The sequence below is a fragment of the Crassostrea angulata genome, chromosome 9, assembly GCF_025612915.1.
Source record: "Crassostrea angulata isolate pt1a10 chromosome 9, ASM2561291v2, whole genome shotgun sequence".
Classification (NCBI taxonomy): domain Eukaryota; kingdom Metazoa; phylum Mollusca; class Bivalvia; order Ostreida; family Ostreidae; genus Magallana; species Magallana angulata.
The window spans coordinates 6,317,707-6,389,795 of record NC_069119.1 but is presented as its reverse complement, the minus strand read 5'-3'; the positions used below and the strand labels follow the sequence as shown (position 1 = coordinate 6,389,795).

The window sequence follows — 72,089 nt, the reverse complement described above, 5'->3', positions numbered from 1 at the left end:
GCTTATCTTTTAAAAAGATTGGTGAGCTAGCGCTGTAGCCATCATAAAACACAGAAGCAGATTTTTAAAACATTGGTTTATATTTCTGAATCGATTAATTAAATAAGAAGGCACAGTGGTGTACTGGAATTGTGCTGGAGTGGGGTCTCAATTAAGAACTGTGAATCTAGAGGCATGGCATAGCTCAATGACTGTGCCTTAACTACTGTAATTTCAATTTCGAGGTGAACATTTTCAAGAAACATTGGTACTGTTTTGTAGCAATCGTATCTTTTCGGGCCTTTCCGGCAAGCTCGGAAAACATATCCGAAGTTGTTTTCCGAGTTTGAAGAAATTTAAGATAAAGCTAGCTTTTTATAATTATATTGAAAATAACTTTGCATATAAGACCTACTGTTACTTTTTGACATTTCATTTCAAAACTTCATGTGAAAATGAAAAAACAAAATTCAAATGGTACAGTTTATCTGCAGTAGTACAGTTTTCCCAGAATCCCCTACTATGGAGTCGAGCATGCGTATTCTAGTGAAAAACACGAACGTAGTTGCTAGCGCTCGAGAGCGCTAGCAATAATGCAAATATACAACTACTGTTTATAAATGGAGAACAATAGACAAACATGCACTGACTATGTATGAAGTCAGTATAAAAGTGGGCGTCCTCATTATTGTATGGAGATTTAAGAAATTGTTATGACCCCGAAAACTAATTCCTTCTTGAAGTATTTTCCAAAAAAACCTGTTCCTGAGGTTTGATATCAACAGTCCAAAGTAAGATTATTCGGCTCGCATATTGCAAAGGATATATTCAATTGTACAACTTTATAAAAAATATCTTATTGTTGTGGTTAAAGTATAAAAGTTTACAAATCCGTTGTCAAAAAGTTATTTCAATTTATGTCAAAAATTGCAAATTGAATCATTAACCTCTTCTAGATCTGAGAAAAAGAAAACGCCAGACAATTATTTTTTTTTACAACAAGTCTAGTTTTCATGGAAATGAATAAGGAAAAAAGGAAAGAAAATTGGCATACTTTTGGCACATGAGTGTACATATTTTAAGAATCGCTCTCTATGTCTGATAGTTTTATTAGATTTTTCCTTCTTAGATGGAATAATCATGTATAAGTAATTAGCAATCAATGCTAATTAAATGATTATTTGTATCCTGGAATTCAATTCCTTCTTGTTATCAACAGTTTGTAAGTAAACATCGAGAAATACCGTACGCGTATTTCGCCGACACAAATTATTGATGTTTGTTACAAATTTATTTATGATCGAGACTAATTGTGAAGATAAAAAGGGTATTCACCAGGTATTACATGTTAAAGTAATATCAATACATCCTGTTTGCTTAATAGAGATAGACATAAACTAATGGTTGTCCTTTTGCAAAAGACGTCTTCGTCAAATCAGTAACTTGAAAACTGTAGCCAAAGGTCATTTAGATATTGTGTACACTACAAAGAATCCCCAAAACACACGGGCACCTGTTTAATTCCTCACCATATATCAGAAGAATGCATTATGTGGCAATTTACTTCAGATGCTCTAAGAAGAATTGGATTTTGAATCCTTCAGAGAATTGCATTGTTTCTTAATTAGAGATACATTTATTGTCTGGAAAGGAAATATTGGCGAAAGGGAAAGATGCTTAAAGTTCTTCTTAACTTTGTAAAATTGGTCCCAGAACGATGCTGTCTTTGTTAAGTACACATATGCCATCTCCGATATTTCTTGCTCTAGATGACAATGTTATTTTTTCTTATACTAGTAAACAAATGAAGTATGGTTATGGTTTACTTGTTAATAACGTTTTCATTGGTCATATGTATGTTTTGTGTTCAAATACACATTTTTGTACCCCATGCAACGAAGTTGCGAAATTGTATGTTTCTGACTGATCCGTCTGTCAGGCAGTCTGTTAGTCCAGTTTTTTGGTAGGCAAAACTACTCTTAAACCGCTGCATTAACATTCAAGACACAATATGCATATGTGAATATTACCAGGAAGTTCCATTCCATCATTTTTCTTTGAATTTCGGCCATTTTAAACTTAAAATTTTGTCCATAAATTGAATATACCATTTCTCGGCTTTTTGTTTTTCAATATACATGTATTACTAGTTTATAGACGCTTTCCAACATACATAGGTACTCATTAAATGCGATGTTGAATGTCATGTTTTATTTTCTTTTGCGCTTTTGATAATTGCTTATTTACTACATGTGTACTTTCTTTGATGTCAGTATTTCTTTAGGTCAAAGGAATAAAATAAATAAAAATAATTCCATACAAAATCAGTGTAAACTTTGATAAGGAAAGACTACGATCGATCAACAAAATGCTATGTGCGATTCATTACTGAAACACTACTTACAAAAGTAAGCTTAGTCTAGTTCTCAAGTGGTTTTCGTATTTTGTTTCAGATGAACCAAACGCTCTTGCGTTTCAGAACCTGCGGCGCATGTGCATGGGCAAATCAGACTGCCCCACGACCAAGTTCTGCGGACAACGTGGCGTTAGTCTGCACGTGGTCTACCACTGCATAGAAGGTAAAGTCTGTCTAAGTACCCTCATGTCCCTAACTGCTCTGTCATTTTCAAAATATCTGTCACCGCGGATATCCTTATGGGGACACGTTGTGGGAACAATTGCCAAGCGAAGTAACCTTAAGCCATGAAATAAGCACGGACTTTCCCACTGATATTATTTAAGAACCGGGTTTGTGTCACTGTTTTAAGTGATTGCGTGATTTATGGCACGACATGTTGAGGACGAGTCTGTATGGCATGATGAATGTACCCATCACTCGTACTTGATAGCGTCAGGTTATCAATAAATCCATCAATCAGACAATCAATCAATCAATCAATCAATCAATCAATCAATCAATCAATCAATCAATCAATCAATCAATCAATCAGACAATCAATCAATCAATCAATCAACCAAACAATCAATCAATTCATCAATCAATTCATCAATCAATCAATCAATCAATTCATCAATCAATCAATCAATCAATCAATTCATCAATCAATTCATCAATCAATCAATCAATCAATCAATCAATCAATTCATCAATCAATCAATCAATCAATCAATCAATCAATCAATCAACTGCCGAAGCATCATTAGAAACAAAATTATATTTTACGCATCTTTTATAGTTTCAGCTATTGGAGTCTGTCCCAAATTATTGCTTCCATCACTTTAAATACACATACATGTGACAGATATACAGTTGAAATCGATAAAAGGGAAACTGTCCAAATTATCTTATTGAAACATTATCATTGTTCACACAAAAGTTCACAGGAAAGAAAACACATTTCTTTTATAGATTTATAATGGGAAATGTTTACATCTTTTTACCTTTCGGAACCCACTCGGAAAACCTCACACAATCTTTCAACGTTATCATGCGGGCTATTTATTGGCTGATGCGATGCAAAATCACCGTAGAATTTCTTTTTTGGGTTATGTTCAGAAGCCTGAAGCGGTAGATTGCGTTTCATAACAAATAATCTGGACATTTTTCATACTACATGTAGTGGATGACCGTTGTAGTACAAACTTATCTATTGTTATCGAACAAAATATCAATCCAAAAGTGAAGGAAGGAAAACCTAAGGACAGAGTATAGAATACAGTAATGTAATACACGTATCTCTTCATACAGTGTAGCAATTCTACGTACCTATCCTGATGGAAATTAGTCTCAACAGCTTAATACCAACTTGTATAGACCTAGAAAAAAACCCCTTTGTATTTCTTTAAACTTGGGGCCCAGTTAAGAACATAATGAAAAACAATACTCGTTACAGATTCCAACATCACATGTGAGGAAGAAGAGCACACAACTAATGCTACCCAGGGGGTGATTAAAAACCTCGCCTACCCCTCGACCGACAGGTCAGAGTGCACAGTCAGGGTCAAAGTCCCAGATGATGCCTACATCAACGTCATCATTCACGACATGGAGCGGATGGCTTCCGGTGAAAAGTGTGATGGTGGTCTGCGCTTGCGCACAGCTCTGTTTTGTAATTTTGATGAAACTTTCCCGCGGAAAACTGTCTGCAGTTTTAGCGGAAACATGACGGTTTTTCAAGCGTGCGGTGATGTGGAAATCTACATGACTCCAAGCAAAGAGGGATTCCGGTTTTACATTTCATATATAGGTAAAGTGCAGACAGAATATTTTAGGTACAAATGTTAAAAGACATGGTTTGCATTTGAGAACTTTAGAATAGAATTTTTATTTGCGACTTGCAGTTGTTTATTTAAAAAATATATATATCATTAATATGGAGGACCTTTTTACTGTTATTGTAAAATGAATGGCGAAAACTACAATTAGGGAAAAAATATTTTTACACTTTTAGAAAATTAAAACGCAATTGATAGTAAAGGTATATATTTTCAGTTCACATTACTGTAGTTCTTTTTAAGGAACAAGTGTGCAAAAAAAATCTCATTAAAAAAACTTCTACAGTTCTGTGTATTTGATAGGTTATAAATCTAAAAATTGCAGTGGTTTTTCTTTCTATTTAACATCAAACGGCATGATTGATACTAGTACTGACACATAGTAAATATCTTATAAATCATATCATATCTCTTTTCATATGTCTTTCAGCATTACATTCGATTAAAATCAATAACTAAGCCGTACATTAAAAATTTTAAAAAAACCCCCACATACGTACGTAATTTTTGAATATTTGATTCGAATTTTCAAATCTACAATTTCTAGATTTTGTTCAGGAAGTTCATGTTATTATGCCTTTTTCTCCTTTCAATGTAGTATAGAAAATAAAGGTAACATGGATATATACATTGTACGTGTAAATTGGGTTTTTATTTATTTTTTTTCTCTTTTTAGTGACACCAAAAGGTGAAATGCCTCGTGACAACTACTTGGACCCGATTTCCAATCAGTGTCCTCCAGGCGCTTCAATAGACAAGGAGGTGGAGACTTTTCCTATAGAGTCCTATCCGGAATCCGCCAGGGACAAACACAATGGTAACCATTATCCAAAAATAACTCAGAAGTTGTAAATAAGTGAGCTCTCGGGACATAAAGGGATGAATGGGACAATACCAGAAATTTGTTACTTTTGTGCACACTCTTTATCTTCACTATTACAACTTAACAAAGATGACCTTTTTATCTTGATAATGTACATACTTGGTGCATGTAAGAGTAATCTCTCTTGTCAAAGGGTTGGCATTCCTTAAGTTAAAGACCCCCGAAAGATCCTGTGTCTGTGATACAGTGCAACTACGTAAACACTTGTCCAAAAATAGCCCGACGTTAAGTATTTTGTAGATGAGCGCACGGTAGTACTTACAAACCTGATTTTAATGATCGAGTTACTTTGCACGTAGTTTTCTTCTTCTTATAAATATGAAATAATTCTGAAATTTGTAAGCATTGAACAATGTTTGCTAAGATAGGGACTAAAGAGCGAGATGGAGTGAAAAAGATAGATACATGTATGCGCTTAACGGGGCTGTACGGTCCTGGCCATTTTTAGACCAATGGATGTTAATCTCCTTAAGAAGAGGTGCTCTGTATAAAAGTATTTTAGTTAGCTAGTTAGCCAATTACAACTACATACATGTATATTCAAACAAAGATGAAACTTTGGAGAGAGAGAGAGAGAGAGAGAGAGAGAGAGAGAGAGAGAGAGAGAGAGAGAGAGAGAGAGAGTTTCTCCATTAATTAGCACTCTGCATCCATAGTTTAGCATCAAATTTGGTATGAATAACAAAGCCCTCTGGCCTAAATGTCCCTGCCGTTACGTCATTCCGTGCTGTTAACATCCTCCCCCAGTTACTATCAATGATAAGGTGGGAATTTCATTACTTTAGAGTCGAGAGGCGATAATTTCATTACAATAGAGGCAAGTTGTTCATCTCTTAAGAACTACATGTTTTTCGCGATATACATATATAAATATGTTTGTGAAATCCACGTACACTCTATCGTTCATTCAGCATCTGGCGGCGTAGAATGAAGTACCTAGTGCACTTGTCAAGAACAATCAAATCCAACAGCTTTCTGTCTATTTTAGAGCCAAGAATGAACGAAACCAAGACCTTGGTGACTGTTCTGAATGGGGACGCGACCTCGTCCGTGGACGTCACAGAAAGAGCAGGTACAGTATCATTCTGTACAACAAACAACAATTCTCGTTGTTTGTATTAGGAACGTTTGATAAAAGGATTGTGATGAAAATTGTAGAGTAATTACGAATGTTTGAATGTCATGGTAATTTCAAGACTGTATATTAATTTCCATTAGGAAAAGAGTTCTCTATAAAGAAAGGGGTATTACATGAAGATTTAAAAGTTACAATATTGGGAATTTCGTTTTTCATACTAATTGTTAGACCATAATTAATCACCTAATTGTCTACGGACTTTTCCGTTTTTCCCGATTACGACAAAGAGCACACAGTAGATGTGACCGGTCAGCAGAGGATACTCACTCCTCCTAGGCACCTGATTCTGCCTCTATCTTTTTTGAAGTCTATGTTGCTCTGGTTTGAATTTGTATTTCGTTTATGGATTTTTGAGTTGGTTGACAGTTGGTTATTGTCATTTTTTCATTCTTACTTAAAACACATGTAATGGTTATACAGTAGTTCACGGAGAAAAACAATAGCCAAATTTTAAAGGTTAACGTGATAAATTTATTATTATTATTAAATTGTATTATTTGAATTATTGCCATATGAACATATCAAAGGGAATAGGGGTGGACTAAAGTTATAGATAGAAAGGAATTTGTTAAAAGTAGATTTCACGCGCTTGATTACTGATGAATATCGAAAACAACCCATTATTCTATTGAAAGAATGACGAAGAAGCAAACAAAATGTTTGTTTACATTCTGAGTTGTCGTCCATGGTATAGATGTTTGTATCGAAAATGTATAAAAATACTTTTGGAATGTTTAGAAAATCAGATCGAGCTTACGCATTCTTTAAAGATTCGAATCCTTGCATGTGAATAATTTGAAGGTGGTAAAAACATGCAATAATTCTACTCTTGATTTAGAAATTTAAATTTCAAAATATTGCAACCATTATGTTTAATATTTCCGACCTGGATCTCTGTGACTGACTGTAAGTCTGATAGGCGCTTTAATAACCATTGATATACGATATTAATCGAATCACGAGACATTCAAGTCTCTGTGTTGTGACGTTCTGTCATAAATAGAACAAGTAAGATAGACAGTATAACAACTGATAGTTCTGAAGGTCTCAGTATACAAGTAAAAAATAGCAGCATTTTTTGCTTTTGTCTCAGGATATATGTAGAAAATAACACTTGTTTTGTTCAAATGTATGAAGGCTCAGGCAAAAAGTAGAAAATAACAGTTGTTTTGGTAAAAAAAAAAAGTATGAATGTTATTGTTAAACTAGAAAACAGTTTTCTGGTCAAATTATTTATGCATGATTTTTCAATGATTTTTTGGTTTTATTTCAGTATTCTATGTGGCGCTCATCGTGGCGGCTCTCAGTCTGACAGGCCTTATTGTGGTCACCGCAGTATGTATTAGGTACGTATAAAACAAAAGCAGGCAATTCAAGAAGACATAAAAAATGAAGGATACGTCATATTGTAAATTATGAATATACTGGGTCGGGGTAATATCGTAAATTTTGTAACGACATCCACCAAGTAAATTTAAAATTTACAATTTTATAAATGACTGATATCCAACTTATGCGAGACATTATTAAAAATAATTATCATTTTTTCCAAATTAAAATCACAGTTCAAAATATACTGATATTGAAACTGTTTTAAAAAAAAGGTTTCTGAGAGTAGTGTATATCAAACAATACAAACTATCGGCTCCTCAATTGTCATTTTATGTTATATACAAAATTCGAGAAAATGTGATGAAGGACGATCACAATTATAACAAAAACGAAAACATTGATTTCTTTGTCATCTATTGAAAAATTCTATTCTAGTAAAACTGTTGTTTGTTTTTTAAAACTACTGTGGAATCATTAATTTTCGTGGGGGTCAATTTTCGTGGATTGCTAGAATTTTACAGGTTCGTGGGGACGTAATTTCGTGTATTCTCTTATATCTACAAAAGGAAACATGACTCTATTACTTCAATTTATTAATTCACGGAGGATGTAAATTCGTGGATAAGAGGTACCCACGAATTCCACGAAAATTGAGCCACCATGAAATCTAATGATTCCACAGTATACATGGCGACTTTCAAATCTCACCAGAGAGTCGATTGAAAATCGGACGCATTTCAGATTTTCAATCGACTTAAGACTTTGCTTTCGACTTAAGTGGTCACACGGTACGATTTTAGTCGAAAGCGAATCGGACGAGAAAATCTGATGGAAAATCGTATCGTCTGACCGCACCTTTACAGCCTTGATTGTGTTTTGCGTTGCTAAACTTACTCGAATAAATTACTTGATAATCACGTGACTCCGGAGTAAACAATTTGAAACTCTCAGAAATGCGATGAAAATTTGAAAGAAGGGGACGTTCAGCACGAAAATTTGACATTTAAACACCTGCCACGGAGTGGGATTGTGGCGACAATTAACACCGTGCAATAATTAGTCTGTGTATAAGTTAATGTTGCATTTCGCACCTTCAGCATAAGGGTTAGGGTACGGCCATGTTTCATAATAATATCAAAACTTAAAAAGTTGTTAATTGAAAGTTATAAAAACATAATTAAAGTCAAAATCTAGTATATGAAAGTTGAGCCTACATATTTCTGTAATTGAGCACGTGGTACAATAGTGGCTGAGATTGTAAAGAGTACAGAAACAAAGAATTAATTCCTTATATAGTTATTTTCAGTATTTGATATCTGATCAACTGTCAACATCATGTATGCCAACACTACAACACACTGTAAATATCATAAATCGTGAACGTGATGTTTGATTGTTTTTCGAAATTGCTTAACTTTACTTTTAGTAGACGGAACTTGTGTACTCTCGAATAGAATCCTTACGCAAGTACATGTCTGAATAATTATGCGAATGTATTAAAATTTGAATCTTAACAAAATGCATCAAAATATGAAAATAAAATTTTACAGGAAGCTTTCACTGCTGAACATATCAAGACTTGCTTCTATTGTTCATCATCATACTTTAACAATTGTAATTCTTTTTCGCACATGCAATTATAAAGGACAATTACTTTTGAAAATGTTTGGTATTGGACTTTCATGACTATACGCTATTGTAGGATTGATTTTGATGTTTGTCATAATACATCTTATTGTACACATTTTCGAAAAACATACACAGAATTGAGGCTACAGAACTACGCACAAACAAACGAATGAAGTAAACATAGCTACCATAATATTATTGTCAGCATACGCAATCTGGATTACAAAGAGGACTCACTTTATTAATGAACAACACCTGTATTGTCACAGCATTTAATATTTATCATAATAAGGTATAAGATAACCCCAACAGACCTGCTAATTGGATATTTCCTTTGTAGGAGACAGCGCCAATTAAAGTATGGCGGCAGCATTGACATCGCTTCGCTACTGAGTGGACGTTCTTCGTCGCTGGAAGTCTCAGCGCTTCGCCCACTTCCGCTTACGTCATCAACTACAGCCTCACGACGTCATAGTTATCCAGCCAATAGTCACGCTCGTCTGGAAGATGGATACAGCATCGTAGCAGACGAGATTCCTTACACAGCGCCCTCTGACGAGCTGAGGTCGCCCGCTTATGCGGAAGTGGAAGACAATTTAATAACAAATGACGTAGCTTCAACATCCGATAGAACGTCCGAAAGGTTTCCGTTCGGTTTTCCCGGTACCAATCTTTTATCCACTGAAAGAAAATCGGTGGAGAACCTTTATTCTGATATGAACGATAAAAACGTTTACCATGAAATAACAGACGACTTAATAAGAACTGAGAACGTGTATGTTCCTAGCCAGCTCCCATCCACGACATTATCAATATTCACAGGGAAAAAGAACTTGAATAAAAGTAAGAATAAAACACTACAGTCTATAGGCAAACAGGACTCTGAGGAGACGTACATACTGTGTCAGACACCAGATAGAGACAGTAGATCTCCGTCACCGGAGTCCAAAAAATCAGATACGGACGGAAGTCTGCTATCTGACGACAATGACGGCTACGGGATATATCAGTCGGTGGATGTGTGATGTCACAAAGAGAGAGAGAGAGAGAGAGAGAGAGAGAGAGAGAGAGAGAGAGAGAGCAAGAGAGAGCAAGAGAGAGAGAGAGAGAGAGAGAGAGAGAGAGAGAAGATATGAATTGTTACTTTACGTTTGTAAATAAATAGAAACTTCAAGCATAATAATTGTTTTTGTTTATCCCAGTCTAGAAGAACATTACATATTTATGGACGTAACCACGTTCCACTCGATAATTGTGCGGTAGAGTCAGGTATTTGGCATTCTTACTTCATGTAGCTCTGGCTAGTGGATTAACCCTTTAGCTCGAAAGAGTGCAGGCTGGCGTGCCAGAGGACCTGGGTTCAAACCCCAGCAGAGGCAATAAGTGTCTCTGTTATAAAATTAAATTTATGTTGAAGATAGTCCTATACATACTTTACCGCTAGAAGTGGTATGAAATTAATAAATAATATATGATCTCATCATCTGAAAACACTGATTATTATTAATAACATTCGTTTTTATAATAACCCTACATACAAAAGATGTATCGTATCGACGGTATCTACTTCCTAATGGTCTTTTGCTATAATCCAGTAAATGTGTCTACGGTTTAAAAAAATATAAAAACACTTCCCTATTACATATACATGCATTTTATTTCCATTACATGCATCTTTATAAAGACTAAGAACCAGCACACTCATAAAAGTTTGCTGATGTGAATTGAGAAATCATTCAATTTTAATTATTACATTTTGGTCTTTACCGCAGTGATTCGGGAACAACATTTTGGGTAGTGGCATGTTAGACAATCGCGTTTACTGAACTGTTGAAAACAAAATTTTATTCATAACTAGTTTTTTTTAGAAGTTGGAAAATGTATACATTAAATGCAATTGAATACTGCATGCACAGAAATCTAAGTATAAAAATCATTAAAAATTACCATAAAAACGCACACGTCACGAGGGCGTAAACACGAATAAAAGTAAAGTACACATATTCTAATAAAGACAAAGGAAACGCTGAATCTACAAAAATGTTTCACGGAGGTCGTAAATACTACTGAAAACAAGCATTCTGAGAGTATTGCATAAGCAATACATGTCCCCTACCGGGTTGTGGAAATTGTGAAAACAATGCACTGTTAAGCAGAATATCGAACCCGAACATTAAAAAATTGGAATATAAACAATTCATTTTCTCGAACCAGACGCTACAAAAGTGTAAACTTGATCTGTAGTTTGATATTTTGAACTTGTTCAGCAAATTTCATATTATTCCTCAAACGCATAAAGAAAAAAAGTGTGGAAAACTGAAGTGGGACAGACAGACGGACGGACGGACGGACTGACGGACGCAGAGGAAAGCTATAGTCCCCTCCGGTGAAAACCGGTAGGGGACTAATAAATGACAAGTTGTTTTTATATTATATTTTATTCAATCATTACAAAGAAATACAATATTCACCGAGCCCAAAGGTCGATGCGAATAGGCAGTTAAACCATCCTGTTGAATTGATAACCAATCGAAACAAGTTGTTGAATGGATCCATTTCCAATTCAATAAAGAATGCCTCCTTTTGCAACTGAGGGCTTTACTGGTAATCTTTCGACCTGTAATTGCAGAGTTTTTGGATGTAAAATGTATATTCCTGTACGTAACACAAAACAGAAGTAGGTGTAGATTTATGATAATTGAGTTGAATACAATAATCATCCCAGATTTCCTTAATTTGGCTTAGGTTTTTAGCTCACCTGAGCTGAAAGCTTAAGTGAGTTTTTATGATCATATTTTGTCTTTCGTCCGTCTGTCAGTCTATTGTAAACTTTTCACATTGACAACATCTTCTCAAGAGCTAGTGAGCCAATTTCAACCAAACTTACTAGGATAACTCATCCTTATGCAAAAGTGATTCAAAGTTGTGAAAATTAAGGGCCACATCCTTTTTCAAGGGGAGATACCGGTAATTAGAAATTAATGAAAGATTTTGAGAAATTTTCAAAAATCTTCTCAAGAACAATAAAACCAGCAGGCAAGCTGAAACTTGTGTGGAAGCATCCTCAGGTAGTGTAGATTCAAAGATGTGAAAATCATGACCCCCGGGGGTAGGGTAAGGCCACAATGGGGGGGGGGGTCAAAGTATTACATAGGAATATATAGAGTAAATCTTTAAAAATCTTCTTCACAGAAACTAATCAACCAGGAAAGCTGAAACTTGTGTGAAAGCATCCTCAGGTAGTGTAGATTCAAAGTTGTGAAAATTATGACCCATGGGGGTAGTTTGGGGTAATATGGAGGTCGAAGTTTTACATAGGAATATATATAGAGTAAATCTTTAAAAATCTTCTTCTCAGAAAGCTGAAACTTGTGTGGAAGTATCCTCAGGTAGTGTAGATTCAAAGTAGTGAAAATCATGATCCCTTGAGGTAGGGTGGGGCCACATTGCAGGGGGAGGGGCGTTGGTGTTAAAGTTTTACATAGGAATATATACTGTACAGTAAATCTTTAAAAATGTTCTTCTCAGAAACTAATCAGCCAGATGATTCTTTATACATGTAATTGTTCAGACTTTGGCTCCAGGACAATTCTTCGGCCTTACAAGAAGGTTTAGAGTTTGATGTAGCTTTATATCCTATATATAAACAATTGTTAATGATCTTTTTGAGAACTGCAATACTCAATATGTGATATGACTATAAAATCAACCTGTTAGAAAAAGGGACTAATGATTATAAACATAAGAATATCTAGGGGGAAAAATAAATTTTATTTATACAGGATCTACAAGTATTATTGTACATTGTCCAGATAGTTTGTATTATGACACTATTAAGCTGATTTTATCATACCTATTGTTCCTCAGGTGAGCGATGTGGCCCATGGGCCTCTTGTTTAAGTATATATATATATAAACCAGACCATAGCGCAAAATCTATGAGGTACGAACCTTGCCATAGGGGTCAGTATTAAACTTAAAACTTGGAACAAGTGTACTTAATATCTAATACAAACCACAAACCAGTAATCCGGTAATTTATATGTCGTACTAAGCAAATTATTGAGAGTGTGCTACAATTCATGTACCACTCTTAATACATTAAAACCTGCTACAGTCCTGTAAAATTACTGAATGCACCCTGTTCATTGTTGATACTCATACATTGAATCCTATCAAAATCTTGATATATGAAGAGAGATGTATGAAAATGTAAAAATAAAATTATATGTTGGTGCTCATAGCAAATGCATTTATTGGGGAAAAAAAATCAATTTTTATGACGACAACGATTCTCTGGAGTGTTGAAATGGTAAATAAACGAATTTAAAATTCTTTATGTAAAGTGACAAATGTAATTGTCATCTTTTGATTTGATTTCTTTTAATCATATTTGTAATTTAACATTCTCTTTCTGTGCTTGTTTTGATCATTTAAATTCTTCTTTTATTAAATGGACATAGAATATTTGATAATTAAAAACTACATGTTTATGTAATCCATATTAACAAAAATAGATACATCGCTTCATCTATAATTAAAATTGCAGCTTACTTGTCTAAGAAAATGATTTCTGATTTCTCTAGGACAACCACCCACCATTTCATTAGAAACTGGCTTTATATACACGGCTTATCCCACTAAGAGACAAGAATCACTTCTGCGTTTGATTTCACAGCATATCGTGAACTGAATTACGGTGCCCGAGAGAATTGGATCAGGAATGAAGACATTGAGTTCAACTAAGATGAAATTGGACGATGAAGGCCAAGGAATAGCACCCATGAGAACAGGATTCGATTAAGCTGCTAATCTTAAGTCTGCAACCGAACGTATTGTGACAAGTTGAGTGGTTTTCTTTCCCCTGAAGTTTTTCAAAATTATGTGTTCACAAAGTATATCACATTGCAACTCAAACATGTCTTTCCAAATCACTTGATATTTACATAAAGGGAATGATATGTTTTCTCAAAGTGTCGTTTAAATCTTAAAATTAATACATTTTTCTGAATCATTAAAATCATTATAAAAAGACATAAAATATAGAAATTATAATTTAGAATTAGTTATATAATTTTTTCAGGGCGATAAATATAACTGCCGTATGAAAACATTTACCTTTTGTAAGTGAAACAAGAGAAAAAGTTCTTGACAGTGTTATTGCTATTTTCTCACGGTATTTTCAACCTTATAAAGAATCCAGGTCATGTTTCGAAGCAGTTCATATCCCAGGAGATATTTGACGTCCTCTCTCATTTCCTCTTCAGACATTTGCTTTCTTTGAATGGCGATCCCGATTCGACAATAATAGCTCTAGATTCAGCAATGTCTGTTGTGATGAATTAAGGAATCAAATCAAAGGAAATGTGGCAAAGTAGTTTAAAAGGGTAACATAAGGGGATCATGATTTGATCACACTTGAGTTTTCACTTTTTTTCAAAAAGGGAGATTGAGAAAATACATAAGTATATGCACTGCATAAGTTATTCTCACATGCAGAACCCCCTTTGATCTTGATAGAAAATATCTGAACAAGGTATACAAAATGAATCATAATCTACAACGAATTTTCCATCTTAAACAATAAAAATTCTATTCATTTTATCTTTCACACTATATTTCACTCATATTTTTACTATGGTATTCCTATCACCACTGAGTCTGTCGAAAATGTGCCGGATATTTGTGCCAAGGTGCTATTTTTTGCACCCGCTTAAGATGCAGTTTTGAAAACATCCATACAAAAAAAGGATAGACCATTTGCCAAAGGAGTATTCAACCAATTTTGTATTTAATGTATCTCACTTGATAGGTGAGATATTTACCTTTTTAAAATAAAAATCCCATGAGAAAATGATTATTCAAACAGAAGAAATAATTTTCCTGCAAAAAAATTGTACAGGGATTGATAAATCTTACAGAAATTATATTTTCTACAGGAGGAAAGTATTTCCCACAGGACAACTTCAAACAGGTAATTTTCCTATAGGAAATTCCTAACTGATTATTAAGTCCTATGGAAAGGATTGTTCAAATCTTATCGGAAATTATATTTATGTAAGAATTTCTTTAATTCCAGTAGAAAATTCTGAACATCCGATAAGAAAATTACTTTCCTGTAGGAATTTATTTTTAAAGGTAAATATCTAACGTGACATGTGAGGTATATCAATAACAAAAGCGGTTAATTATAAACTCTTAAAGCAATGGCCTATCCTATAATATATATTTAAATTTATCAATACATGCAACTGCTATAATAATCCAGCGCAGTGTCCATGTAATGATCCATTTGCAACATTGCATAGTTATTTCATTGTCAACACACTGGTCCACAGTTAACATTATTGTAAATGAATGTAATGTACAAGGATGGTTCTGATTATATTGTTGTACGCAGGGTTAGTTTCTCCCCGTGTTATTTTTGCCTGTTAACATCATTATTTTCTTTGTTAATTTGTGAATATCGGGTCCTGCACCTGCGTTTGTTTATATTAATATATCTATTTAAATGTTTATTTGTATGAAATATTTTTGTATCGTCGTTTTAAAGCCATTACATATGTCTTTGTTAGGGATAGGAATAATAAATGCAACAGTGATAAAATATGTTATTTAGTGGTCCTATGCAACTAAAGAAATAATTCCTGAAAACTCCTTTTTTGAGATCGAATAGATACGATTTAACGATTATTTTTCTTAAGTTTAAATCGAACTGGTTATGTAAGTTTGAACGTTTTATTTAATATATAAAAATGACCGAATGTGAATACTACGCCATTATCTCCGACGACGAAATAAAGTTCAGTTTGTAACCCTTAATTTACGCTACTTATACCATTTATGGCCTTGAACTTTTCCTTGGCCAATCCAACAATATGATCCCTAAGCTCCTGTGCTCCGGTGGTTAGTTACAGCGATCAAAAATATTTGGCAGAAGGACAAATGATGAGAAATTCATAGGTGATGGGTAAAAGAACTGATAAAACCCTCATACCTGAAGAGGACCCAACAAAGCAATTAGTATTGACCATCCATACTACAAAGAGAGTTTAATATGGAGAGTAAGTAGAAATTCTTTTATATGATACATGTAGAATGTTAACCCCATCTTGGGTTGCTTTAAACACCCTTGAAGGTTAACCACTGGTTAAATTTCTGATCTGATATTAATACTGCCTTCTGTGTAAAAGTAAACTAATGGTCAGAAACGGCATATCGTTATTAACTTATCTTAACAACCTATCAAAATTATCACATTTATTAGGCTACGGTAAGCAGATTGTTGAATATCATCCATTAATTATAATTATAAACTTTTAATCAGAATAAGAACCTCTGTACACTTTACAAAATTTTTGGGGTTATATCGAGTAATTCGAGTGAATTGCCATGTACATGTGAAGTGGAAAAATTAAACTTTAATTTGGTTTAATTCAGTTGTGATCAAACTCATACCAAGAGAGAAATTCAACCCCCCTTCTACCATTTAAAGGTCGTTACCAGAATACCCCATAAAATTGTATACTTGAAATGTTCTAGGTTTTAATCATCTATTTTTTAAAATCAAAAGTCAAAGTTGTTCACAGATAAAATACATAGAGACCTAGTTTGACCTTATTTCAAGTACCCGTTGTAAACAATTGCAGGTATGTTTGAAATAAATTAGAAGTGACCAAAGGCATATTTACCTCAACGAGGTAGTCAAGCAGTTATTACAGCCTTTCTTCCTCTTCATTTATTTGATGTATTTTGTTTACCTTTCTATTTCTCTCTTCATTAATATTCATATTTTTGAGCGCGAGTCCTTGGATACTTCAAAATCATGGACCACTTAATGGCTTTATAGTTGTTTTAGATTTATGTATTCATGATATTGACATTAAACTGTACAATGCATAAAAAATGTCAGCCTTTTCAGTAGTTTCTTAGAAATAAAGTAATAAAGGAATAATATATTTTCAAATTCAGACAGTTTATCTTTTCAAATATCGAATCAATCTCAAAAGAATAGTTGCAATGTTCCTAAGAATAGATCAAAGTCTAGAATATGCTGAATTTAAACCAAGACTATGTATAAATAATCGGGAAGAAGGAAAGGAAAATAATAAAAAACTTAAAACATAAATAATTCATTTAAGTTAATTTCCTGATAACAGATCACAAGTGTTTTAAAGAAAGACTCAGACAGAATCATCAACGAATACAAAAGAACAGATGTATGTGAAGTCACATGACATATGACGTCACAGGAAGTATATTTGTCATTTAGAAGGAGGTTACAATACTATATAAGCAATTACTGCATTCCCAAATGACAATTTTTATCATGCGATCGGATCTCTCGATGTAGAACGATTTTTGTTATGTAGAGAAAATCCATTAGAAGGGTGATCATCAATAAACTTACCGCAACGTTGACCGAATTATTCTATGGGAAAATTGGAGTTTATTTTTTTTTTATCAAATATATTTAAAAAGTATTTCGAAAAGCTGACAAACGAAAACGGTGCGTTTACATATGACATTAACATCTAAAAAGGGAAAGAGAGACAGAGACATTTTGCACATGCATTTATAATAATTATTACTTGCAAAGGAAGTCGTCATGCGACTTGTATTTGGAAGCTCATGATCACAACCTCAGGAATCCGTGTTTCTATTTTTGAATTTCTCAAAACATGGCATTTAAGAAGGAATAACTCTATTGCAAATACAAATTTCGCTTTAGGTAAAGATTATATTCTCTGATATTATACTTGAATTCTCATTGATTATTCCCAATGTAATGGAAACATTAATGGAAATATTAATCTTCCTTCCAAAGTTTCCAAGTTTTTTTCCTATTATTAATTTCAACACATAGACCTTAAGGGAATAGGAAATAAAAAGCAACAAAAGAGAAACATTACATATTTATATAACAAATCATTTTTACTCTACAACGTTTGAAAAATTTCTTTCAAAGTCATTTATTTTTTAGAAATAAGAAAAAACTATGGAGTGGAAAAGGATTAGATGTTTAATGTTAAAAGAGACTATCATTAAAATAATAAATATGATTTATTGTATTTAACTTTTTGTAGACGAAATACAATTTTAAGTATTATCATTCTTCTTGATTATCCATTATAAAATTTATATTTACAGCTCACAAATCTTTTCTCTGACATAAAAATTTCAAGCTTTACTTTTAGGGTAATCAAACATAAAGGGCTAAATGGCATGCGTAAAGTCATATTATCAGTTCAATGCAGCTTAATACAGGCACGTAGCAACGAGGCCGAAAGGGGCGAAAATAAAACGCGGCAAATATATCCATGTTTACAGCAATATTTTCTTTGTTTAAATTCACTACAGTTTTACAAAAATTATCTAAGCATTTAATGTTAATTTGTGAATATTGTCGGTTCTATAACACACCGGGCAGTGCACCTAGTGTTTGTTTATATTTGTATCTATTTTAATGTTTATTTATATGAAATATTTTTGTATCGTCGTTTTAAAGCCATTATATATTCCTTTGTTAGGGATAGGAATGATAAATGCAACAATGATAAACTATGTTATTTAGTGGGCCTCTGCGACTAAAGAAATAATTCCTGAAAACTCCTTTATGAGATCGAATATAGGTACGATTTAACGATTAATTTTCTTAAGTTTAAATTGAACTGGTTATGTAAGTTTGAACGTTTTATTTAATATATAAAAAATGACAGAATGTGAAAACTAGGCCATTATCTCCGACGACCAAAAAAGGTTCAGTTTGTAACCCTTTATTTACACTACTTATACCATTTATGGCCTTGAACTTTTCCTTGGCTAATCCAACAATATGATCCCTAAGCTCCTGTGCTCCGGTGGTTAGTTACAGCGATCAAAAAGATTTGGCAGAAGGACAAATGATGAGGAATTCATAGGTGATGGGTAAAAGAACTGATAACACCCTCATACCTGAAGAGGACCCAGCAAAGCAATTAGTATTGACCATTCATACTACAAAGAGACTTTAATATGAAGAGTAAGTAGAAATTCTTTTATATGATACACGTAGAATGTTAACCGCATCCTGGGTTGCTTTAAACACCCTTGAAGGTTAACCACTGGTTAAATTTCTTATCTGATATTAATATTGCCTTCTGTGTAAAAGTAAACTAATGGTCAGAAACGGCATACAGTTATTAACCTATCTTAACAACCTATCAAAGTTATCACATTTATTAGGCTACGGTAAGCAAATTGTTGAATATTATCCATTAATTATAATTATAAACTTTTAATCAGAATAAGAACCTCTGTACACTTTACAAATTTTTTGGGGTTATATCGAGTAATTCGAGTGAATAGCCATGTACATGTGAAGTGGAAAAATTAAACTTTAATTTGGTTTAATTCAGTTGTGATCAAACTCATACCAAGAGAGAACTTAAACCCCCTTCTACCATTTAAAGGTCGTTACCAGAATACCCCATAAAATTGTATACTTGAAATGTTCCAGGTTTTAATCATCTATTTTTTAAAATCAAAAATCAAAGTTCACAGATAAAATACATAGAGACCTAGTTTGACCTTAATATTTCAAGTACCCGTTGTAAACAATTGCAGGTATGTTTGAAATAAATTATAAGTGACCCAAAGGCAAATTTACTTCAACGAGGTAGTCAAGCAGTTATTATAGCCTTTCTTCCTCTTCATTTATTTGATGTATTTTGTTTACCTTTCTATTTCTCTCTTCATTAATATTCATATTTTTGAGCGCGAGTCCTTGTATACTTCGAAATCATGTTCCGCTTAATGGCTTTATAGTTGCTTTAGATTTATGTATTCATGATATTGACGTTAAACTGTACAATGCATAAAAAATGTCAGCCTTTTCTGTAGTTTCTTAGAAATAAAATAATAGAGGAATAATATATTTTCAAATTCAGACAGTTTATCTTTCCAAATATCGAATCAATCTCAAAAGAATAGTTGGAATGTTCCTAAGAATAGATCAAAGTCTAGAATATGCTGAATTTAAACCAAGACTATGTATAATTAATCGGGAAGAAGTAAAGGAAAATAATAAAAAACTTAAAACATAAATAATTCATTTAAGTTAATTTCCTGATAACAGATCACAAGTGTTTTAAAGAAAGACTCAGACAGAATCATCAACGAATACAAAAGAACAGATGTATGTGAAGTCACATGGCATATGACGTCACAGGAAGTATATTTGTCATTTAGAAGGAGGTTACAATACTATATAAGCAATTACTGCATTCCCAAATGACAATTTTTATCATGCGATCGGATCTCTCGATGTAGAACGATTTTTGTTATGTAGAGAAAATCCATTAGAAGGGTGATCATCAATAAACTTACCGCAACGTTGACCGAATTATTCTATGGGAAAATTGGAGTTTATTTTTTTTTTATCAAATATATTTAAAAAGTATTTCGAATAGCTGACAAGCAAAAACGATGCGTTTACATAGGACATTAACATCTAAAAAGGGAAAGAGAGACAGAGACATTTTGCACATGCATTTATAATTACTTGCCAAGGAAGACGTCATGCGACTTGTTTTTGGAAGCTCATGATCAAAACCTCAGGAATCCGTGTTTCTATTTTTAAATTTCTCAAAACATGGCATTTAAGAAGGAATAACTCTATTGCAAATACAAATTTCGCTTTAGGTAAAGATTAACCGTAACGACTCTGATATTATACTTGAATTCTCATTGATTATTCCCAATGTAATGGAAACATTAATGGAAATATTAATCTTCCTTCCAGTTTCCAAGTTTTTTTTCCTATTATTAATTTCAACACATAGACCTTAAGGGGATAGGAAATAAAAAGCAACAAAAGAGAAATATTACATATTAATATAACAAATCATTTAGATTTTTATATTAATTTTATCGTTAGTTTTTCTATGAAAAATACAATATTAGAGAACCTTGTTATCTTTTTTTACCCAATAGACGGATTGCTTTTTGAGTTGTAAGAACTTAGAATACTCTATTTGTGTGTGTAATCTACAATTAAAATCTTCAAATCAAGGAATTTCCCTGGTCTATTAAATATATAAGCATACAAAGTATGTCATGCCAATTATTGATCAAATTGATCAACATCTGATAGTACAAAAATCTTCTTAAAATAAATAAAACTTAACGCTTTGTTACAGTCCTATTTCTGTATGCAGTGTTATTTTCGCTCCGTGTTATTTTCGCCCTTCTGCACTTGCAAATGTTTCCCCCACCCCGTCTTAAATTCGCCCAGACACGATTGTGTACTAAAGTGATACATTGGAACGTTGGTATTTGCCAAGTATTAAATTCGCCCGCTGACAACGAGGGCGAAAGGGGCAAAAATAAATCGGGGGCGAATATTTCCCTGTATAAAGTAAGCATTAAAGTTCGTGTAACATAAGTATAGAAGAAGCAGGTTGTGAAGAGAAAATGCTCAGATAGTTTGTTACAATATTTACACTCCTGATTTTCTTTGTTCTAAATTCATTTTACAACAAACCACAAATCCCCACAGTTACATCTTTTGCATGTAAACGTTCTACGCCCCCTCAGCAACGATGTACACTGCAGGAATTCTTCCCATAATTAAATGAGGGGGAAAAATAACCCAGGAAAAATCTCTCCCCTCATCTCGTAAATTTTCTGATGAATTATCAATGATCGTTGTGCTCTGAATGTAGAAGCCTTGTTATCAACGGTCCCTAGTTACGAGTGCAACTTATCTATTCTCTGAAACGCAATCATGTACGGGTTAATAATTCATTAAAGCCAGCGTTGATGGCGTCCCGTAAAAAGCCAATCATCGAACGAGTTAATAATTTATTAAAAAGCTCCGGAGACGCAACAAAAAGCCAATCGAATCATTTGGCTGTTTCATTGACTCCTGGACCACGCAGCACACAGCATCAACGACGGTTAAAGGTAAGACCTTTTGTAATAGGTTCAATATGAAAATCACAATGTCGGTTACAATTGCAAAACCATAGTTTTGAATTACTTGGACTATAACAACAGTGATCGAGATTTCTTTCTAATTTGATACTCTTAAAAGTAAAACAAAACTGATTATAAGGTTTTAGATAGTTCGACTAAGTAAGTTAAATTTAACAATTAATTAAAAAAAAAGTAATTCAATGTAAGTAGCTCTGAAATCATGTCATTGGAACGAAAAGAGTATGCATACATAAAATATGATTAATTAAACGTAAATTTATCGTAATTGTATATGTAAACATTTGTGTCCAAGAAAAAAGTATCACTAACGATCAAATATCTCATATGATATCTAAAAACGCCAAGACAAATCAAATCTGTAATTTGTTTTAAATAAAAGATTTATAAGCTTTATTTCAAATTTTTGGGATTAAGTTATACATGTATTTCTACGAAAACTGAAGACAACAATCAACATTTGTCTAGTAAAGATACGATATGTTACTCTGAGTTATCGTAATAAATATCAACATTATTTTTTACCAGTAGAAACTCTTAAAAAGAGCACAAAATTTACATGGATTGTGTATGAATTTTCTAAAATTAGAAAATCATTTAGAATGATATTTTTCTGTGGAATAAAATTCATATTTTACAACTAAGAAAAGGCTCAATCAAATTATCTTCAATTTTTTTTTTCTTTTCGAAATACGTAATGTGAGAGTCAAGTGGACATTAATATCTGAATGTAATGTTGATGCTTGTAAAGTTCATCACTGTCCTGAAAGAAAAAAATATATTAAAAAGCAGTTTATAGAAATTTGTCAAGTTTAATGAATGTTAAGCATCGGTTGTATAAGGTTGTCTTTTTCTTAACATTCATCGAGAAAATTATAGTGAATTTATCGGGAACATGATTGTATTTAAAATGATTTTATTGTGTTTAAAGATCTTATCCACACAAACGCTAGAAATCAAATTATGTCTGTTAGATGTTAGTGATTTATTATATTGACTTTATTATTTTATGCACTTTGAAACAGTATCTTTCATGACTTTACATGATGTGTATAAATTTCAACAATTAATTTGAATATTTCAATTTTTTCTCAATCTTGTAAAACGTAAGTTATCAAATACATTGACAAGAAAATTCATAAATGATCAGCTGAGGAAATGGAGAACTACTTCGCATGCATGCCTATATGTAAAGACACGGATGATTTCTTATGAGGTCAACTTTCATAAAACATGTACTAGTATTCTGTTGAAGATGTTTCAACGATGATGCTACTCCATAAAGTAAAAAAAGAGATCGTGGTTTTCTCACTCATAAATAGTTATGAATGGAACCCATGCATGGTTTTACATTACCGTTTCCCCGTGGACTTGCATTAGATAAAGTTGCATTAAAATGACACTCCATGATATATCTATAGCATTCAGAGGTACACGTCGGACATTTATTTGATTGTGGGCACAACATCAATTATTTACATTGTGGAATCATCCTGTAAAAAAAGGAAAAGAGATGCTCTTTCATTAATGGGATATGTTAGTCTAGCTTATGAGTAAACAAGTTTGCATATTGCATCATTTGAGAAGATGATATTTTATCTTTATTCATAGCTTACAAGCACACAGTTGAATGCTGTAGTCTCATCAGTATTCGAGGATATCAATTTTCGTCGATTCAATGACAGTTACAGTTTCAAGTTTAAGGTTACTAAAACTCGAAGCAAGTTATTCTATAAATACTGTAGTCTTTTCAAAGCATCACGCTCAAACAGACATTTCTTTACATTTTCAAATTAAGACGAGAATCATCAATGCGTCCAAAAATAGATTTACACCTGTCATGATCCCTGTTTTAAATTGTTTACTGAAAACTCTATACATTTTAATATTTCATCAAATATTAACCTCCAATCCCAATGCACGCGGATCGATTCCCCTTTTAAAATACAGGTGTCAAAGGGAATAACTAATGCATTTTATAGATTGCTATCGAAAGTGTCCTGTTGTTACACTTAAAAGCACAGAATTACTAAAAATGCAACGTACTTCAGATAATAGAACAGTTAATTGGTATGTACCCTTTAACTTTTATTTTTGTTCAATGCTTCTCACACGTCGGTAACTGCCCTTTCCATTTCACGCGTTAACCATTTTTATCATTGAACAATTTATGTCTTTATTTCCTCTGTTATTAAAATTTCATTAACAAATCATAAACAAATATAGCTCGAAAACGTGTTCTTTTAGCAAGTATATCTTTGTTGGAATTTTAATTCAACTGATTGAAAAAAATCATAAATTTTCGTTAACATTTTTTGTTTTGCAATAGACGTTTCCGTCAACTTGTTTTTTTTTTCATTAAAAAAATCCTAAAGAAAAAACAAAGACACAACAGTGACCTATCTATATCATAGGAATCTTTAAAATTATTTGTGAAAATCAGGCATAAAAAACATGTATTTACGTTTACTTGAAACGACGATGAGTCAAAAAATATCTTACGCGTGCAATATTCAATTTTCGCCTGTAGCTATAAAAACTCAGAAAAAGTAAAAGACGATGAAAAGAATTGCATGCAAACATTTAAAAGTTAAGTATTAGTAAACAGAACAGTTTCTATACAAGATACGCTAAATACGGATATAGCCGTAGTTCTAACTTGTAAATTATACTACAAGAACACGAACCCGTAGCTGCAGAACTGTAGCTCCACGGGAAATGCGAGACGACGGATAGTAGAACTAGATTTTCATCCATACAGTTGCACAAGGTTTTAGAATTATGCCCAATAAATATATAAGTTATTGAATGGATAGAATGGCAGCTCTATGGTCGGTCAGCAAACATTTCCGTGGAGCTACAGTCAATCAGATATGCTCTAGGTATCCATGTATTTAATTTTTTTTTTTTTTTTCTTTAGAAAAAAGCAGCTTTGTACGAAAAAATGAATGCATGTAAATGAAAAAAAAAAATAAATCGTTTCTGTCTGTATAATACTCTCGATATGCTTTTTATAAATACAGTGTTCGGAAGAAGTTAGCGAACAATTTTAAAATGAAAATTAAGACATTTTCTGAAAGACTTAACAAAAGATAACCCATATATCTATATTATCAGAGGTCTGTGTCACAATGTAATAGTCATGGCAACACAATATGGCCACGGACAGAACATTTGATTTATTTTGAGTGCGAGCATAAAAAGTGTCAAAAGGCGCACTTGGCTGAAAGGGGTTAGCAAAATTGAGAGAGAGAGAGAGAGAGAGAGAGAGAGAGAGAGAGAGAGAGAGAGTCATCATTTGGTCAATAGTGATTGACTTTGACATCAGGTGGCATTCTGTAGTTTTATTGCAAGCCACACATAAAAGACAACTGAAAACCCGCAAAAATTGACATAAAAATAACAGAAAGCTTTAATTGGAATCAATGAAACCGCAGTCGGTATCTGTGGGACAAAATTAATCTATCTATCTATCTATCTATCTATCTATCTATCTATCTATCTATCTATCTATCTATCTATCTATCTATCTATCTATCTACCAGGTGGAAGTAATTAAAAAACTTTAAATCGCCCTGCCTGTTATAGTTTACTTTATTTACATTTTCAAGCGAAAGACCTGTATTTGTACAATTTTTTTTTTTAAAGACCGTGTGAAAATGCAGAAATGCGCGTACATATACACAACTAGAAGCGTATACACTACAATAGTCAAAGATCAAAACCTTTTAAAGATGCAGAAAATTACACATTAAATATTAATTCAAGGTCTATGCAATAATTCTTTGCTTAATCAGTAATGGTAAATACATATTTCAATAAAGTGTCAAAAGAACTATCAGGGATGACTTCACTCGAGTAGGGGCCCACCTTAATGGTTATATTGGTAAAACGTTGATCATCATAAAACGGGTAAGGTTACTGAAAAGGAAATAGTCATAAAAATTAGTTTAAGTGAAAACCCCTACCATAATTATACACGTGTATTTGGATCTCAGAACTATCCGTTATTTGTTTTTGATGACAGCGTAAACGATTTGATGGGTCTGGGTATCCGTTCACCTCGGCGGGTAAATTGAGAAAATGATTCATTAAATGTAACAAGACCATTGCAGAGATATCGAAATTGAGTTTCATAGGTTTTATAGGAATTCATTGGTATGTGGCCATGAATAACATGTTCTAACGATTATCAAATAGGATGTACACTTTCCATACTCGTCTTAATGCGTGTTTCGTATAGTTACATATGTACGTCATTGAACAAAATGGCTGTTCAGAATTAAAATATAAACCTTGATTCTAAGAAGATGAAATATATTGCCCAAGTAAGCAATGAAGTGCGCAATGGTATTTTGTTTGGAAGTTTAATAATGATGACGTGCTGTGTATGTTTATTTTAATGTGTTTTATGTTTGTCAAGAAAGTTAAAAAAACCTGATTTGATAGACTCACCTTTGCCAGACTTAGAGATGAAAAAAAAAAAATTAGACACTTGGCTAGCGAAGATGTGCTAAACTATGTTTTGACTTCGAGTTCTGATACCTAGGACAGGGAAACAAATACCAAACACTGATGTATTATTAATAAATTCTCATATCAAATTACTTATGATGTGTTAAATAGTTTTTAAATATGTCATGAAATTGACTATTTCATTGAATTATGCTGCAATGCCAGCAGAACGGGTTAATTTTCCATGCTTGTCGATGGACGGTAGGTTGACAACAGAGATTTCCTAGAGTTGAATACGACATATTGAATTTATATTTCTAGTGTAGATTTGGGTAATCTTTGAAATTCTAACTCGCTGAAAGTATCTTATTTTATCTATCATTTTTTTAAATTTCATTTTTTACAGAATATGGAGATCAGTATGCCTATGTTGTTATGTTCAAGCCTCGTTTTGGTTCTTATATCATCTGTGTGTAGTGTACCTATAGACGTTGCCAGGGAAACCGAGGTATGTATCAAAAAAATAAAAAAAACCTTACTTGAACTGTTACGTGTACTTTTATTAGCTTTCCCCATTTTCTGCACTCCAATAAATAAATAAATAAATTAATAATGTAAAATAAATAAATAAATATACAGCGAACATCACAAGAAATATTAAAAACTTTTTCAAAAGAGCAAATTCTTAAGCTCATCATCGCTGGTTCGCTGCATTTCCGAAACACACATTGTCACAATGTATAAGAAGTTAGTCCTTCATTATTCATAGAGATAGGGTAATAAAGTATGAGGTTAAAATCGATTTTCAAGTCCATGTTTTGTCTTTTATGTCTTTTGCAGATTAACGTTTACTGTCAAGAGATCTAGTAAAAATTTAATGAAATCATTCATGTTGAAATTTGGAAACCATCAAACGACAAGTATGCATAATGAGACTAAGTCCAAAAATCGATTTCTATTATATGAGATTCTTAATTTTATAATTAGAATTTTGCGATCTGAAAGACAAAACAAACACCATCACATTTATAAAATTCACCCTCCCCGCAAATACGTTGTTTTACCCTTTGTACGCACATATCTGATATCCCATTTGTTTTGGCCACTCATCGGAATCATTATTTGTGTGTATTATTGAATCATCGATTCTGTTAAAATGGAGTATGGATGGTCAGCACATTATCAAACAGATCTGCCGTAAGATTTTAGGCATAATGTGTTTGGTCATAAACTATAATTTAGTGAAGAAAAACTTCAAAAATCTTAACAATAAAATTTGAAGGTTTCCTATATCTTATACAGAGCTGCCCATCACAAATAAATTGCATATACTATCGTCTAAGATGGTCGTATTCATTCACTCATTTATCTTTACATTTATAGTAAAACAACTTTAAAAAAGATAATATATCTTTTTACAATTCAGCCTTTGACTCTTATTATTTTTCTTTCATTTCAAAACGATATTCTAGAAACTTCTCGCTCTTTATGACCATAATTTACATTGTCCTTTAAACGAATAATTTCGAATAAAAATAGTAGAAATTGATGATTTTCTGAAAACAATATTATAAAAAACTTGAAAACGTGTCTTAATAGCTATTCATAACAAACTAAGGTAGTTTCAAAAATCAATTAAGTATTAAACTTTTCGAAGCAACTGTTTTAGCCATCTTCGTGAAGTTAATTGTTGACGCCTGCAATGTACAGACAAATAGAACAATTTTCAAGTGTAATTAAAGTGCACAATTGCAGCAGTAAATTCGACAGACAGCTGTATAGTAACAAAACATTTCACATTTTTAAGGATTCTCTGTCAATTTTACCACAATGAGTATTAAAGATAGGACCAATATTATATATTTGTCTATTATTACCATAGAGTAACATTTTAAAACATTATTTGGTGAAGCTACAGACTAACTGTCTGCAGGATATACATAAGTACTAGTCTCACGACTTATATACTTACACTCTCTGAACTTTTTAAAATGTCAGTGAGGACAAAACAGAGACAGCTTTGATATGAATTAAAAAAACCCATAATTGACTTGATGATACAGATTACAATACCGCTAATGAAAACGTCGTGTGGGGGCGAGGCTAGATAATGAAGAAATAATCAAAGTACTTAAAGTGCTGAAAAAACAAGTTGATGTTGTACAGAGAAGTTCCATTTCATAAACAGAGTAACTACTCAATTTGAAATACCCTTATAGAAGATAACAGATGTGTTTCGTAATGATAGATCTTTCAATTGTAATATGAGGATAGATTAGCGCTAAGACATTGCCACGTAAACTGCTATGTGTCCGATGAGTAAGTAGACAACATTGATTGTACTTTCACTTCTACTTTCGAAATTACAGTTTAAAAGTCTTTGTTCCAAACAAGCCGTATTATGGTTTGGAGCAAGTTACAGATTTTGATGTGTGAAATGTAGTTCATTAAGTGATGAAATTTATATCACTGGCCCAAAAGTGTGCCATTTCTGAACTATATGATGGTGTAATATTCATTCAATGTGATATGCATAGACAAAATAAACCAACCCTTAAATTAATTGTTTCGATTAAAATTTAAAAAAAAAATTATATTAGAAGTTGTTAAATGTTAAATTTTCTTTTTTTAGAATGATCACCACTTGGAAGAAAAGAGACCAAAATACATGGACACGAGGGATTTGGACGCATTTGAAAAACTTGTTTACCTAGCTCTTAAAGGGGTGGGTAATACTAGAAAAATAATGAGAGAGAGAGAGAGAGAAAGAGAGAGAGAGAGAGATAGAGAGTGAGTACTACACATCACATAACATTAAGGTACAACAAAACATCTGTTGTCACTTAGATTTACTAGGGATTTAGGGATTTAAATATGTGCGTTGCAAACAGTCGCTAGAGCCACACGAAGGAAACTTCATCCTTTGTGGTGAATTATTGACTAAAATACAGTCACAGAGGGACACTTTCATCCCCACAATATGAAACATACCCGTAGTCAATGTATAGCAGATTTGAATATTTCATCAAGCCAATGTTTTCCGTGCGAATACAAACCATTTCCGTAGAGAAAATTATACAGCTGAGAATTCGCATATATAAAAAATAAAACGGGTAACAGGAAATCAAATAATCTTTATGTAAACACAAATATGCTCTGAATGATATTCGAAATACACGATATTTTATTCTTTTCAGTCATGTTTCAAACAATTAACCTTCTCATTCTCGTCAGCGTGTAGTTGATATTAGTTGCAATGATTTTAAAATGACAGTGACAAACCAAATGTTTTAAAATAAAAATACTGCAAACCGTTGACCGGTTTTAAAGTATTTGACTTTGATTAAGACTCACAAAAACATTGCTAATCTGTTTATTTTAAAAAAATGATTATGACAAAACTAAATTATACTGATAAAGTTCATGTAACTGCAAAAACAAGTAAAAATAAAATTAAAATTTAGAGCTCTTAATTGTTCCTGTGTTTTCTTTTAACACATAAATCACAGTGAAAGTTAAAGTTCAAAAACGATAAGGGTAGTGGTAAAGAGTAACCCCTTTCTTGTCCTCGAGTCGCTTCAGATATAGCTTGCACTCATCAGTTAATCAGAAAATTCAAATGCAAAGGGATAGTCGTTGGTAAAAAATAATGTTTTGTAGGAACATAGGAGTATCGATTAATCCTTTTTAAAAAGGACAAAATATTTTTATAAAAATAAAGAATAATAATAAAACATCATCCAACATAAATGAACTGCCATCCTGTAACCTGAACCTGTATTATTGAACACATAAAGACGTTGAATATAACAATTGTAAGAGCGGATGAGAATTGCATTACTGTCCGCAAAAAAAAAAACCCCAAAGCTTATTTCTAGTTTTGTTCATAGTCTGACGGCATTGGACATGAAATGTAAATAATTCATTATATATCGTTTTACATTAAGCAGTTATGTAATTTACGTAAATGCAAAGGTTTGCACAAGATCGATATAACATTTTATGTTTTTAATAGAAAAATCCCCCCAACGAAGTTTGTCGTCACAATAAAAAGAAACACTATGATTATTTAAATAAAAGTAAAAGCGCAGAATACATTTCTGTTGGAAACAATTAAAATTACAAATATGTGAAAAATATCGAGAAACTTCCTCCTCAAAAATAAAAGCCAAAGCAACCAACCATCAAAATAAACAAAACAAAACGATTTTGTATTTAAAGAATTTTAAAGTATATGAATTTAAAAAAATATCATCGGAATTGTGTTTTTCCTTTTTCTAATTTTTGAAATCCACGGAGTATATATTCAGTTTATGTAAATTCTTTGTTGCAGTGAAAGGCCTATAATCATTTGAATTGGAGAAAGTAAAAACATAGGAAAAAAATTAACATCTTATGATTATCTAAATATGACCCATTTAAACTTTTTTTTTCATTTTTGGTTTTTGATTAATGTGGGCATACTATGAGCGTTAATTTTATCGACAATCGGGAGGATCTCAGTAAATATCATGGACCGACCTCGATTGAACTACATGACTGTGTTTCGTTGGGATGACATTACTTAGAGTACTATCTTCGCAACATAATTATAAAAGAATATCTTATTGTTTTTTCACCTCACATTTAAACCATTACCGGCAAATGAATGTTTTATCATTCGAGAATTCAAATATTACGCAAGTAACTTAAAGAATGGGCTTTGGTTGAATATTGCTCAACAATGGAAAAGAATCATATATCTTCATGCATTGAACGGAAGAAGAAAAGAGAATTGGTGTATTTTTCGGAGCATTGCGAATTTATGAATAACTGAAAATTATTGCGTCAATATCAACAGCACGATGAGTAACAAAGTATGATATTATGCAATAATAATCTCTTTTAGGGAAACATTAGGCCGTTTTAGTACTTGTTAAAGAACGAATTTAGTTTAGTGTCATATTGGTTTTCAATTGAACTTTTATTTTCTTGAATAAGGCCAAATTCCCACCTCTATCTCTCTTCATTTAAAATATTTTTTACACTGGCAAATTTTTTCTCACATTAAAAATAATTAAAAGACAAATGTTAATTCTTGGTCTGCGACGTCAGGCTTTGATCTCTATGCAATATCATGGATTGAAAAAAACCCACCATGTTGCATTAAAGAGTCTTTGAAATAAAAAAAAATTGAAACTGCATTAGTTGGATTCTTGAAATATTTCAGGATGCCTCTTTGTAGTCTGTGAAAGTTCTTCTGTAACAAGTCAATTTTGTTTGATAGGGGAATTACTTGAAACAGAATGGCAGTCATCATAAATGGAAGCACTAAGTAAGGACCAATGTACCATTCTACTTTAAAGGGACACATCTGGTGAAAATAACAAATAATTAAACCTTCTATTGTCATTCCATAATGGCAGGTTCTCGTTCCAATGTCTATTGATGCCGTGTGAATTGTTTAGATTATTGGCTAAAATCCTTGGAGATTTTTCATTAAGTTGTATGTTGGCCTTCATTTGACGTCGGTACAAGGTTATTGCAATGTGAATTTTCCAATAAATTGTAGGTGTTTTTTGTGCTATAAATTTTTATTTTAAAACAAACAGTTCAAAAATAGTAACGATTCAAATTGCAATACAATCTTTATATTATTTGTTTGGTATATTGTAAATGGTAATTGTAATGTAAAATAATGCCGTTATTGGTTAACAGTGTTTCGTTTTAAACATGAATAAATAAAGAAAAAAGTTGGAGATGGTAGAATTATTGATAAGTGTGATATTCATAATTATAAAGCTATAGAGTTTCCCTGAAATATATTTAAAAAAAAATACACCAGTGGTTTCTGTAAATATACATAAAAGAGTTTCCCTGAAATATATTTAAAAAAAAAATACACCAGTGGTTTCTGTAAATATACATAAAACACCACGGCAAGGATATTGAACACGGTGAATGAATGCAAAGTGTATTTTCCAGATTATTTCGTTATTGATATTAAATTACACGTAGTCATGAAACCCAACATGGAAACTGTCCATCCAAAGTTTTATAGATACTAATCTTTTTAGCGTACATGTATGGAGGGAAACGTGCAAGTGATATTAAAATATCAATAAAATGTTGATAAAATCAATCATAATGATAATATAATTAGCTTGATGCATTGTGTGATCGAGTAAGCACCGTAATAAGTAATGATTTGAGTAGTGACATCGAAATTGTCGGAGCGGATCCAAGATCTGATTTTAATCAAAATGAATATTTCTCGACGCGAAACAGATTTATAAAAAATCAGTTGTATTTTGATAAACGTTCGGAAACACACCACGCAAACTGGTTCATTACTGGTCAATTGCGAGACTACATCGTACAAAGATACAAAAATAATGGTGGGATTCACTTCGTACAGATATAGAATTTATGCGTTTTGTTTTATTAACAGAGCAAACAGAAGTAAAGTGTTTTTCATACAATAGCTATTGATATCATAAAAATCAATTTAGCATCAGACTCTGTGATCAAAAGAAGCAAATGCATTAGATTCCCAAGACTTTGCATTGAAAAAACCCTATTGCGCAGGAATGCCAATAATTTACAGGCGATCGCAAGTTCTGTTACAGAATGATAAAACGATGGCTAAACTGTTTACTTCTGTCTCATAAATATTTTAGCAAAATTAAGTTTTCAATTTGGGTTAATTTGCAAGGTTAAAAATGTTGCATTTGATGAATTAAATTCTAGCCGCAACTGCATGAAAATGTCACTTTCTTAAATATTTGAACAGACAACTGCCATCCGCAATCGATTGAAACAGCTATATGATATTGCCAGTAGGGAACATATAAAACCGGAACATCCCCGCACACCTTTCAACCTAGACTGATTGTGGTAGAAATTTAATTAACTAATTGAGACATTCGTGTTTCTCGTAAGTCTACAAGACATCCCGCGAGACTTTGCAACTTCACACGATTTAGAGAATAAACAAAACGAGAATCGTTCTACTAGGATAGGCATGTAGATGGAAAAAGCCCAAACGAGATGAAAAATCCTGACACTAATTACTATATATCTAACTAATCTAGTTCTCAAAATGGGATTGGGGAACCTATATCTATTTAAAGTGCATCTCCTATTCCATAATATAGCTTCATCAGGAATCTTGATGTTCTATTATTTCTCTGGAAGTCTTTTTTCGTTTAAGGTCGGTCTCTTCTTTCGAAATCAAATAATTAAGTGTATGCAAACCAAAAGATACAGAAGTTCCCTTGTGATACTAATATGAGTTCTCTTCTTTTATCACTTTTCAGCTGGTGGAGGAAGGAAAGGTTAACCCAGAGGTCATGACCTCAGAAGCAAATGAGGGATTTCTGGACAATCAGGGCGAAAATGGGGAAAGCAAGGAGAAGGCGGGGCCCGCAGACAAACGGGGCCATCTTAGGATCTGTGTCCGACGATCAGGGTCACGCTATGTACCCTACCCTTGCTTTAGAAGTGGGTGAACAATTCATTCAGTTACCATACACACGGTTATTTTTGCGATTATCTTATTTTCGCATTCATGTTAAAAAGCAATACGAAGAAACTTAGTCTATTGTTTATCTCTATAAATATTTAAAACTGCAAATCTGAATTGCACAATTATAAAAAAAGCTTCAGATTTATCTTTTATTAAAAAAATTGTGACAATCGAAAATAACCTGATGTACGGTAAATTATTATATCTTTTCATTTTTTCCTCTTTTTTAAAGACTTTTGAGTCTTTCCTTTATATAAATGATATAAACGTTTTCTCATTAAATAAGTTAGGGAAAATGAGGTTGAAGAATGTTAATCATTGTTTTCTCCAAAGTGACGAACCAGATCGTTTATGCCTCAAAAATTATTTTAACCATTCTTTTAATTTGTATGTTCGTACATGTACTTGATATTTTGGTTGATCGCATCCGTTTTAAAAACAATTTAGTCATGTTATGACAATTAACGAAATATGTCAAGATTATTTTGATTAAACGTGTGGTAAGCGAGAAGATTAAATTGCATTCATTATTTTAAATCTTTTGATGAGTGATTTTATTCATGTTTCGTGAAAGTGACTGCTTACATTTTTTTTCTGTAAACGTATAACACACAATATTGTTTTCGCATCAATATAATGTTTGATACACATACCTGAAATTGCATATACCTGTAGTTTTCTTTTGATTATTTTATATATGAAATACACATTTACATGTAGCTCCACGTTGGTTTCATTAACATAGCATCTTTCTGGCCCAATACTTACAGTACAAATAATAATAACGGACTCATAACATACATTCTTAATATGCATGTGGATAGTTTTACAGAAAAATTGGTTAAATGAAAATACAATGTATTTTTCGCACAAACACTTTTTTTGCTGCAAAAGATGGCAGGTTGTGTGTTACTGTTTTACATTTTCCAACTGAAGAGTTTTGAATCAATTTTCAAAACTTATATGAAATTTATTTATCATTTTGACAAATTCAACCATCATATCACAGGCTAGACTTTTCATCGATTCAGGGATTTATCATTTTTCCTTTTAGGTGGCTGGATAGTCAACACATTAACCATCAAATTTACCTTAAATTTTAAAGATAACATTTGTTTCGCTAAAAACTATGATTTAGTAAAGAAAAGTTGGATGTTTTACCTTTTGAGTTTTGCCATCGTCCTATATTTTTATAAGGAGCTTTCCTTTTAATGGAGATCAATACAGTTTAAAAATGGCCACGACCATCCAGCCCTCCTAAATGACCGGAAGTCACTCAACGTTAACGGCGTTGTCGCCGTGTCACATTTGAAAACGATATTATATATCATTACAACATCACTTAATATTTAGGGAACTAAAACCATCTTCTTTTGCTGTTATCAGACTTGTTAATTTATTCAATTTATTTGCTGATATCTGCACAGTATATCAACCTTTCTTATTTACTACTATCTTTGTGAAATGATTTTTCTTTATGTTTGGTAGAGGGAGCGTTTTGTTCGGTTAGGTATGGGTTAGTAGGGTATGGTTTCATAGGCCGCAGTAAAAGCCAAGAAGGTGTATGGTTTTGCTCTAAACAGGCAAACCTTGTTTGGAACTCTTTTCAAGGAATCCTGTGCATGATTCTGATGTATTCATTTTTCGTCTGTACTTTTTATATAAAGTAAGCTGATTTTTACATTTTAACATCTTTGGAAAAGATTACGTGTAATATAGAAAGGTCACTTTAGACTTCTTTTATGAAAGATGTAATCAACCTTAACATTACCATAAAGCATACTTAGTTCAATGACTTTTTAGAATTTTTTTTATATGTAACAGTAGTTTCTTTAACCCCGTAAGAAAATACTTTGCCTAAGAATTCCAATTATGCAATTTTGGATCGGGGCCATGATTTTGTAAACATTAGATAGTTATATAATTTGCTAAGCTTGATTCGCGCAGCAGAAGTGTATCGAACAAACACAATATAGGATTTGATTCCCTAGATGCTATTTTGGATGCATAATAAATCATGTAAGATCAATGCAGGAAGAAGTTACGTAAGATAACACCACTAAACCAAACTGGCATTGTTATTCCAATCTTCTTTAAAAGATGTACATACTGTTATCAACATTTTGTGTGGAGGGTTTGGATGTATTTATGTTTGAAATTGGCTAGATTGATATGACTAGCTTTTGAAACCAGTGAGCTCCAATTTAACGATTAGATTTAACTGGATATCTATTTATGATTGGATGAGACGATAGATCATTGCAGAACTTTAGAGGAGAAACAACATGTAATGCAAAAAGTGCAAAGCATCTAAATGTTTGACTACTTAATATTTTCATTTAGCAAAGTATTGCGCAAAAAAGATACAAGAATACTATTGTGGTTCATTATTTAATGAATGATTTTTTATGGACAAACGTATTCAATGAATTTACTTGTTATGTTTAAAACCAATCTTTAGAAATTCCCTTTTTTGGTAGGAATTTTGATTTCCAATGGTTTCCAAGTTTACGTAGGACTTCATATTTGTTGCTTGCAATCTACATTATCTCTTCTTTTTTTCAAAGGTTAAACAGTGCAGCAAATGAGAAAGGAGGCAACAACATATCATGCATGCTGTTTTCGCAAAGGCAGGGAAGACGCTTTTTCCCCTGATAATATTTTTGGACTTTATCGTGCTTACTTATAATCTATCATCATAAATTAGTGCAATAGGTTATGCAAACACTAGTATGTCTGTTTGAGAGATGTTACATGTAGTGATGCCACTTTCGTATATCTATATTGTGGAAAACTCTTATATTGTATCTGTTTAATGCTTAAGTGACGTCCATGTGACGTAATACTCATTAAATATTTTTAGAAAGTGATAGTTGTTACTAATACAAAATAGAAAATACTTAAAATTATAGTACAGATTAGGATAGTTTGAAAAGAAAAGAGTTTTACTGCAATATTTTGTACCTTTACATTCAAATTTCAAGTGTATAATTTTTTTTTTAGAAAATACGCCTTGTATTATTTTGGCCGACAGTCTTGAGTTGATGTCTCAAAATTGACCTTATAAACGCTGATTAAGCCCCTTTGCATTATTTAGTTGCTAATTCGTACGTCATATTGTAAAAAATGAGTGCTCATCATTTTTGTTAATAATTCACAAGTTTAAGAATTTTAATTTGTAGTGATATTAAACATTGTAGACATAAAGTGTATGTTTAGTAGAGTACATATAATTCATACTAATAAACTTGTTATCAACTACAACATTTTTTTGTTCTTTTCAGTATCTTTCTGTTTGTCTTTTTCTTACAACTCTCGAGTTGCTGAAATTTGTGATCACAAACTAAAATTGGAACAGAGCTTTTGTCCATTTTTAGAAAACCAGAATTCATCATCGTCTGTTTCATTAATACAAAGATGTAACCTGTTATCATATTACCCCACAAAATGTATTAATATCTAAAACAGCTTTTACTCATACGACATTCTGTAGATGTACGAGTAATTTCGCCCATCTTGTTTTGAATAACAAAAGCATTTTTTAAAGTTAGCGTTACACATACGAGTTGTGTTGTTCCTTCTCTTATTATCACATGTCAAGGTTCATGTATTAAGTTCAGAATTTTGAAATATGATTAGTCTTAATTTGTCGTGCAACAGCAGGAGTAAATTTTTGCAATGACACTTTTATTGGTTCATTTTTATGTACTTTGTAAATAAAGTCCTAATTTTTTTAGTCACTTGCTTGCACATATTTACAATAAAACCTACTGAATGCACAAAAAAACCCCAAGAAGCCTAGGAGCCACATCACTCACTGAGCAACAATAGCCATAACTAAAAATAATCATCTCTATAGTATCTAATACAAAAAATATTTTATCGACAATGAAGTAAAGTATATAAAACATCAAGACCCTTTTTTGTGTCATTTCAAAAAAATTGTTTTCCTCTGTAAAAATTCTACCACATTGTTGTAACACTACCCAGGCTAGATAACCTTTTATCGAACTTGAATCCAACCTACCTGAGGATGATTCCATGTATTTAAAAAAGCTTTTCCATCTAAAGGATTTTAAAGAGAGAATTTTGAAAGATTTCTTTTTCTATTTTTTCACTGCCTAGGGATACTTTCATACAGGTTTTAGCTTTAGGTTTTTGATTTCATCTCCCTCTCATATTTGCCTCCGGGGATGTTTTTTAAACAAACATCATTCTTGCCATCTGGGGACGCTTCAGCATTAGTTTCAGCTTTTATGGCCAAATGGAGTTTGAGAAGGTTTTCTTTTTAAAAAAATCTTGATCATCTTCCCCTAGATAATGCGTTGTCTTTTATTTTAACACATTTGAGTCTTCAGTACCTAAGGATGCTTTGTGTAAAGTTTGGTTAAAAATATTCCATTTATGGAGAAGTTAAAAAATGTTTGTTTATATACGGACTGACTAACAGCCATGCAGACGAACAGACGAAAAGACACACCGACAGACGCCGGACATAAGACAAGCTCACTTGACCTTTTAGCCGAGAGGAGATAAACATCCTAAAATTCGAATAAAAATATCTGTAGTCTTAAATTAGTTTAAGGTGTAGGCTTGTCATCGTAACCGAAAGTGCAGTCAACACTGTTACATTTTTACAATATGTGTACTTTCAAGTTATAAAACTGTAGTTGATACGAAAAATTTCAAATAAAAAAGTCACCCCTTATATTAAAATTATGCCTTTCTTGTCTTCTGGGGTAACTTTCCATTAAGAGTGTTTAATTGTGTGTTCCTTTAGTCTTATCATCATGTTTAATTAATTTTAAAATATATATCTGAACGTGACATTAGAATTAAATGATGGTAAAAAATCTCGAATGAATTGAATCTACACATATTGGACCGCGGTATTCTACAGTAATCATGATTATATTAGAAAGACAAACTTCTAGATTAAGCAATATGAATTTGTTCGTTTACAATCGAACTTTTTCCAAAATACTAGCGTTTTTTATGTGCAAAGATATTAAATAAAAGTGTTGCCAGGTACGGTCGGCGAAAATTTTAAGGAGTTTTTAGGAGATGTAATTTCTATGTGTCGAGGGTCCCTGTTCCAGAAAGAAAATTCCCTATTTCCCCACGAAAGCCAAAAGCAAGAGAAGATGTCGACTCATGCATAAGTCGTATCATTGAGGTTCATGAACATGAAGCTACCACAAATAAACAGAAGTTGCAAAAAAATATTAACGTATTTCCCATGTAGGATAACTCTACAATGTATAAAAATAATTATAAAATGGCAAGAGTTGTATTTCATTAACACAGAACCATGAGCTCTGTATATCGCACGAAATGCAAGACTCAAATCTTGGTCAATCGTTAGAAAATCTAAGTTAAGATGAGTGAGTATAAAAGAATCAATAGAACATTTTGCTCTTTCAATGCGTGAACATAAAATATTTTTTTTTTAAAAAGAAAGCAATATTACATCTATTTTAATTCTCTATTGATGGTCATGGCGATTTTCCTCAATCCGAATGAAAACCGAGTAATTGCTTGTTTAATCAAAATAAAGGAATATTTTTTTATTCTTGTTTGTTTTAAACTTTTCTAAAAATGCATTCTTAATTATTTTTATAAATACGTTTTTGCACTTTTTGCCTTTTAAACACCCTTCCATAATTTTTATGGTGATGAATTTTTAAGTTTGAGATCGAAAAGTTCATGTACTAGTAATTGAAAGAACAGAAATAATTTATTTCACAAAGAAGTTGTGTTAATTCCTGTTTTTGCGTCTGTCCTTTTAAGTTCATCTAAATGTTACGTTGGTCAGAGCATTCTGCTTTGCTATTACACCAATTTTGAAAAATAAAATAAAAGTCGTCTAATGATTAAAATTTTATTTACCTATGTTGTTTTAAAAATTACATGATTGCATGGATTGTGTGAATAATTTATATTATAAACGGAACAGGGTCATAATGTTATTATTGAAATGCTATATTGTTATATAATTGAAAGATACTGCATGGTAATTGCCTATTGGCACTTGTATGGTCTGACAATTCTGAAAATAAAATCTGTTTTTTACTGTAAACTATGTCGTCCAACCATTTAGAAAATTGTTTTGGATGGAAGACATTGCTACCAATGAGTAATTATAATTAGTATCTACCAATAGTTACATGTAATGCTGATCTCTATAGTGAAAGCTTTTGAAGTTTAATTTACTGTATGTTTAAATGTCTTTCATCTTGCTTAACATCACACACAATATCACCTAGTGCTATTCAGACAACTGAATGTTAACTGTAAGGTCTGGAAAGATGACTGATTGACAGATATATGCCATTCAGTCCCCATTATGTTATCTTTTAGCATTTAGTTACTGAATGGTAGAGTTTCATCCTGTGACATTGAGTTGATTTTTAAACGTTAATTTTTTTTTGTTACAAACCTAAGAATTTGATTAAGGAAAGAAATCATATACCGATATTCGATATCCTTGTCGTCAGAAAAAATGGTCCAGACTGTACACTTGTCCAGTATGACTAGAATTCTAAACATCAGCTATTGAGAAAAGAGGGCAGCAACATGTATTAGGGTAAAATGCTGACGATGGACCCTCCACTTTGGAGGGTCCATAGTGGACAGGGTGGAGCTTGATGTGTCAGTCTTAATTCAGAGTCCGTTTGATCTGTCATTCCAATTATGTTATCAGAAACAGAATGGGGTACATTGTTTTATTTATATGACTTTTAAACACAAGCAAGTAAAACTTCTCTCCCCTAACTGACGATGATGAATGGTGGCACTTTCATTTAGGAGCTGGGTTTTTTTTAAAAGTACGTATTGTTCATTAGTTCATTACAGCTGCATTATTGCTGAAATGGACAAAATGATTAAAATTTATAACAGCTTATGAATTTTATTCTACAAAAGTTTTAGTCTTGTAAAAATAATTAATTTAATTATTGTTAAATTACATTTCCTTTAAATGTTCATATGTCCTGAAGATAATTGTGCTGAAATTTCTGAATGTACTATGACATGGCGAGACCGGACATTGTCTCCGACAACAATCTGTATTAACATGGTAATACGTATTTTGCAACATAGCTGACACTCTTGGTGACTTGGAATTCGGACTCAGATATTATTGTCCACATCCATAGCATTTTTTTTACTATTTATTTATCAACATTTAAAAAAAATAAATATCTCAACGTTGAGGTAAGTTAACTTCCTGTTCACAGTCCCACTGGACTCAGAATAATTGTTAAACAAACATAGAGTAATTTATGTATCCTGATAAAGTTCATTTGAAGTTGCTAAATTCATTCAATGTTAGGACCTCCCTCCCTCTCCTTTTTTTAATTTCTAAAAAAAACCCCAAATGTTTTAGCTATCAGGTGCATGATGAAATTAGAATGACAGATCAAACAGACTCTGAATTAAGATTGACACACCAAGCTCCACCCCCTCCACTATGGACCGTCCAAAGTGGAGGGTTCATCGTCAGCATTTTACCCCAAGCCGCAGCCACACACACATTAACGTTATAGAATGGTGAATAGCACAATTATTTGATTTGTTTTCATTTTTAAAATGCCAAGTTCCAAACCAAAAATATTTAACAAATTATCTTAGGTTTGCAAATCCCGAAGACTTTACACATTCAACCTTTTCCTGATTTATTCAAGAATTATGTTTTTTTCTATCACATAATTCGACAAGAAAAAAGGGCACAAGCGTTTGAAGAACGGCCAAAAAATGTTGGGTTTTTTTACGAATAAAAATGAGGAATGAAAAAGATCGAACTTTTGCAGTAGATGAAGAATCCAATCATAGATATATGGACAAAGTCGCACTAATTTATATATGATCAAAATGGATACACAATACCATTTCTCATAAAAATAGTGAGTACATTTCAAACAACACACGCTCTCCCTAAGCAAGGCTTTGTTTTATCAATACAGATTTTTGTTGAACTAGACGCTGATAATAGCTCCGCGAAAACGCATACTCATCAGCTACTTTTCACGTTCATATCATATAACTGACCGCCATTTTGCGGCCCGTTATTAAGGTTACAATACACATTGCAAATATGATAAGGGATAAGATTTTACTTTTATCGTGTTTTGATCGACCACTTAACTAAACACAGGAAAAAAAATATAAAAATGAAAACAGCAAACATTTAATGCTTTATTTACATATCAATAAAAGGGGGACAAACATATCACTTTTTCACTTCGATGAAAGAGGCAATTAAAAAAAAATTCAAATTATTTTGACACCGGTAAATACAGAGTTAAAATCTTCATCCAATGAGGATTTATGTGGTCGTAAATACACCTCATCACTGATTTCTAACCACGTGGCTGTAGACATTGACGATCCATTTGCTTGCGGACTAGCACCAGAAAATGCAAGGATTAACTGTTGGAAATTTGGGTAAATCCTGATCCCATTAGTGACAGAAAAAGTTATCACAGACACCTGAAAGAGATAGAGTCCAGGGGCTCGGAAAATAAAGGGTACTTAAGTCTTAGACAGTGCTTAAGTAGGACTTAAGTACATTCTTAGACTTAAGTCCGTAGCTAGAAGAGTACCTAGCTAGGAAAATTTAACCAAAACTTAGGCGGCCGGTAGAGGTGAATTAAGTATGTCTTTAGTATTGTTTTCATAAATTTAGAAATGTTATTGTTAATTATTTCAATTCAGCATATGAATGCAGTGTATTAATTACATATTTACACAAAAACATTATCTGAATATTCACCAATATATAAGTTTTGATTTAATTGATATAAATTCTAACAGTGGTTGTAATGAACTGTAACATTTCCCCCATAGTATGCAAATGGGCTGCTGAATAGGTTGTAAATACGTAATGGTCAGTTTGCAAGAAGTAACTACTAGTATATATGTAAACTCTCAAAACTTTTATATGTTTATCTGAGTAGTTCTAATTACTTTTAAAAGCTTTGGTCGTCGACAAAACAAAACATCTAGACTGCCGAATCACATCGCCTTCCATAAACAAACCAACCCTAACCAATTAGTCACAAAAATTATTTTATTCTTTAAAATGATTTACCTATTATATTCTTCACAAGAGTTTTCTTTCTTTCGACACTCAAGCTATTCAGATGCTTGTTTCAATCTTGGCATCCATCTCATTAAAATTGATCAATACCTATCTCATCAGCGTGTCCATGCGTGTTGACTTTTCCAGTACATTCGTCTCAAAGTTCTGTTCTGTGCGGTTCTCTCTAAGGCGTCCATCTTTATGTATAGCTTGTGAAGGCCGTTGTCATGGAAACCAGTGGAAGCATTAGCAAGTTGATGTAGGGGAGAGGTACTTGATTCAGTTGTTGCAAAAACAAGTAGAAATAACAACAGAAATGTATGTGAAAGAAACCTGTCAACCCTTCGGGGATTTGACCATGTCTCTGCTTTGTATAGAATATTCCAAGTTAAGCGCTCTTTTTCTAATGGCGTTTTGACACGTTTAATTCCTTGGAGATATTTTAAAAACTTTCTTTAATCATTTTGTTTAACTTGTGTTCTGCAGATTCAAATGCAAAGGTACATAACATACAAGGCATGTTAGTATTTTTGTGGGTTCTGCTATAACATGAAAGAAAACAGTAGAGGGATTTTAGGAACTTATATGCTTTTATGGTACGACAATAAGATCCTATGCTATCATTCACAAGAGCATTTATTTAGAATTACATAATAAGTTTAATATCCTAGACGACCTAATAATGTCTGGTCCTCTTTCTTCCTTTACTGCACACGATTGCGTAGAGTGTCTAATGATTCATACATTTGTTGTTGTTTTTAATCCCAATATTTTGTTTCTGGCCCACATTTTAAAATGTGAACAAATAGATGAATATGTTTTTAGTTTTTAATTATGAATAAACATTGATAAATTAAAATACATTTGTCATTTTTGTAGTGTTGCAAGGGTTAACTTTTGGAAATTTTATAGATCCTGATGCCATTATAGCAAGAAAAAGTGATGAATGGGATATAATTATGGACTTGGACACGTGGACACTGTTCCGTTGAAGTCGCCTCCTTGGTTATACATCACCATATGACTATTAGTATTAAAGAAAGTGTTGCTATCACCTATAAGTCTATTTGTGAATCTCGTCGGTGTACCTAAAAAAACCCACCCATAAACTGCATTAAATGATTAAACAGAAAAAAATAAAAGAAATATATATGTATATTTTTAATTTGCAGAACGAAAATAAGGAAAAAATAGAAAACCCAACCACCACAATGCTGAATTATAAAATTATAAATATAAGTTTAGTAGCATAGTGACGATTTGTCATGTCTGAGATTTGTCAACTTCCACTTTGCTAGAAAAAAGATTACAAGATATAATGCTTAAAATCCAATAAGTAAAATGGTTAATACACTGTTAACGTAAAAATGTGAACGGTAAGTCTTGAAATCATTTAAAGCGTTTGCATAAAATGATATTATTAAGATTTTAAGGCAATGTATCCTTCCTTTTTGATTAAAATGTTTAGAAACCATATGTCAAGTTTAAATATTTTCAATATTCCAAACAACCAAAATCAATTTGAATTACCTTACCTATATTACATACCAAACTTCATAAAAAAACACCCTTATTAACAAAGATATATAGCGGGTTCCAGTAAATGTTCTACGAAGTTTCTTTTCTCCTTACAAAAATTTTAGGCTGTTTATAATTAATTCTACGTTTAACGTCACATGAAAATTTAAAACCTACGAGGAAGGGAGGAAAAAATAAACAAACAAAAACTTCAAACAAATGTGTATTTATTGAGAGTCACCCATTCAGTTATCATAACATCAATACTGTCATATAATACATATTGTAGAATTCGGTCCATGTTAATATTTGCATTTTCCAATCAAATACTTTTGTGTTATTTATGTTTATGTCCTTTCTAACGGTACATCATGTATACTGGACGAGAAGTGGAGTGACTTGCAAGCCCATCAAGTGGTACATCCAATGGATTTTCATCCCCATAAACATAACAACCTAAGGGAAAACTTTTTCTTTTCGTGGAAAATGTTGCGCAACTCACAGATTATCTACAATCAAAATAATGACATTTCATACATTTTCATAATGACACATTTTAAAATTTAACATATCAGAGTTGTGTTGTAAGATTCACTGTACCTACTTCTAAAAACTCAAGACAGTGTTCTTGAAATAACTGCCACCCTACAAGTGTATTCCACTATTTCCGTTCTTCAACGTAGCTCGCGGGTTTGCTGACATCACAATAGGAATCGACGTAAAGAGTTGACCGTCATAGTAAACTCATACATTTTTTTTTAATATGCATCAACCTCGCTTTTTTGTTACAATTATAACTTCCGTAATTTTAACTACCGCGCTCAATTTTTTTAAATTCTTTCGGCTTGAGCTAATTATTTTATATGATAACAAACTTATTATATTAGTAGTTGCCTGGCAATTTTTTTTGCATTGATAGACTCAGAGATTCATAAAAACAAAAATAGCAATTTTCTGTATCTTTACAGCCTTACGATAATTGCATTTGTGCATTTAATAACATTCACAATAATGTCTAATTAGTATTTAAATGTTCTAAAATGTGTTAATCAGCTAGTCTTGACAATAAATGCATTTCAATTTTTGGGTTCTCAGACGTAAGGAAATGATGACGTCGGGCTAACGTCGTAACGAAAATATAAGGTTTTGAGAAATCTTTTAAATCTTTAGAGTTGTTTTGCCAAAAATTGGCCGAGAACACATACTGTTTTTTTTTTTAATGAATTGATTCATAATTATCTCCTCTGTTATTGTGTTGAGTAAAATTAATTTCGTCTGAATTGTTTAAAAGTTTGGAGCCTAGTTTTGTAATGCGTTTCTCGACTAAGATGTGCATATTACTATATATTACATTCAAATGGCGTTGCTTGCTTTTATCAATGACACTGTATTTGAAACACGATAACAATATTACCGCGATGACGAATATCAAATAAATTTAAGAAATAAAACACTGAAAAGTATGAATCACGTGGATAAATTTTCAAGGTAGGATTTCTCACAAGTAGGTAAACCCGCGAGCTACCTTAAGCTAGGCCAACTGTTAGGTTCTTCCTATTATGTATTATGAATGAATGTATTATCATTTCTGAACATGATATTAAAAATGTAGATACATTTCAAATGTAAGGGGTTTGCAGTCGAGAACTCTAATCTAAATCAGTATATTATGCTGACTTAAAGCAATATGAGCTGCAATTTTCGTGGTTAATTTTTTTTACGAAAAGGTTTTTTTCTGCTAAAATGACATAAAATATCAAGGCTTTTAAATTTCTGTTAGCTTTATTTTTGTGGGAAAAGCTATTAAGAAGCCTGAATTGAAGCAAAATAGAATTATTGTCATCCTGTTCAAAAATTGATTTGCTATATATTCCTTAGAAGAGAAATCTTTCTTATGATAAAAATTAATGAGTTTTTCAAATGTTATTTCTCATAAAAGTTTAAGTAACATGCAGACTTATCATTCTAACAGGTTTTTGAACCAAAATAAAATTCTAAAAAAATACGACTCATATTGCTTTAATGCCTAGCGTTGGGGCTTTCTTCTTTGTCTTTCACCTCAAGGAATTACATCCATAATTATCATACTTAAAGTCAAATATTGTTAGTTTCAACACTAAAATCTTAATATGATTTTATAAGGTTCATTCACCTTTGAAATTGGATAAAAGTTAAATAATAACAAATTTATCACATCTTGAAGCTAACATTGGAGTCTATGGGGAAAGTTATAATTTTATAAAAAGTCTTTTTATATCTTTTCAGTACAGTGTTGGTAAGAAGTTGCTTAAGCTTTCCTCTTCTTGATAAAAAGGCAAAAAGCGTAACTTTACCGTACACATTTTGATTTTTTTAATAAGATGGGTAGTCATTTCAGTTGTTGATGGACTACTTTAATAAATAATAATTTATTAATAAATAATAAACAAACCTCGTTTTAGGGCGAAAGTTGGTTCAGCATGGTTCAGGCTGTAGCTCTGTGACTTGACAACCGACATTATACAATTTCAAATTAAGATTTTTACTGTCGACTTCGATCATGTGTTTGTCCAATCCATTTTTGTTCGTTTTCAAATGTTTTTTTTTTTACTTTGATAGTGGCGTAGACTCTCATTTTCTCCTTGTTATGAAAAATGAATACTTCGATGCTGCTTTTGAGCATGTTTTTCTCTCATACAGAATGTAGAATTAATTCGCTGAATGAAAACCCAAATGGAACGACTTTTTCATATCCGGATTTGTTTGTTGTTTTTTTAAAACAATAATTTCGCCGAAACCTACGCGTGCGGGTTACGTTAAATGTAGAATTTTTTTGAACAGCCTTAACAGCAGTAAAGGAGAAACTTCAGTAGGACTGTGCAACAGTATATTCAAGATGCAATGTAAATCAGATTTAGATACTTAAGAATTCCAAGGAACCTTAAGAAAATTTGAAATCCCAAAATAATTTTACCAGAATCAATAGCATCAAAACTTATGACTTTACTACACTTTATACAACTACCGATAAATTAAACGATAATTAAAGTCAAGGCTTTTTGACATCATTGATAGCTACATTTCAATAAAAATGGATCATGTAAATTAACTTGTAACACGGCCCTGTGCATTTTCTCTCGTTTGTGGCTGTTCAATAAATCATGATACCTTGAGGAGGCGGAGTTACCATTTGTACAATAACTTCCAGTGTCGGGAAGTTATTGTACAGGTAGCTGTACAACAACTTCCACCTTTATTACATGAAAACAAAATCCAAGAACATCAATTTATTAGCTTGAAAAATTGTCTTACAAGCAACAAAAAAAAAAAAGGAAAAAAAAAAAGAAACGAATTTTTAGAAATTAAGAGAATGCACAATTTCTCAGACTATTCAAAAATTGAAAGAAATATTACACTTTTGAAAGTACTGTCCATTTTTGGCATTAGTTATGTCAGAACCAAAGGAGCGTAATGTTTTTGTTGGACGACACGGCAGGTCGGTATTAGTTTCCATGTCGTCCTCGCGCTTTCTTTTCTCCAAGGATTTTGCCACCCCAGGAATAGGTTCCAATACTGCAGACACCTTCTTAAGAATATCGTCGCACGGTTGTTTGTATTTTCTTACTGCCTTTTCTGAGCGATGACCCGTCCTCCTCATTATCTCTTGTTCGTCCACCCCTGCCATGTATAATTGTGTTGCGCAGGTGCGTTTATCGGAGTGGTTACTGTAATTTCCCTCCAATCCAGCCTTTTTGCAGATCACTTTCATCATTGATTTCAGTTTGTTCACACCGACGAGTTGGTTTCCATATTTTGGCGGGCTTCCTTGCAACGGGCGTCGATAGAATGACCCCCCATTATCCAGACCATCCAAATACATTTTATAGTAGTCTGCGATACAACGCTCACCTAAGATGGAAGAAAAAACAAAATTCTTTGAAACATAATCAAAATAAGTAACATGTAATAACGATAAATGAGTTGATAGTTAATCAGATCATATCGAAACCTCAATTTCTTACACAATCTTTCAACAGGTGCAGATATACAAACTCCCCGGGGTTGGTGTCCCATACTAGATAATTGTTTTTGTCGGGGAGGGGGGAGGGGGTCGAGGCCTTCTCTTTGCAACTTCTACTGTAAATTTTAAAATTTAAAATTCTCTAGGGGGTAGAGGGTCGGGTCAAAACAAAAATAAGGCATTTACCACTATACAACTATTTTACTATTTATAAATGATTCATTGATTTACTTAGATAAATGGATTATTTTTAATGTTAACTTACCAGCTGAACTGTGATGTCGTATGCACTTATTTGGTAGCTGCATTTGCGCCAAACCGCCCTTGTACGTCTTGCTGGCACGCCCGATGAATTCTACATATTTTCCGGAGTTGTCAGTCCCAAGAACAAACTGACTACACTCAAGTTCGTGGTGTTCGTCATGTCCACGTAAACCAAAGAGTTTGCAGTTGTAATAGAACATGGTATGCTGAAGAGTTTCTGAATCTTTATCGCCGAATATTCCTTTGTTCCACATGCTTTCTTCATCCTGCGGCATGATGGGCTCCGCTTGCTTTATCGATGTTCCAAAACCGCGCTTCAAGAGGTCTTTCATCTTGCTATCGAGAATTTTCCGGAACTCACTAAATCTACAGTCATTGTTGTCCAAGATGTTTTTGTCAAAGACATTTTTGTCCTTAAGATGGCGCAATAATCCACAGGTAATAAGGTATAGGGATCGAGGTGGGTATTCGACGCCGTCTTTCCTACGGGTTTCCATAATGAACCGTCCAAGGTAAAAGTTCAGCTGCTCCGCAGCCATCACGTGCAAAAACGGGATTTCAGCACCAGAGTTGCGAAGTCGCTGGTTTCGCCATTCTTCAAAAACCCTCAAAGCCCATGCAGAATTTTTTTTGGTGTTTGCATTCTCAGTTGATGCGATTAGCTTGGAAATGTCCTCGTCCGTCGCAGGTTCTCCGAAACGGGTATCGTCATCCTCACTGGGTTCCAATTTTGCAGCTGGTAGTTTCGGGGCAGAATCCGTCGTTTCTGGGCAAGCATTATGATAATCCATTTCAAATGAACCGAACTCAGCACCCCCTTTCGCGTCCGTATTTACATCAACATTGAGGCTAAATATTTGGCACAAACCTTCGGAAATATCATGTTCCTGCTCTATTTCTTCACAAACTTGTGATAGTTGAAGGTCTTCATCTGTTATAATATCCCCGCATAAAAAGTCGAGATCGCCCAGGTCTATCGTCAACAAGCTCTGTTGATCCTCCATGTCCATCTTCGTCCGGTTTTAGGCTAATAATGACTCAAATTGATCGGGATTTGATGCACGTGATCTGCCGAAAATGATACATTTGGCGGCATTTAGATGCTGAAGCGGAAAATTCACCGGAATCATACGAATGTTGTCGATCATTTCGCGGGCAATGTTACGGATATTTTTTTTTTCACGAGCATATAATTCGAAAGATTTGATTGGTCCTTGATACAAGCCAGTTAAAGTATATTTCATCTCGTAAATCATGGATACCCAAGAGGGCAGAGACTCGTTTGCTGCGCAAACTCGTCACCGCCCTCTTGGGTATCCATGATATACTCGATAAATGTACTTTAACTATAACTTACATTGTCATCGGTCTTTAAAAAACTATTTTGTCAAATACCATTCGGATTTTACACACAAGCACTCTGAGGTAGATTTTGAAAAAATGCTTGAGTTTTTGATAGATAACATTTATGTGGTTTTTGGAAAATCAGATCTTCCACAATTTGTTGAAATTCCCATAAATACCAATAGCGCCCCATTGTAAGCAGACCTATTTTTGTATTGAGATGAAGAAAAGTTTATTTAAAAACTTGTACGTGAAAAAATAAAACACTCGCTGTGGCCTTCAACTCGACATTCGGGTATATCGACGACATATTATAAATTAACAATTGTTACTTCCATATTAATCTCGACTCGATATATCCCAGCAAACTTGAACTGAAAGATACCACAGAGTCTGCGTAATCTACTTCATATGTGAATATTTTACTTGAAGACATTGACCTAACAACAAAACTTTAGAATAAACGTGATGATCGACTTTAATTTTTCTATAGTCAACTTTCCCTACTTGTGTAGCAATACATGTATATCTTTTTCACCTGCATATAAAGTTTTTATCTCTCAGTTAATCCGATACGCAAGGACATGCTCTACGTATGAACAGTTCTAAAACGAGACAAGCTACTGACAAACAAGTTGATGAAACGGGACTACCAACAGTCTCGATTGAAATCATCTTTTCGCAAGTTCTAAGGTCGTTGTTCTATGGTCGTTACAACGACCTTTTCAGCAAATACAACTAGCGACTGTTGTTTTTCAATCTTATTGTTTCAACATAATTACTCACCTAATTGTCTACGGATTTCTCCGTTTTCCCGATTACGAAAAAGAACACACGGCAGGTGTGACTGGTCAGCAGAGGATGCTTAATCCTCCATGGCACCTAGTCCAACCTCTCATTTCATAAGAGGTCCGTTTTTGTTCTGTTCCTGTTATGTCTTTTACTTTTGGACTTTTGATTTTGATTACTGTTCGTTATCACCACGTGTCATCATGATAATCTAAGAGGTTTATATCTTTTTAATATTTGTCAAAAACAAAATTAATGAAAAAATACAACCCAGAAAGTAGCGTTTTTCTGTGTGAAAAATTACTTTCTACATGTACATTATTATGTCAATTTTCAAAATTATCGATATTCCTACGTCCTTCATATAAAGGCAACACTTTTGCCTTTATATGAAGGACGTTGGAATATCGATTTCCGAAAAATGAAAAATAAAATAAAATTTAAAACCTTTCCTCTAAAATAATTCAGATTTATTTTTACCTGCATTTTGTTTATTGTGTTAATTTTATAGAATGATGATAATATATTATCATACATGTTTCCAATTCCTTACAAGGTATATAGAATGAATATAATATATTATCATACATGTTTCCAATTCCTTACACACGGTATATAACTGGATCTAGAGATCTACTATAAGACAGCATCTTTTAATGCACCTTAAAAGAGGTAAAGACTTTCTTGACAGCTTTTTTTTTTCGAATTGCAGTACATGTCACATACGCGTCAATCGTAATGACATCTTACCTTTGTCCCACGGCATGTACACAAATACATATTTTTTTTAAAGAGAGGTATTGTGTTTTTTCCAAAGACTTTTAAATGCAATGAATTAAATATACCAATTTCAATTCCAAGTGAAGACTAAAATACCCATTTACTTCTCCTTCAAAAAGGACTAGAAGAAGAAGAAGAAGAAGAAGAAGAAGAAGTGTGGTGTATACTACCCGTGGGATAAACTTTGCTTTATCAAACAGGTTATTTCAAATACTTCTAATCGTGATTATTTATAACACAGCCCATCGCTTCAACGCTTTAGGGGCCTAGTTATAAAGATTTTCCTGTGTTTTACACATCACTAGTTCTATCTTCACAAATTGAATTAAAATATATTTTTTCATAGAAAATTTAAATTTAAATAATGAATGAAATTAGTTAGTTGTGTAGTTAAATGTAATAAAACTGCAAATCACTTTAGCTTCTGATTAATGGAAGGTAAACAACGATTGACCTCTAAAAGGTCAGGTAAAGATGTTTTACTTTGGAGAACCCTATGAATCTGTATTTGTTGTATACCTTTTCTCAGAATTGCATTAATTCTAATTCTAAGACAAAACGTCTTTTCCAAAAATGTAAGTGTATTTATCAAGTTAAAGGTAGCAAGCTTAAGGGACAGTTTCGGATAAAGTACCTCTTAATATTTTTGTAAAATTGAGAGTTGCTGTACTGAAAGACTTATGAGTGTTGTTAAGATTCATGAAATGGATTTAAATGATTTAGGTTTGAGGGATGTCCATTGTTGGAATTAGTATGCAATATGAAGGCCCCTTATGTTAAGTACATGAGAAGCAGAAAATGATTGTGAAACTTGCGGCTATGACAGTTTTTTTTATTTTACACAATGAAATTACAGCTTACAAACGGGAGGTAAAATAACACAAAATGTAGGTGGATTGGACATAGTAAACTATACATCGGTAAGTTTCTGACATGTGATAGTGCAACAAACACACAATACGCTAACATAACCATTGAAAAGCAGTGTGGAGGAAAATTTGCTTAGAATAAGTCTTAAACAAAATGCTACCTAAAAAGTATTTTTGTTGGTGGGCCCCGTTGAGGAATTTAAAGGTTGTTCCCTAAAATGCAATTGTTCAGATATGTATTAAACAGTCAACCTTTCTTTAACATTTCTTTTAAAAATGTTAATATTAAAGAGACCTTTTATTTAATATCAAGAAAAGGTGGCTGGCACGTCCAGTTAGGGGGAAGGATAGCTCTAAAGTCTACTCTTTTCTAAATTTAAAAATTGGTTTTCCGAAAATTTTGATATCGCGATGTGCACTTCCTCTCCCTTGTGATTGGTAGAAAATACATGATGTGAAAATTTACATTTATCTCATTGGTTGAAATAGTGTTCGGCGCAAGGGAGGTAATTTTCTGATGATATTTTTCACGTACGACCTAACGAATTTCGTAGATTTCGAATCTTAAAAAGTGAGAAAACGAAAAAGCAATACAAATTGCTATGAATGAAATTCAGTCTTTCGGTCCAACTAGTTGAAAACAATATTCTATAATATCTATTGAATATGTTTTCTTTTCTTTTATTATTTTTATTTAAATACAAAAATGTAAAAAAAAAAATGATGCGGTATGGCTAAAATCGGTAAAGTTGTTTGCACCTTAGATATGTAAAACTACAAGTAATATTTGTTCAACAAAATTAAAATGCTGAATGCAGCGATATAACTTTGATTTTATCAAAATAATACGAGTCTACGACCCTTCTTAAGACCTCTTTTACCCTACTATAGTCGATATCAATGAAGAAGCTCTTGTACGCATTTCTCAGTTTTTGACACGCAGGCTTTAAAGACACATAATGACATAAAATGATCCAAACGCCATGGTATGTAGAGGAAGGTTGCATTTATATAAAAAAGAAAAAGAATTAAATTGTCTTTGATAACTAACTGCTGTTTCGGGTTCGCTCTTTTAAAGACGGTAAGCTTTTTTTAAAAAGCTAAACTTGGTTAAGAAAGTGGTGTTTATTAAGTTCTAGGTTAAATTAATTCGTACCTAAAAATTAATTGCTAAATCGTACTTGAACACATTCACATTTTTCTTGTTAACTTTTTCTGTAAATCGTTAAGGTTTTTGTTAGTTCGTACTTAAAATCATTCGGATTTTGTTAAGTCGTACCAAGAATTATTCAATTTTTTATATTTTTGTTTTAGTTACTCTTGTTATTGGTTTAAGAACTCTGCTTCTTTCTGGAACTTATAACTTTACTTTCGTCAACGAAAGACCCACTCGTTGCTTTGCAACAAGCTTTGCTGTAGTTATAAATATTGTTATAACTATCTTTCTTGTTAGTTTAGTAACGATATAAAGGATATTTTATATAATAAATAATGGGCCAAGCGAATCTATATTGAATAAGTATGGAGGCGACTGAATATATCACTAAACCTAAATAGGAACTTTTGCGTTGAAAGTAATAAAACATGAACATTTTCTTCATTGATAATAACAGTGACTTCTCTAACTTTAGGATATAGATACAATTTGGATAAGTGGTTCAACAGTGATGGTACAATTTGTATGCGATGCAAAAGCGACCTCATTCAAACTATCGCAAATTTTATCTGTCCTTGTGTCGAAAAAACACATTGACCATCAGTAACATAATTAGCCATAGGCAGAATTGAATAAGTACGTACACGGATTTGACAGTATTCGTAAATATTACGCTCGTTTTGCATAAAAAAAATTTTAATACGAAATTTGGATATGTTAGTTCAATATCTAAGTCTTTTAAATGCACAAAATCTTATGATTTGATCTGAGCAACGCTGTAAGTAAGAAGTATTGAACACGACTAGCATCAACTGCATGCAAGTGTAGGTGCTTCGAGCGTTTATTGTGCTACTAAATCATATTTGAACCAAGTGTAGTTTTAGACATAACACAATGTAATATGTGAGCCTTAAAATTTTTTACTTTCCCAGAAGAATCAATAATGGAACAGACACAACAGCATATATTTTAAAATCATCAACGGTTGTTGAACAAATCAGTAATTAAGCAAATGAATTACTTTCTCTTGATTAACAGACAAGTTATTGATACTACCCCATGTGGCGTTTAAATCATCCTCACTTACAGTACCATTAGAAAACTCAAAACTTTTCCAACAATCGGAAGCAAATCTCTTTTCCATCGGTGATTTAAGGATTTAACATCCTGAAATGAAGTTAAAATTTCCTCCTAGGCATCTATTTAAATAATTATTTCGGTTTCAAGCCCTTTATAGGTAAAAAGAAAGTTTCCTTAACACGGCAATTTAAAATGTACCATTAAAGCCATAGTAATTGGATTGATTTCATTAGGATTGGTATATAGGTCGTCAATGAGTACCTGATAAGGGGTAAGTTCTGTAACTTATGCAATCATCCGGCGACTATGCATGGTTGAAATTTCATGTAGCTTCTCAAATATTACATTCTCACGTACCAGTAATGAATCTGACACCGTAAACAACAGAATTATGATACTCAGACAGGATAGCATCTCCTACAAGAATAACCCCCCTCCCCCCCCCCCCCCCCCCAAAAAAATGAAAAAAAATTACAATCTTAATTGCTAAGTTATTCACTTAATTCACTGACTCGAGATTAAATTTACTTTGACCATTAAACATTGTTTTTGGTGCCCCCAAATTAAAAGCGTCAATAGGCATTGCATTATCACTATCAAAATGTCCATCGCCATTCACGAATGGCTCATCTTCACTAAATTGTTCGTAAGTTTCTGATATTGACGCGTCTCGCTGCTTAATCCGTTTAGAGAGTTCCATTAAAGGAACGTCATCCTCAGATGAGCAGTCATCCCACTCTTTACGATAGCGTTTAGCCAATTTCGACAGGGGTACATTTTTCAGATGGTTTTTTATCTGAATTCGATCACAACTCATTTATTGGCTGAGGCTCTAAATCTATTTCTGACTCCTCATCTTCACTAGTTCCAGTTTCTGGGGGAACAAAGTAGGTTGCTTTTCGATTGGGTCTTCCCTCAGCATCTTAAGGAGTTTTCCACTCATCAATAGGTGCCAATCGCAAGAGTTTTTGATGGGCTTTAGTCACTCTTGCTGTGAGTTTATTTTGTCATTTAAAATGTGACACGACCAGTTTGCTTTATGATCCTATAGAAAGGTTGCCATTTGTTCTGAAGTTTGCCTTGTCGTTGATTGTTAACGTAGAAAACTTGATCTCCTACTTTTAATTTGATCTTGACCCAATTTGTCTACTCGACCCATAGCACATCTTTTCTTTAATTTGTAGGCTTTATTAGTAGCATTTGTTAATAAGACCGGAATTCTGTTCTTTGTGTTTGGAGTAGCTAAAGATTCATTTAAAGAAAGTCAAGGTTTTGTTCCATTTACAAAACTTTGATCCATCTTTTCAGACTCAACACCTCATTAGGTAAAAATCTAAAGCAGATTGTTGATCGTTAAACAAACTTTCCCGGCTTGTGGCTTCAATACTACCGATTTTGCAATGCGTAACAATGAGGAAATGTGTATATCCTCTTGTAAAGGTACATCAACATCATTTATCCTCATTGTACCTAAATCGTAATAAATTCTAACCCCAATTCGTATCAACCAATCCCTACCTAAAATGAAATTGCGGTTCTTTCCTTGAACTACATAAAATGGATGAGACATTGTGAGACCTCCTATCTGAAGTGTCAGATCTACTTTCCCCTCAATTTCTAAAGACTCTCCATTTGCTGATTGTAAATGAACATCAGATAAGTGTAAGATAAGAACACTTTTCAATGGACTAAATCGAGTCCTTAAATTGTTAAGGGTCCACTTCATATTAGGATTAATTAATTGAGCACATTATAAAGTACTTAACGAATCAATTAATAGATTTAATTTTTCTCTCAGACCCCAAAAAGCGCCCTGCTCTGTCTGTGTACTTTCCATTATAAATATGAAAGCGAAAAACTTACAATAAAAATTTGAACTGTTTGTCCGTTGCGAATTATCTTGATCTCAATCCCGTTCCTCTTTCCTGGTCACGGCACCAATATTTTTTACCTGTGTAAGACAATCGCAATTATTACTTAATAATCACAAAAGTTATCAACAGGTATAATTGAAGTTTTTTTTTACAAATACAAAATAATAAAATAGATCGTACAATTTAAAAAAATGAAAGGAAATTATCTCCGCGTTGTGTTTAAAGATTAACTCAATTAAATTACAATAGTGATTTTTAATCCTTTAAATTTAAAATAAAAAGTAAGAAAAATAAAATTTAAAAAAATAAATAAAAATAAACTAGAACCAATCGAAGTCATTTCGTTAACAGTCCTTCCGAATCCGAGCACAGTTTCACGCACGGCCTTAGAATAAAAAACTTTCGCACAGTCCTTTTATTGAAAGTGTCCCACAAAGTTATTAACAGTTCTTAACGTAAGTTGATATCCCACAGTTCGTTCACTGCAGACCCTTTGGAAGTTTCTTGCATGAAGAGGAACCGGGGAACGATGGAAAAAAGTTGGGCGCTGGGTTTTACAAGATCTGAGCAAAAATTGTACTTGATGTAAAGTTAGTGCTGATTGAAGAATGCAAAGTTCCGCATTTTCGCCCGTATGCGTAGGCTTTAACGCATTGATCACGGTTAAGACAGTCCATTCTCTTCCCTCTGACCACACCTCGTCAAGGTGATGCTCTGCTGGCCATAACATCAGAGGCAAATGTCCTCAGGCTAATGCACTGGCCATCCCCTTTGAAGTCAGCTACACTGGAAACTGAATGTCTAGGTAAAGCAACAATTTAGACCAAAAATAGAGTAATGATGAATATTGTATATTCGAAATTACTGTATGGAGAAATTTGGTTGGTCTTTGATACTTTAATTACAGAATAGGGTCATTTTATACGTATGTCTAAGGACACGTTCAAGTTTTCGTTTCCTCGTTTTAAACATTTAATTCAGCACAGATAATTTATCGTAAATAGTATTGTAATATGATCATCTATGATCAATTAAGTATTTCTATTAATATTTCATTGTGTATTTCATCAGACATGCAATTCTCGTTAAAATGCCTCGTATCAAGTTCAATTATTTATTGTTTACCTGTCAAAGACCTGTTATAGGCGTGATTTATCAAAATACCAATGTTTACATGTTCTGAATTATCGTTCGTGTTTTGACACTACCCCCGTACTTTGTTTACATTTTTACGAGATCGAATTATCTGCTTTGACCCGTAATTAGATCGAGTAAATACATGATAACTGTTTTAAACATGTTTATATTTACCAGATTAATCACCCTGTTCAGTTTCATGCCACTTTAATGCTCTTTCCGCGAGATAATCGTCATTTTACCGCTCACACACTTCTCTGTACGGAACATGCTGTTTGACGGACCGCTTCACTCATCGACATGCAAACGTATTCTGACACTTATTTTTGTGTTATCAACATTGTTGTATGCCTTATTATATCATGTATTATTGTATTTAGATGCTGATCACTATTTTTCCGTATTTTTACCTCAGTATGATCGGTGATTGCTTTTATCTGTCACCTCGATTGATGAACTATGTCTTCGTAACGAACTTCCGTATTCAAGTGTATCGCTACGCGCACTACTTCAGAAGGCGCTTAATTTCAAAATTCCTTTAGTGTAAAATATCGCAAGGATGCGTATTTTGATTTAGAAATATGTGTCCGTGTAATTAAATTAATCCGGACAAGGCTTTGTATAGGAATAAAATGTTTATTTATTATTTAAATATGCTTGTTCGGAAATTAGGAACCTTGTCCGGAATGTCCAGAATCCGTACAGATATTTGATTGGTTGTTAGTGTCCGGACAGAGAAGGACAAGTACTCATTGGTTGGAGAAGTTTATAAATATAGGCTAGTTCCAGCAGCAGTATCACTTGATCACTCGATCACATCCCGTTCAGTTGAGCACTCCTCTGAGAACTCCATATAAGGTAAATAACCAAGATGAACCTGGTCGTAGACGATGCTAATTTTTATAAGGACTTCGTCGTCCGGACAGAATCCGTATAGTATAACAACCATGAAGACCAGTCTTTCCAGTGTTATAGTTCTAGTTATTAGTTGTGGTCTATAAAAGGAACTGTTATATTTATTTGAACTGTTTCAAGTTTAGAATTACGAGTTGTCCGGATTGTTCGGAATCCGCATTATTGTTGTTCGGATTTTCTTAGTTCATTAGTTCAAATAGGTTATTCATTTTTATAATGAGATGTCCGGGTATCCGGATAAGGCTGACTAGATTATTTACAGTTTACTGGAAATTATGAGGACTTAATTAGCATACTTAGTAGAAATGGGGAGGGGGTGTGATTTTACCAGATAGAATTAGACTGCGTGTGTCGAGTTTAGCTGTCCGGATCGGCGCAAGTTTATGCATTTTAATATTTATTATTCAGTACAATTCTTATACGCTGTTTATTGTTGATATTGAGCTTGAGAACGACAAATCCTGCAGATACGAAGAACTAGTAGCATTTTCTTTATTTTTATGACGAGTAGTTTTTAAAACGGTGATAGCCCCGGGTTTCAGGTTGTATTGTTTGAAATGGTCAGCATCTAAGTCTGTGTTGTGATATTGATATTTTGCCATCCTGAATAAATTGTTGTGTGTTAGAAAAACGGTGTTTTTCTTTTGTGGCAAGGACCGCTCGACTTGTTACAAACTGGGACCTTATTCACAAAGCCTCCGTAAATTCCGCAGCCGCGCTGAGTTTACGGGAGGCTTGCGGAAACTTTACGGAAAGATTACGGGTGGTTTACGGCTTATTCACAAAGCTCCCGCAAACAAAGCGAAATTTACGGAAATTTTGCGGAAGTTTTGCGCACTCGACGGGCACCTGCATTGAAGAATTGTGAAAAGCCTTCTAGTATTTTTTTTTTTATCTGAATTGCTGAGTATGTTGGGTTATTCATGAAAACATTCACGTGTATATGTGACCCATGAGAAATAAAGTAGTGAATGTATCGATACTAGAAATATTAAATGGTTAGTGCCTTTTCACATAAATTATATGACAAATTTATGTAATATTTTGTCAAAGTTTTACAAATTATTACACGATTTGTTTTACTAGATATTATACGGGCCGGGGGGGGATTTATTAAAGAATATGAAAACATATTGTCATAATTTTATGTCATATTGAATACTTTGTTGTTGTTATATTATAATCAACTGATTCAAACTCCTATTTTTTTTAAACTCGAGTTTAACATACTATGATTCAAAGTTTAACAAAAGTATAAATATCATAAAATATAAAGTAATGATTTTTTAAATAAAACCTCGGTATTTTGCGTGAGGGTTCAAATTGTGACGTCATGACGTAAAAATGACGTCACTAAAACGACAACGCTGCGAGATCATGGAGGATAGAAAGAAGAAACGATTCAGTGAGAAAGAAATTGAACTGCTTGTTCAGGGTGTTAAGGAAAGATCGGACATCATAAATTCAAAATTCAGTGATGTAATCAATAACTCGAAGAAGAAGCAAGCGTGGTTCGAAGTGATGGAGGCCGTCAACGCGGTATCTTTCTCGACAAGAACGGTTGACGAATTAAAAAAGAAATGGGACGATGTGAAGAGGGGGACAAAGAAGAGGGCATCTGCCGTACACAAAGAGCGGTGTAAGACGGGGAGCGGGAAGTTAGATATTATGCCGCTTAGTGCAATGGTAGAGGACATTGTGTCAGTAATGGGAGAGGAGCGAATCTTCGGATTCAGCTCCTATGTCGACACAATGATTCCCCTTGTAAGTAAACAACGTTCAGTTACCTCGTTTGTGTTACTTATAAGTCCATGCCTTTGGCGATGCAGTGAGATAATGAAACTTATTCTCGGCTAGAAACTGGTCACTTTCTCAACTCTCACATGTAAAAGCTTAAACAGTTTTGCAGATTTATAGTTGCTTAGAGTGTAAATGTACACATCGGGTCTAAATAGTGTTCCTTATAATAAGAATTAATGTCGTAATGATTGAATTTCCTGTATTTGCTACTAGGCTACATGTACTTTTTAAGTTTTCATATTATCGAATATTTGAATAATGCAGTTTATTATGAAACTCATTTGAGTATTTTATATTAATTTGTTTATTGCCATTGTATGTCTTATTAGGGGTATAGTTATAATACAGAATTGTTCTGAGGTACTCTATAAATATTATACAAAGATGACACAAGATGACTCGAACTTTTGATCTCTCGAAGTTTAATCATGATTCCATGAGGTTCGAATTATCAAGATTCACCGGGCGCCTGTAAAGTGCGAAACGAAATCGAAACGAAACGAAACGAAATCGAACGAAACGAAACGAAACCAATCGAAACGAAACCAAACCAAAAATCGAAACGAAACGAAACGGAATTTAAACAAAACTAATATCAATTTTGACTACATAAAAGTGAAAATATATTCATTGAAATAAATTTTTGAACCATAAGATATAACTACAAGTACTCCGGTATGTTTCAGACTTTTGTTTCAAATTTTTAAGCCGAATATCCGAAATTTGCAAAATTTATATAATTATGTAAATAACTGATGTACATTCCTATACCTTTTAATGTTTCTAATTTGTTTCATTGAATGATATTCAGACGTTTAGAGAGAGAGAGAGAGAGAGAGAGAGAGAGAGAGAGAGAGAGAGAGAGAGAGAGAGAGAGAGAGAGATGCCTTAAAAGTTATCAGCGACATCACATAGCAAAGTATGTATGCAAGTTTGGGAGAGAGAGAGAGAGAGAGAGAAAGAAAGAAAGAAAGAGAGATAGAGATATGATGATGATGATACTGAATAGGACATTCTAACAACGATTTTCTCTCTATCGATTTGAAATATTGTAAAAATGAAACGATCGAATACAATGTGATTTTGAGCATACTGGTTGGTTGCCAGTTTCTAACATAAGAATAAGAATTGTTTTAATATGTATAGCATGAATGCAAAGAGAACTAATTAAAATTCAAAGAGAGTGGTTGGATGTCGAGAAAGAGAGACTTGGCATACAGCGGGAGAGGTTATACATCGAGCGCCGGCGGTTGGAGATGGAGGAGCGGACGAGGGGTGTCTGTACCGCATACAAACAACCAGAGGAACGTCGTACCCTACAAATGGACCATGAGCTCTTCCACGGAGCATTTATGCAAATTTAAGGGATATTTTCCATAGAATATTAAGTTATATCTTCTTCAAAATGTTTTAACGCTACACTTTTGTTACCTGTATTGAATATATTAAGTTTCATTCTTGAGTCTAATGGAAAAAGATCACACATTTTTGAAATTGAATGTTATTATTTATTAGAACAAAAAAGCATAAAAGACGTACATGGTAAATGAAATACACTTCGAAAGATCTCCACGCAATTATAACTGTGTAATTGTTGTTATTTAAACTAAAACTGTTTCCATTGCATTCGATTTTAATCTTCTTAAAAATCTACAAAAGAAAGGGTAAAGGATTTTTAAATAATGAAAAAAGTATAACAAAAATATCAAATCGAGAGAGAGAGGGGGGGGGGGGCAGTGAATAACTAGTACGAATACAGTTATACATGCCAACATGAGAGATATTTCTTAGAATTGTTTTACCTAAAACCTATCTCTGATGATCATGGCTCTGATTTGCTGCCCACTTTGATCCTGCACGACGTTGTCCACCCTGTCATCAATATTTCATGAAAAATTTACCATATTTGTGTATGCACATCCATCTGCTCTTCCACCGCCCAAATGTGTCCTCAATCCTCTGTCGGGCCTTTTTATGGGCAGCATTGAAGGCACGGTCAGCCTGCGTGTGGGGATTCCTTAACGGTGTCATCAGGTATTGCTTTAAAGGGTACGCCTGATCCCCAGGAGATGCCCAATGTAAGGTTGGCCTTCCAACCATTCTCTCAGCCTGCTATTACCCCAAATGTAGGCATCGTGTGTGCTGCCTGGCCATTGAACATTAATGTTGGTAAGTATTTTCCGGTGGTCGCACACACCCTGACGTTGATGGCATGGTATCCCTTCCAGCACACGTATGCATCTTCTCTCTCTGTTGGCGGCTTTATTGCAATTAAAGTCCCATCCACGCATCCTAAAGTGTTGGGCATGTTAAACTCTGAGGAGAAGCCTTGTTTAACCGCTAATTGGGCTGCGGGGGTGGTGGGAAACGTTATGCAATCATTGGCTCGTTGAGATAAAATTTTTGAAGTTTTCTGAATAATTCTTGAAACGGATGGTTGACTCAATCCAGAGATATCTCCGATAACCTGTTAAAGCACAATCAAAGTTTTAATTTCTTGTTATGTTACATGTACAGGACAAACAAATTAATTTGAAATAGTTGGGAAAGCTGAATAGTATTCAGTATTATCATAACATTGGAAGTCCTTTTCCCAGCAGATTATGAAGATTTACTGATTGTTTTTAGTCCATTTCTTACGGAAACTTTAGTTAATTCATAGCTCTAGAGAAACTGCAGAACTTAAAAAAAATCACGGACTGCACGAAATGTACTGTCTCCAAAATTGCTCCTAACTGCCCTCTTTACATATTCTTTTTCAGGGATGAAAATCTAAACTGAATTGGATATATATATATATATATATATATATATATACACACACACATACACGTAGGTGGCCTTAATTCCTTTTTTTGCAGCTGACTGGAAATTAACAGCAAACTTTTTTTTCAAACAAGTAGGGAGATATTTAGTGGGACGTACATCTGAATTGTGTTCTATGAGCCGAATTTTACTTGAATTTTTATCCCTGTCGCAAATAAGAATTTTAGAGAGAGGACAAAATTAGGCCATCTCTCTCTCTCTCTCTCTCTCTCTCTCTCTCTCTCTCTCTCTCTCTCTCTCCACTTCTCCGTTTCCACTTCTCCGTTGCTAATGCCTGCATGGAAGCTGACAAATTCAACATTTTTTTTTTCGTTTCGCAAATACTGACTCTGGGATCAGAAAATTATTTTTAATACACTAAGTAAGTTACATTCATTGGTTTTTTTTCTAGCATTGACCAAAAATGTTTCAAATGTCCTTTGTTAAATAGTAAATCTACATCTTGCCATGCGTAATCATTCTTAATTTTTAACGCTTCATACTGAGACATAATCTTTAAAAAATCCGTATTGTTGAATAAACTGTATTAATTTTTTGGCAAAATGTTTAATGTTTTTTTCCCTACACAAGTCTCTCAAATTCTATCTGTATGAATTGATGTGAAAAATAAGTCGAATGATTTTAGTAGGTTAGGATATTTTAATTTAAGATGCTCATAAGTTACCATCGAGCTACATCTTAAGATGTTCTAAGTTGATATTATATATTTGGATGTTCCTAACTTTTTTTCAAAGTCAAAGCTTAGGAACACACTTACTTCACATCTTATATAGGAAAGTTTCGTGAACATGCCTGTGGGTATTTTTTTAGTCCATTGGCAAAATGTTATTAGTACATGCAAGTATCTAGAAACATTACGATAAGTATTGTTCATATATATAATTTATATATACCTGCTGAAATGAGCCTGTCGCATAGTAGCGGAGCGCTGCAATTAGCTGTAGTGATGCAGGGATGCTGTGAGATCTCATCGTTGGAGGCTCTAAGTCAGTTGGTAGGGTATCTATTAAATCGAGTATGCAGTGTCTTGGCATTCGGTACCGTCGAATCAATTCAGCGTCATCGTAGATATCTAACGGATGTGACCAATCTCGAAATACCCTATCTTTTCTAATGGATACTCTGTTATTTGAGGGCTGGAACATTATCTGAAACGCCATTGCATTGAAAATGACGTCACAAATAACGTAACAGTAATAAATGACGTTAAATTAGCAAATTTTGGAAAATGAAGACATACAAATCCCATATTATCGTGAAGGAAACTCTAGACTTGTGAAATTTGAAAACTCAATGTTTTCTATATTGTTCATTAATATGTCATTTAAACGGTAAGGATTGTTTAAAGATGAGGCAGCTGGCTGTTTTTAAAATACGTCCAAATATATTAAACGTTACAATATGTTTTTTTTTTTTTTATATCACATCAAAAATGCGATTGACAAAATAAAAATAAATAAATAAATAAAATACTATCAAAACAAGTGCCCCACTTCCGCAAGGTATACGGATAGTCATGACCTTCCGTAAAATAGACGCAAGTTTTACGGAGTTTTTCCGCAAAGTTAACGGGTGCGGAATTTGCGGTAGTTTCGTGAATACCAAATTTAACATTCCGGAACGTTTCCGCAACGTTTACGGGTGCGGTAACGTTACGGAGGCTTTGTGAATAAGGTCCCTGGTGTCAGAAGTGGGATGTTGTATTTTATAAGCAGCATCCAGGATTTGAACTTCGTCTGTTGTTTGGTGGGGGATTTTGATAATTTTCAAAGTTGTTGTTTTCTTTTCAAGTATCTTCTTGTGGTTGAGATATCTCTTGGTGTTATAATGGCCTCCCCCGATCCTGAAGTTATTCTAAATGTTCAAGACCCGGAAGTTGACGACGATCGTCCGAATGATCTTGAGGAATACTTTGATGCTGACCAAGAAAGACGAGGTGGCGGTGACTGGCAGCCGAGACGCGGAGCGGCGAGAGGATTGAACCTGAAACCGGAAGCCTTTTACTGGTGGTGATGATTGGCAGGAGTACATTTCACATTTTGAGGTCTGTGCGGAGTTGGGAAGATGGAACGATCACGAGAAAGTGTTGGCGCTAGCAGCTTGTCTCCGAGGTCCCGCTCGCACGTTTTATATAAGTCTACCCATAGAGTCCAGACAGCCATACGCAGTACTGGTTGACAAACTAGAGCAGAGATTTGGAAGTTCCAGGCAACAGAATCGTTGGTTATCCAGATTTGAATCTAGGAGACGAACCCCTAATGAATCTATAGCGGCACTTGCCGATGATTTGAGACAAATGTCACAGAAAGGCTACCCAAACTTAGATGCATTAGCGCAAGAAGCACTGTCCATTAATCAGCTTTATAAAAGTATCACTTTAGAAATGAAATGCCGCTGCATAGACAAGGATTGCCAGACCATAGCAGACGCGGTAGAAGTCATTGAGCGTTACGAGGCCGTTCTTGGTGAAGGAGAAAAGCGGAAACAGGCTGTCAGAGCGATTGGTGACGACAAGGACGTCAAGAGGAGTAACGCTGGCGGCAGTGCAGATACAATCCAACCAGAACTGACGGATACCCTGAAGCAAATATTGACGAGATTGGAACGCCTGGAATCCGGACAGACGCCAAAGTTTGGTGGAAGAAAGAATCAGAACAACAGGCAGTGTTTCATCTGCCGCGCCCCTGATCATTTCATGAGGGAATGTCCGATGTTTCAAAAAAAGCAAGAGACCAGGAACAGACCTTACGGTGGCAATGGAAAGCAACAAGGATCCAACAACCAGGGAAACTTCAAACCGTCGACTTATTAGGTCTGAGTACGGCGGATGATGGACATAAATGGCCTAAGAAAAATTTAGACTGGGATGAATATATTCGTTTAGGGCATATTAGTAAAACTGAAAAGAAATGGGATGATGGCCTTTATGTATCTGGGTTGGTGGGTGGAATTAACGTAAATTTTTTAGTTGATACCGGATCGACAGCAACGATCATTTCAAAGAGCATTTTTGACAACATGGCTGCTGATGTCAAACCTCGACTCAGAGATGAAGAGAGGACACTGGTGGATGTGAACAACAGAGAAATTACCATCTACGGTCATGCAGAGATTCCAGTAACTTTTGGTTCAGTAAAATGCAGTTTGCCTGTAGTTGTTTGTGATGTTCTGAATGAAGGCATACTTGGTCAAGATTTCCTGATGAAAAATGTACAGAAGCTAGACTTGCAGAAGATGATGCTCATTACAGATCAAGGCAATATCCAGTGCTGGACAGGGGGTGAAGCAGTTATGGTTTGCAGTGTAGCAGTCAAGCAAACAGTCATCATTTCACCTGAAACTAGGTCTGTAATACCAATTACTATTCCAAAGAAGGACCATCTAGCAGAATTAGGCCTTGTAGAAACCCCTGCAACTGTAATCAGCCAAAAGAACTTCTCTCTGATCCCTGGAATAGTTGACACCAAATCACAGGATCTACAAGCAGTAATCCAGAATTTCAGCAGCAATCCTATAACTCTTTATCCAAACATGAAATTAGGTACCTGTGAATCCTACTATGAGAAAACTCCTGCTGGCAATTGCTGCAGAGTAGCTAAGCCTCCTACTACTTCAACCAATACCACCTCTGGTTTGCCTGAACATCTATTTGATCTGATGACCCGTAGTACCAAGCATTTAGATTTTGAAGAGTCCCTGAAATTAAAGAAACTGCTCATAAAATTCCAGAGTGTCTTTGCAACATCCTCTGATGACCTAGGGAGGACAGATTTGGTCCAACACACTATCAACACCGGTCCAGCCAATCCGATCAGACAATGTCCCAGGCGGTTGCCATTCGGAAAACGTGAGGTGGAAAAACAGGAACTAGAAAAAATGTTGAGGCGAAATGTGATAGAGCCATCTAGCAGCGCCTGGTCATCACCGATCGTCCTTGTCACCAAGAAAGATGGGTCCACCAGATTTTGTGTTGACTATCGCAAACTAAACGATGTCACAGTCAAAGATGCCTATCCCTTACCTCGCATTGACGAATGCCTGGATTCATTGTCAGGATCGAAATGGTTTAGCAGCATGGACTTGAACTCAGGGTTTTGGCAGATTGGAATGACAGAGGGTGACAAACATAAAACAGCATTTTCTACAAGTCAGGGTCTTTATCAGTTTACTGTTATGCCATTCGGACTTGCCAATTCTCCTTCGACCTTTAAGCGGCTGATGGAAGATGTATTTCGTGGACTTCAGTGGAGTGAATGCCTCATCTATATTGATGACATTATTGTACCTGGAAAAACAGTAGAGGAAACTCTGCAAAGATTAGAACATGTTTTGGAGAGACTGCAAACAGCCAACCTCCACTACTGGCTCTAAAAAGTACTGAAAGTGCCATTTTTTACTGATAATTTCTGATATTTACTGATATTGTACTGTTAGTGCTGAGAATTGCTGATATTTACTGATAATTTTACTGCTGTTATTGATAATTGCTGTTGGTTCTGATATTTACTGATGCTTTTGCTGTGAGCTCTGATAATTACTGAGATTTACTGTTGGTACTGAGAATTGCTAATAATTACTGAGAATATTTTAAGACCCAAAACATTGTCTTTTAATTATTAAATAACACATATTTCAGATTTAACACAATTTATTTAATTATATATTCTTAAGTTTTATTTGTTTGATATTTAGCTTCTTTTGAACTTCGGAAACTCACAGATCACATTTTAGACAATATTAGAAAGCCGGTCAAAAATTGGTACTTAAGGCAGACTCCACAAAAATTTTAATTTCTAAATGCGGTGGACATTTTTTTTCAACAATGAAAAACCCCATAATTCTTAACATGATTATTTTTCTTTTCAAAATAGAGAGATACCCGGTCAGGACTTTATAATGTCTTTGAGGTTTTACTTCACAGAAAGATTAGCGAGGCAGTATCTGTGTATAGTATACATACTTTCAGCAGATCAAGAGGTTTGAATGTCGCAATTCAACCTTGTAAATTGTCAGTCTGGCACCTTGTGTATGACATTACGTAATATCCGTATACAGGAATCCATGATCTTGAGAATATTTATTCAAAGAGAAAAGTATTTTTTTTATTGACAACAATATAAATAACGTATTAGAATGATTTTCATATTCATCATCTTATTTGTTCCGCATTCAATTGATTCAAAAAAGTTGGATAAATAATATCTCTCTCTCTCTCTCTCTCTCCTACCATTTGCTGAAATCAAAATAGGTAACAATCGGCGAAGAATAATTTTTATTGTCCGACCTTTCACTCTTTTTCTTTTAATACATATGTAATATATCTTCTGTTGCACGGCTAATTAAGTAATGTTGTCATGATCTAGTTCTATTATTGTAAATCTGCCCACCCTGCTCTCTCTCTCTCTCTCTCTCTCTCTTGCTCGCATATATTATCTAGTCCTAAAATTTGAGTTTCTGAGTCAAAATGGCATAACGGCATTAGCACGATAAAGTTCTATTTCAGCATCACAACCGCCATTTCAAACACAGATTTCGAGTGTAAACTATTCTAAGACTACAAAGAACATTGTACAAAGAAGAGCTTAATATAGTAAAAAAGTGTTACGGCTTATCATGCTTAAATTCTCTCTCTCTCTCTCTCTCTCTCTCTCTCTCTCTCTCTCTCTCTCTCAGATAATCTATTATAACGTATTTTGAGGCGCAAATGCAGAAAGGCATAAGCATGATTATGTCCCATTACAGTATTATAACCGATTGCAACAGCGATTTGATTAATCCCCCCCCTCTCTCTCTCTCTCTCTCTCATTAATACTTTATTCACTTGTATGCGGTTATATGACCACCGGCTATATAATTTTGAAAATAAGACACAATTTAACTGATTTTCCTTAATCTATGAATGCTTAGATATTTAATCTCCACGCCTAAAAGCAAGCAGAAAAATTTTTGTATGTCTGGGATTAAGAATAACCTCAGAACTAACAGAGAGCACTCAGACTATACACACGACAGGGTGACCACGGCAAGGTGTGAAAATTGACCACCTGTGTATATGTCTGGCAGTCGCTGAAAAGATTCGTTTGTATGTCTGGGATCAAGAAAACCCTCAGAACTAACAGACAGCGCTCAGAATATATACACGACAGAGTGACCGTGACAAGGTGTGAAAATTGACCACCTGTGTATATGTCTTGCAGCCTCAGAATAAACAAATATAAATGGCCGGGAAATACAATGTGAAACACAAGTGTTTGATTTTATTTTGAAAACAAAATTAGTGATTATGGCCGGGATAAAAACATCTTAAGTTTATTATTATAAATATATATATATTTAACACGGTTCAATTAAAGAGTTGATCGCTCAAAATTTAGAATCATTACACAGATGTTTATCAATTACATAAAGTGGTTAAAATCTTTATAGTTTTTTTTTAAACTATGGATTGTTCTATATATACAATGTGACACTGTATTATCGAGTGGATTGGCGCACGGGGATGGGATATATAGCAATTCTGCAATTTCTACATTCATTTATTTATGTGCTGAATTGTGTTAATCAGCTAAATTAAAACTTAGAACAAGAACAAACAGAAAAAATATGCATTGAAATAATAAGCAAATTATAAGAAGAATAATCAAATCTAATTTTTGTAGTTGTAAAAAAGAAGTTACTGTTGATAAAACTTTAGTTAGATCTTACATATTTCTTTTAAAAAAATGCCCGGTATTTGTTTACCGATAATTTTAAATAAATATAATTTGCATGTTACAGCAATTAAAATTAATCTCTTAAAAATCCCCTGCCTGTAATTCTCAGTAATTATCAGCAATTCTCAGTACCAACAGTAAATCTCAGTAAATATCAGTAATTATCAGAGCTCACAGCAAAAGCATCAGTAAATATCAGTAAATATCAGAACCAACAGCAATTATCAGTAACAGCAGTAAAATTATCAGTAAATATCAGCAATTCTCAGCACTAACAGTGCAATATCAGTAAATATCAGAAACTATCAGTAAAAAATGGCACTTTCAGTACTTTTTAGAGCCAGTAGTGCTCAAGCTCAAGCCATCAAAGTGTAATCTGTTTCAAAAAGAAATCACAGTATTAGGACATGTTGTTTCAGAGACTGGAGTACATACAGATCCAGATAAGACAAAGGCTGTTCAAGATTGGCCAATACCTACTAGTACAAAAGAAATAAGAAGTTTTCTAGGACTCTGCTCCTATTATAGGCGTTTTGTCATGGGTTTTGCAACTATTGCTCGACCCCTTCACCAAGCTTGTCAAAAGAATAAGAAATTTCATTGGACAGATGAATGTACTGAGGCATTCCAGAAGCTCAAAGGTGCTCTTGTTTCTCCCCCTATTTTAACATATCCAGTCCCTGGTAAAAGTTTCATTTTAGATACAGATGCTAGCAACACCGCGGTGGGTGCAGTCCTTTCCCAAATACAGGATGACTGTGAGAAAGTTGTTTCATATTACAGTAAAGCTTTGAACAAACATGAACAGGTTTACTGCACAACCCGCAAAGAACTCCTTGCTGTAGTGTGCGCCCTGAAGCATTTTCACCCATACCTGTATGGTCAACCAGTCCTACTTAGAACAGATAATGCAGCAGTAAACTGGATGAGAAACTTGAAGAACCCTACTGGTCAAGTTGCCCGATGGTTGCAGGAGCTGGGTACATACAATCTGACAGTGGTCCATCGCCCAGGAACAAAGCACAGCAATGCGGATGCCTTGTCAAGAAAACCATGCAGTGCCTGTAAACGACAGCAAACCAATGATGATATTGAGAGTCAGACAGAAAATGCAGAAGATGAAACAAACCCATATGCTGAAGTAGGCCATGTCTGTGTCATTACAAGAGGACAGCAGAGGACAAGCGGACCTACCACTCCCCCTAATAAAGTTACTCTGCCTGGTTGGGATAAGGACATCTCCCCGATCATGACGCTCCTTGATGATGGTTCCAATAGACCTGGATGGAATGATATCTCCCACCTGTCGTGCACTGCAAAACGAATATGGAAACAATGGGACAGATTAGTTCTACATGATGGTGTATTGTACCGCAAATGGCAACCAGGTGATCATGAAGTTAAGACACAGCTTGTTGTACCCTTGGAGAAACAGACTGAAGTTATGAAATATTTCCACGACATTCCATCAGCTGGACATCTTGGCATTGAAAAGACCCTGGAAAGAATCAAAAATAAGTTTTACTGGCCAGCAATAAAGAAATCTGTTGAGAATTACATAAATACCTGTTCCAGGTGCTCTGCAAGAAAGAAAACCCCTGACAAAAGAGTAGCTCCCCTTAGACAGTATTTAGTTGGTGAGCCTATGGAGCCTTCCCCTATCCCTCAAAGGCAACGGATTTATTCTTGTTGTCTGTGATTGTTTCACTAAGTGGACTGAGGCATATGCAATACCAAACCAGGAAGCAGAGACAGTATGCAGAATATTTGTAAATGAGTTCATTTGTCGATTCGGTTCACCTCTACAG

The 72,089-nt window shown here is 33.7% G+C and overlaps 3 protein-coding genes and 1 pseudogene across 4 annotated transcripts in view; 2 read left to right on the top strand and 2 right to left on the bottom strand.

Moving 5' to 3' along the window:
* LOC128162114 (uncharacterized) overlaps positions 1-10,272 on the top strand; it is a 20,620-nt gene extending 10,348 nt beyond the window's left edge. The window contains exons 3-8 of the mRNA XM_052825312.1: positions 2,433-2,558; positions 3,834-4,187; positions 4,892-5,032; positions 6,087-6,170; positions 7,510-7,582; positions 9,538-10,272. Coding sequence (XP_052681272.1) covers positions 2,433-2,558; positions 3,834-4,187; positions 4,892-5,032; positions 6,087-6,170; positions 7,510-7,582; positions 9,538-10,222 — 1,463 coding nt within the window. The 3' untranslated portion in view covers positions 10,223-10,272. The remainder of the gene's footprint in view (positions 1-2,432; positions 2,559-3,833; positions 4,188-4,891; positions 5,033-6,086; positions 6,171-7,509; positions 7,583-9,537) is intronic.
* Positions 10,273-21,983: 11,711 nt separating this feature from the next.
* LOC128163152 (uncharacterized) lies at positions 21,984-37,398 on the top strand. Of its 2 annotated transcripts, XM_052826683.1 has the most exons (5): positions 21,984-22,142; positions 27,034-27,135; positions 29,260-29,352; positions 33,926-34,109; positions 36,702-37,398. In XM_052826683.1, the coding sequence occupies exons 1-5, from the start codon at positions 21,999-22,001 to the stop codon at positions 36,704-36,706; spliced, it is 528 nt and encodes a 175-aa protein (XP_052682643.1). In that variant the 5' UTR covers positions 21,984-21,998; the 3' UTR covers positions 36,707-37,398. The 2 variants fall into 2 exon arrangements, with proteins under 2 accessions (XP_052682643.1, XP_052682642.1); XM_052826682.1 differs by lacking the exon at positions 36,702-37,398 and having other exon boundaries at positions 33,926-34,117.
* Positions 37,399-42,405: 5,007 nt separating this feature from the next.
* Positions 42,406-47,232, bottom strand: LOC128163287 (uncharacterized; annotated as a pseudogene).
* Positions 47,233-48,067: 835 nt separating this feature from the next.
* LOC128163811 (uncharacterized) lies at positions 48,068-49,480 on the bottom strand. The gene is made up of 2 exons (XM_052827481.1): positions 49,000-49,480; positions 48,068-48,622 (listed from the first exon to the last, which is right to left on the bottom strand). Exons 1-2 carry the CDS (start codon positions 49,328-49,330, stop codon positions 48,105-48,107), a joined length of 849 nt encoding a protein of 282 aa, XP_052683441.1. The 5' UTR covers positions 49,331-49,480; the 3' UTR covers positions 48,068-48,104.
* Positions 49,481-72,089: the final 22,609 nt, after the last annotated feature.

Excerpts from the sequence above, each read along its gene's own strand:
- LOC128163152 (XM_052826682.1), top strand. The coding sequence starts at position 21,999 with ATGGCGTCCCGTAAAAAGCCAATCATCGAACGAGTTAATAATTTATTA. Across the intron at positions 27,136-29,259 it reads ACGTTGCCAGGGAAACCGAG|AATGATCACCACTTGGAAGA; the intron begins GTATGTATCAAA and ends TTCTTTTTTTAG. Across the intron at positions 29,353-33,925 it reads TTTACCTAGCTCTTAAAGGG|CTGGTGGAGGAAGGAAAGGT; the intron begins GTGGGTAATACT and ends ATCACTTTTCAG.
- LOC128163811 (XM_052827481.1), bottom strand. The coding sequence starts at position 49,330 with ATGAAAGACCTCTTGAAGCGCGGTTTTGGAACATCGATAAAGCAAGCG. Across the intron at positions 48,623-48,999 it reads ACGACATCACAGTTCAGCTG|GTGAGCGTTGTATCGCAGAC; the intron begins GTAAGTTAACAT and ends CTTCCATCTTAG.